This window comes from Glycine max, chromosome 15 (assembly GCF_000004515.6).
Source record: "Glycine max cultivar Williams 82 chromosome 15, Glycine_max_v4.0, whole genome shotgun sequence".
Taxonomy (NCBI): Eukaryota; Viridiplantae; Streptophyta; class Magnoliopsida; order Fabales; family Fabaceae; genus Glycine; species Glycine max.
Window position 1 is genome coordinate 33,383,566 of NC_038251.2, and position 72,089 is coordinate 33,455,654.

At 38.0% G+C, this 72,089-nt stretch overlaps 3 protein-coding genes across 6 annotated transcripts; 1 reads left to right on the forward strand and 2 right to left on the reverse strand.

Moving 5' to 3' along the window:
- Nucleotides 1-36,803: 36,803 nt before the first annotated feature.
- Nucleotides 36,804-41,032, reverse strand: LOC100799974 (cell division control protein 2 homolog). The gene is made up of 8 exons (XM_003545647.5): nucleotides 40,759-41,032; nucleotides 40,196-40,574; nucleotides 39,389-39,559; nucleotides 38,360-38,523; nucleotides 38,185-38,275; nucleotides 38,030-38,083; nucleotides 37,411-37,491; nucleotides 36,804-37,205 (listed from the first exon to the last, which is right to left on the reverse strand). The coding sequence occupies exons 1-8, from the start codon at nucleotides 40,800-40,802 to the stop codon at nucleotides 37,200-37,202; spliced, it is 990 nt and encodes a 329-aa protein (XP_003545695.2). The 5' UTR covers nucleotides 40,803-41,032; the 3' UTR covers nucleotides 36,804-37,199.
- Nucleotides 41,033-41,084: 52 nt separating this feature from the next.
- LOC102660823 (uncharacterized) lies at nucleotides 41,085-42,979 on the forward strand. Its single transcript, XM_006597917.4, has 2 exons — nucleotides 41,085-41,164; nucleotides 41,334-42,979. Exons 1-2 carry the CDS (start codon nucleotides 41,157-41,159, stop codon nucleotides 41,626-41,628), a joined length of 303 nt encoding a protein of 100 aa, XP_006597980.1. The 5' UTR covers nucleotides 41,085-41,156; the 3' UTR covers nucleotides 41,629-42,979.
- Nucleotides 42,798-48,198, reverse strand: LOC100800503 (cold-responsive protein kinase 1). 4 transcript variants are annotated; one of them, XM_014768278.3, is made up of 8 exons: nucleotides 48,012-48,198; nucleotides 47,100-47,262; nucleotides 46,799-46,953; nucleotides 46,554-46,669; nucleotides 46,224-46,434; nucleotides 45,834-46,071; nucleotides 44,671-44,821; nucleotides 42,798-43,408 (listed from the first exon to the last, which is right to left on the reverse strand). In XM_014768278.3, exons 3-8 carry the CDS (start codon nucleotides 46,869-46,871, stop codon nucleotides 43,019-43,021), a joined length of 1,179 nt encoding a protein of 392 aa, XP_014623764.1. In that variant the 5' UTR covers nucleotides 46,872-46,953; nucleotides 47,100-47,262; nucleotides 48,012-48,198; the 3' UTR covers nucleotides 42,798-43,018. The 4 variants fall into 4 exon arrangements, with proteins under 4 accessions (XP_014623764.1, XP_014623763.1, XP_040865678.1 ...); XM_014768277.3 differs by having other exon boundaries at nucleotides 47,077-47,262; XM_041009744.1 differs by having other exon boundaries at nucleotides 46,799-47,262.
- Nucleotides 48,199-72,089: the final 23,891 nt, after the last annotated feature.

Sequence of the window (72,089 nt, forward strand, 5' to 3'; positions counted from 1 at the left end):
GCACCCATCGTTAGGCAATTCGTGAAGTTTTGTGACATGCCAGAAGTCAAAAGAAAGCATTGTAGCACAATCCGTGAAGTTCCGTGACATGCCGAAAATTAAAAGGAAGTGTTAGTGCGCAATCCGTAAAGTTCTGTGACATCTCGGAAACCAAAAAGGGGTTGATTACGTAGTCCGTAAGGTTTCGTAACATTACAGAAAGAAAACAAGCATCGTTACAAAATTCGTAAAGTTTCGTAACGTTACAAAAAAAGAATCACCAAAAAAGGCAGGGGGTGTACTTAGTAAAAATGGGGGTTCAAATAACAACCAGGCCCACTTGGGCCTTCCAGAATATTCCTTCAAAAGGCGGTTGCTTCTGGAGGAAGCAACCTAGCTCGTCTGGGCAAGCTGGGTGGCAAGCTTATCCCCTATTTTCCTATAAATAGGGGGAGAAGTGAAGGGAAAAAATGTTCAGCTCTCCTGGTAATTCGAGATCACTTGAAATTAGTGAAAAAAATTGTTTCCGTGTAGAAAATCCAAGCCAAGGCGCTTCCGTAACGTTTCCATGGGTGATTCCGCGAAGATTTTCAACCGTTCTTCGACGTTCTTCATTCGTTCTTCGTCGTTCTTCGGTCTTCAACCTGTAAGTTCCCGAAATCGAACTTTTCAATTCATTCTATGTACCCTTAGTGGTCCTCATTTGTTTTCACGTGCTTTTATTTTCATTTCATTTACTTTTCATACCCCCTTTTGACGTGCTTTAATCATTTACTTAAGTCATTTTCTCGCCTAATCAAAAATAAAATAAATTTCCACCGATCATTTGAATTGTAACATCCGTTAATTTCTGTTGAAATGAAATCCGATCATTCGGTCATGCCGTAACCACGTTGGAAACCAAAAAGAGGTAAAATAATAATATAATAATCAAAAATATCTTTTAGTAAAATAAACCAAAAAAATCAATCGGATGTTTTTTCTTTGGAATTTCTCTTTCTTAATCGAATCGACTAATAACCAAAGTGAAACTAAGGCTAAAATCAATTCATAAACCAAACTTTTGTCATCGCCTAAAAAAAACCATTTTCAAAGGTCCAACGCCTTGAAATGGTCTTTTCCATTTTTATTGGTTAAGGGTAGATTTCTAAAAGGCCTAAAATCAATATGTAACTTTATTACCTCTTTCAAAAGTAAAGAAATCATTAATGGTCCAATGCCTTAATGTTTTTCTCACTTTTTGAAAAGAATCGAAAGATTGTCTAATGGTCCAATACCTTAAATGACCTTTCATTCAATAAAAACATATCTTGCAAAAAAGGATAAAAAATAACCAAAACGCTTTGTTCACGAAAGAACTACGTAGGTCTGATTTCCTTATCACAATTGAGGAATACGTAGGAGCAAAGGGAAACACCCTTGTCGACCACAAAAAGATAAAAATATAAAAAGGCATAAAAAGACATAAGAACGTAAAAAAGGGAAAATAATATAAAGTTATATTTGCACATTTGATTAAAGGCTGCCATCTCTTGTGACGGATGTGTGGGGTGCTAATACCTTCCCCGTGCGTAAATACAACTCCCGAACTTTTCACTTAAAATTCGTAGACCACGTCTTTTCCGATTTTTCCGACGTTTTCCTCAAATAAACGTTGGTGGCGACTCCGTGCGTACTCCTTTCTTGGAACACGCACCCGCGAGTCACGCGTCGCCCTCCCGCTGAAGGGTAGGTTGCAACAGTTGGCGACTCCACCGGGGACTATTTTTAGAGAGTTAGGCCATTTAATCTTGTGCAAATGTTTTACCATGACTTTCTCCTTTATTGGCTTCCTTTTATTTTTCTTATGTTCTTGTGTATATAACTCTTTGATGCTTTTAGCGCATTTTTAAATGTACGCATGAGGTAAATATTTATTCATTTGATGCACACAAACACCAACACTATTTGCACACACGGTGAGTTGAAAAAAGAGCCCTATACCCGGGTTCATGGGAACATAAGGAGTGGAAATGAATCTGTGATCATGCTAGGTCTCCGACTTGCTTGATTACAGTGAACCCTTATCTAGAGTTTTTCTCTTTGATAACATATTGTTGCTAGTAGTCCCTACTGCTGCAATATGTCCTTCGAAGAGAATGATACCTCTAGAGACCATCAAGAGTGATATAACCACCTTGGGAATTATCACTAAAAGCCTTGTTAGCTCCCTCCCATATAGGTCCCTTGAATAGGGGCATGAAGCGGACACGTTGTGTGCCATTTTTTCACACTGCCATGCATAAGTGTCATGTACCCCTTTTGCTTATATGTTTTGTGAATATTGTCATACTGTACACTCTCGTGTTGTGCCTTTCGCATATGCATCACGCACGGGTTCTGTCTTGATCCCCTCTCTTTTGCAAACCAACGGAGGGTCTGTGTCACCTTCTTAAATACATGTGTCGGGCACTGTGCTACCCCAAGACGTTGTATCTAAGAAGGAGACAATTTCTCGGGTTCCCGTATTCATAAATGGCATCTATGTCATATGCATTCCTTCATGCCTTCATCCATTCCACCCATGATAGATGTCAGAGTTTTGATTTGCACCGTTGTTTCACTTTAGTAAACATGGGGACAAATCAAACTAGCAAAAGGTTTTATCAAGTCAAGATTAAGGGCCTAGATATCACCAGCATCAAGGAGTTGGGGCGGTTGATGGGACCTCTCCAAATGCAAGCCTTCCGCAAGGCATACGGAAAGATCTTAGATTTGACCATAGCTTAGATATCCACAGAACCCATTGCATCACTCACCCAATACTATGACCAGCCTTTGAGATGCTTCACGTTTGGAGACTTCCAATTAGTACCGACCGTTGAAGAATTTGAGGAGATTCTAGGATGTCCTCTTCGGGGAAGGAAACTGTATCTTTTCTTTGGGTTTCTTCCCTCCTTAAGCAAAATTGCAGTTGTGGTCAGGAATTCGGCGAGAGGATTGCACCGCGTAAAGCAAACTTGAAATGGCATTGTGGGCTTACCACGGAAGTACTTAGAAGGCAAGGCGAGGGATATGGCGAATCAAGAGGAGTGGGTCCCGTTTATGGATGTATTAGCATTGCTAATCTTTGGGGTTGTCCTCTTTCCAAACGTGGATGGTTTGGTTGACCTAGCCGCAATTGATGCTTTCCTTGCATATCACCATAGCAAAGAGAGCCCGGTGGTAGCTGTCTTGGCGGACTTATTTGACACATTTGACTGAAGGTGCGAAAAGAGTAGTGCACGGATCATCTGTTGTTTACCCGCTCTTTGTGTATGGTTGGTTTTGCACTTATTCCACTAAGACATAAGGCATCCATGTCCGCTCCGAAGCCATCGCTCGTGTGTCAAAAAAAGAAGAGTAGATTGGGACCAACACTTGGGGGGGATAGGAGGCAGAATAGTCAACTGGTTTCCACGATGGAAAGAAGGAAAGGAGGGAGTTCTCTTCTCATGTGGGGGCTACCCAAACATCCCGTTGATAGGAACGAGGGGTTGCATTAACTACAATCCCGCACTTGCCATAAGACAGTTAAGGTACCCCATGAGGGGAGCACCGACGAAAGAAAGCATGTCTCCTTTCCTTGTGAGAGATTTCGGCGCGTAAAATTTCAAGGTTATACAAAGAGTCCATAAGGCGTGGGAAAGCCCATTAAGGAAAGATAAAGAGCTTAGGGGCATTCATAATGGCATCATTGGTGGCTATCATGAATGGCTGAAAGTTCGTACACAAGGTTCGGATTGGCTCCCAAGTCTGAGAACCGCTAAAAGGGAGGAAGTTGAGGCACCGGAGGAAGACGAAGAAGTGCAGGCTCTTAGGACAGAACTCGAGCAAGCTCAAACAGTCAAAGAAAGGTTCAAATCAGTGGCTCTTAGGATCCGAAAGGAGAATGCCGAACTGAGGGATGTAAATGTAGCTACCACCAAGGCCTTGGAACAAGAGACCAAGAGGGCTCGTAGGGAAGAGCATGGCCGGAACAAGTTCCGAGGGGCTCTGTGGGGTAGTAACAACGAGCTTAAACTCTGGAGGGAGGAAAGGGACCAATCGCGGGTAAATAGTTTGATCTTGAAGGATGAGTTGAAGGCTTGATCGAGGTCCAAGAGAAGTTTGTCTCAGCGTTTATGCGAGACAGAGACCAACATGTTAGCCATCATCAGCAAGTACCAAGAGGAACTAAGTCTAGCCACGACCCACGAGCATAGAGTGGCGGACGAGTATGCCCAAGTGTACGCGGAAAAGGAGGCTAGAGGAAGGGTGATCTACTCGTTACACCAAAAGGCAACCATGTGGATGGACCGATTTGCTCTTACCTTGAACGGGAGTCAAGAACTTCCCCGATTGCTAGCCAAGGCCAAAGCAATGGCAGACACCTACTCCGCCCCCGAGGAGATCCACGGACTTCTCGACTATTGTCAGCATATGATAGATTTAATGGCCCATATAATTAGGAACCGCTAGGGAACTTGTATTGTCACTCATATCTTGACTAGTTATAAACTTTTTGAATAAAATGAGTTCATCCCATGTTTTTACTCTAAAAGTCAGTGCGAATCAAATCACCCCTGCATTCTATCCCTAGCATGCATTCATAATTTTTACCTACTCCTCATGTTTGGTTTTTCTAGGAAAAACACCATAACTAAACGCGCCACAAGCATCCCTATCGCACCAGATCCAAATCTAGAACGATGGGTGACCAAGAGGAGACACAGGAACAAATGAAAGCCGACATGTTAGCTTTGAAAGAACAAATGGCTTCTATGATGGAGGCCATGCTAGGAATGAGGCAACTCATGGAGAAAAACGTGGCCACCGCTACCACTGTCAGTTCGGCTGCCGAAGTACTCCAAGCTACTGTGCACCATTTGGGATACAACCCGGTGGCTTACCCTTATGGATTGCCGCCTAATTACACGCCGCCAGTCATGCAAGATGATGCGGGTCATATCTCTTCTCCCATCCTTGAAGGGGAGCCTCCTCGACAGCCTGACGAGGTCCACGAAGATCATCAAGAGTATGCCCAAAGGGATGTCGACTTCTACCCCCCGATCCTCGTCGAGGGGCCGGAACCCAACACTTTGCCTCTACCCAACCTCACAGCACAGCCAATAATCTTGTCCACAGAAGGACCACCCCCGGCGACCGAAGAAAGAAGGAAACTCGATCTCCTCGAGGAGAGATTGAGAGCTGTTAAAGGCTTTGGTGACTATCCATTCGCGGACATGACGGATCTTTGCTTGGTACCGGATGTTGTTATCCCCCCCAAAATTCAAGGTGTTGGACTTCGACAAGTATAAAGGGACGACTTGTCCCAAGAACCATCTTAAGATGTATTGTCGCAAGATGGGCGTGCACTCTTGGGATGAGAAGCTATTAATACACTTTTTCCAAGATAGTTTGGCCGGAGCCGCGGTTGTTTGGTACACTAATCTGGAAGCTTCCCGCATCCGTACTTGGAAGGACCTGATTACTGCTTTCCTAAGGCAATATCAGTATAATTCCGATATGGCTCCCGATCGCACTCAGCTACAGAATATGTTCAAGAAGTAGGGTTGAAAAGAGGGAAGTTCGATTATGTTTCCTCCACAAGTGCCAATGCTAAAAGAATCGGAGCAACTGGGGCAAAAAGGAAGGAGGGAGATGCCCACGCCGTCACTTCGGCGCCCGCATGGGTCAAACCCCCGCAGACATCTCATGGTACACATCAGTACGCGCAACATCATCCGAGCTTCCTATAACTCCTCTAATTCAGCACCCATGCAGCCTAAGGCACCCGTTCAGAGGGAGGCCCCCCAAGTTCCAACTCCAACCACGACTCGATTGGCCGGCAATCCCAATGCAATGAGGAACTTTCCCCCGAGGCCAATTCCAGAATTCACCCCACTCCCAATGACGTATGAGGACCTCTTGTCGTCTCTCATCACCAACCAACTGGCCGTAATAACTCCCGGGAAGATCTTCCAACCCCCTTTCCCAAAGTGGTATGATCCTAACGCGACTTGCACGTACCATGGGAATACCCCGGGGCATTCCATTGAAAAATGCTTGGCCCTTAAATACAAGGTCCAACATTTGATAGATGTTGGATGGCTGACATTTCAAGAGGATTGGCCAAATGTGAAAACCAACCCGCTTGCCAATCATGGAGGGGGAGCGGTTAATGCCATTGGGTCAGATAAGCCGCACAGGTCTAAACCTTTAAGGGACGTGGCAACCCCTATGAGGTTTATCTTTGAGGCCCTACAAAAGGGAGGTGTGATTCCCCACGGTGGGCATAAAGAGGATTCTTGTTTGTTGCATCCCGGCGAGCTACATAGCATGGAAACATGTTTGGCAGTAGGGGAATTGTTGCAGCGAATGATAGATCAAGGCCGACTGGAAGTCGGTGATGAGGGGAGGGAAGAGCAGCATATATGTATGCAGTCCATAGATGAGAAAAGCTTTGGAAGGCCTAAACCTTTGGTGATATATTTCACCGAGGGCGCAGCTTCGCAAAAACCCCGACACCTTTCGGCAGCTAAACCTGTCCCTTTCCCATACCAAAACAGCCACGCAGTCCCATGGAGGTACACACCTTCGAACAAAAAGGAAGAAGAAGCCACCGACATCAGTTCATTGTCGGCCAAGGTAACCAATATCACGGGGCTGAGCAGTGTGACCCGTAGCGATCGCGTGTTCGTGCCCCGGACCTACCAATTCAGCCCATGAACGTCAAGGGGAAGGCAAAGGTAGTGGAAGAACAAGATGATAAAACGCCCCTCACCCCGAATGAGGATATTTCGGTGAAAGGTCTTCCGGAGAAAAGGGATGGTTATGGCAAGAGGAGGTGTCGCTAGAGGAAGCCAGCGAGTTTCTTCGCATAATTCAGCAGAGCGAGTTCAAGGTTATTGAGCAGCTCAACAAAACCCCGGCCAGGGTCTCGCTGTTGGAATTACTCATGAGCTCGGAGCCTCATCGGGCTCTGCTAGTAAAGGTTTTGAACGAGTCCCATGTGGCCCAAGATATCTCTGTAGAAGGCTTTGGAGGGCTCGTCAATAATATCACCGCCAACAACTATCTCGCCTTCGCCGAAGAAGAAATCCATGCCGAGGAAAGAGGGCATAACAAGGCTTTGCATGTATCAGTCAAGTGTATGGACCACGTTGTAGCCAAGGTGCTCATCGATAATGGTTCCAGCTTAAACGTGATGCCCAAAAGCACTTTGGAGAAATTACCGTTTAATGCTTCCCATCTAAAGCCAAGTTCCATGGTTGTTCGTGCCTTCGACGGCACCCGCCAGAGGTTAGGGGAGAGATCGACTTCCTGGTACAGATAGGCCCTTACACCTGTTAGGTTACCTTTCAAATGATGGATATTAACCCCCCCTTACAGCTGCCTGTTAGGACGCCCGTGGATTCATTCGGTGGGAGTTGTTCCCTCTACACTCCACCAAAAATTGAAGTTCGTAGTGGAAGGGCATTTGGTTATCGTATCAGGCGAGGAAGACATCTTGGTGAGTTGCCCATCCTCTATGCCATATGTGGAAGCCACGGAGGAGTCATTAGAAACCACTTTCCAGTCTTTCGAGGTGGTAAGCATTTCCTCCGTGGATTCCTTCTCTGGGCAACCTTGCCTATCAGATACGGCAGTAATGGTGGCCAGGGTAATGTTGGGGAATGGCTACGAGCCCAGAATGGGTTTAGGCAAGGACAACGGCGGCATAACTAGCCTGATAAGCGCCAAGGGAAATCGTGGGAAGTTTGGGTTGGGTTATAAACCCACATAGACAGATATAAGGAAAAGCATTGCGGGAAGGAAAAATGGAAGTCAAGGCTTGCGATTAAGACAACAAGACGAAAGAGGCCCACCCTGCCACATAAGTAGGAGCTTTATAAGCGCGGGTCTAGGGGACGAAGGCCAAGTCGTTGCAATATGCGAAGATGATGCTCCGGCTGGGTCAGATTTGGTACGACCATGCCCTCCTGATTTCTGACTAGGAAATTGGCAAGTGGAGGAGCGCCCGGACATTTACGCGACAAGCATAATGTAAACCTTTTTATGGCTTTAAAAGCTCTACAGTTGGGCCTAGACTTTAGAGTTTCCTTTTGTTAAGGCTTTATGTCTTTTGTTCCTAAATTTATAATACAAAAATCTTTCTTTATCTATTCCTGTGTCTCTACACATTCTCATCCATTTGCATGTTTATTTCTTTACGTTTAAAACACCAAATCCGACGACGAGTCCCTCGAAGGTACTAATACCTGGGACCCGCCCATCGATTTCGAGCAAGAAGCGAATCAAACAGAAGATGAAGAGAACGAGGATGTGGGACTTCCCCCGGAGTTGGAAAGGATAGTCGCCCATGAGGACCAAGAAATGGGACCTCATCAAGAAGAGACAGAACTAGTAGACTTGGGAACTGGCAGTGGAAAAAGGGAAGTAAAGATAGGCACGGGTATGATCGCACCCATCCGTGAAGAATTAACAGCCCTGCTAAGAGACTACCAAGACATCTTTGCTTGGTCGTACCAAGATATGCCCGGTTTGAGTTCTGACATTATACAGCACCGATTGCCCCTAAATCCCGAGTGTTCCCCAGTAAAATAGAAACTGAGAAGGATGAAGCCCGAGACATCCTTGAAAATAAAAGAGGAGGTAAAGAAACAATTTGACGCTAGGTTTTTAGCTGTCGCTCGGTACCCAGAATGGGTTGCCAACATTGTACCAGTCCCCAAGAAGGATGGGAAGGTGCGAATGTGTGTGGATTATCGGGACCTGAATCGGGCCAGTCCCAAAGACAACTTTCCTTTGCCGCACATCGATATCCTTGTGGATAATATGGCCAATTTCGCTTTGTTTTCCTTCATGGATGGGTTCTCCGGTTACAATCAGATAAAGATGGCGCCAGAGGATATGGAAAAGACTACCTTCGTCATCCTGTGGGGAACATTCTGTTACAAGGTGATGTCCTTTGGACTCAAGAATGCCAGGGCAACTTATCAACGGTCTATGGTAGCTTTGTTCCACGATATGATGCACCAAGAGATTGAGGTCTACGTGGACGACATAATTGCCAAATCTAAGACCGAGGAGGAACACCTTGTCAAACTGCGGAAGTTGTTCGAAAGGCTTAGGAAGTATCAATTGAGGTTGAACCCCACTAAGTGCACTTTTGGGGTCAAATCAGGGAAATTACTAGGTTTCATCGTAAGCCAGAAAGGGATAGAGGTGGACCCTGAAAAAGTGAAGGCCATCCTTGAAATGCCGGAACCCTGTACCGAGAGGCAAGTCCGAGGTTTCCTGGGACGTTTGAATTATATTGCCAGATTCATATCACAGCTCACTGCTATTTGTGAGTCGTTGTTCAAACTCTTACGCAAAAACCAAACCGTCCATTGGAATGAGGATTGTCAAGAGGCATTCGGGAGGATCAAAAAGTGTCTCATGAATCCTCCTGTGCTTATGCCACCGGTACCCAGAAGGCCTCTCATCTTGAATATGACGATTTAGGACGAGTCGATGGGATGTATGCTGGGTCAACATGACGAGTCCGGAAAGAAAGAGCGTGTTGTCTACTACTTGAGTAAGAAGTTCATGACCTGTGAAATGAATTACTCCCTGCTCGAGAGAACGTGTTGTGCTTTAGTCTGGGCGTCCCATCGCCTAAGACAATACATGTTGAGCCATACCACCTGGTTGATATCCAAGATGGACCCGGTTAAGTACATCTTTGAAAAGCCAGCTCTTACGGGACGGATCGCCCGGTGGCAAGTCTTGCTATCCAAGTTTGATATAGTTTACGTCACCCAAAAGGCGATAAAAGAAAGCGCCTTAGCAGATTATTTGGCTCAGCAGCCTCTCAACGACTATCAGCCCATGCATCTCGAATTCCCGGATGAGGACATCATGGCCTTGTTTGAGGAAAAACTAGACGAGGACCGGGACAAATGAACCGTGTGGTTTGATGGAGCGTCAAATGTTCTAGGCCATGGCATTGGAGCAGTATTGGTCTCTCCAGACAATCAATGTATACCTTTCCCAGCCAGGCTGGGGTTCGACTGCACCAATAATATGGCTGAGTATGAAGCATGTGCCCTGGCCGTCCAGGCAGCGATTGACTCCAATGTCAAGCTACTCAAGGTGTACGGGGACTTAGCGTTGGTGATCCATCAGCTGAGAGGGGAATGGGAAACTAGAGACCCCAAGCTGATACCCTACAAAGCCTATATCAAGGAGATGGCTAATTCCTTTGATGAGATCTCCTTCCATCATGTTCCCCGGGAGAAAAAACAAATGGCTGATGCGCTTGCCCCTTTGGCGTCCATGTTCCAGCTAACACCGCACGGGGATCTACCATACATTGAGTTCTGGTGTCGTGGCAAACCCGCACATTGTTGCCAGGTGGAAAAGGAACGGGACGGTAAGCCTTGGTATTTTGATATCAAGCGATATGTCAAAAGCAAAGAGTGCCCACCGGAGACTTCCGACAATGATAAAAGGACATTGAGGAGATTGGCGGCCGGTTTCTTCATGAGCGGGAGCATACTATATAAAAGAAACCACGATATGACTCTCCTGCGATGCGTGGATGCCAAAGAGGCGAACCACATGATCGAGGAAGTCCACGAGGGTTCATTTGGAACGAACGCCCATGGGCATGCTATGGCCAGGAAGATCCTGAGAGCAGGTTATTACTGGCTCACCATGGAAAGTGATTGCTGCGTCCATGTAAGGAAATGCCACAAGTGTCAAGCATTCGCAGACAATGTCAATGCTCCGCCACATCCTCTGAATTTCATGTTCGCCCCTTGGCCTTTTTTCATGTGGGTAATAGATGTCATCGGGGCCATCGAGCCCAAGGCTTTGAACGGTCACCGCTTCATTCTCATGGCGATAGATTATTTCACCAAGTGGGTCGAGGCGGCTTCCTACACCAATGTCACGAGGAGTGTAGTGGTTAGATTCATAAAGAGGGAGCTGATTTGTCAGTACGGACTCCCTAGGAAGATCATTACTGACAATGGCACCAACCTGAATAACAAGATGATGCAGGAAATGTGTGCGGATTTCAAAATCCAGCATCACAACTCCACGCCCTACCGGCCAAAGATGAACGGAGCCGTGGAAGCAGCCAACAAGAATATTAAGAAAATTATTCAGAAGATGACAGTGTCATACAAAGATTTGCACGAGATGTTGCCTTTTGCCTTGCATGGATACCGAACTTCAATACGAACTTCTACTGGGGGCAACGCCGTATTCCTTGGTTTATGGAATGGAAGCGGTACTCTCATTTGAAGTAGAGATCCCTTCCTAGAGGATACTAGCAGAATCGGGCTTAGAAGAATCAGAGTGGGCTCAAACACGCTATGACCAACTCAACCTTATTGAAGGTAAGCACTTGACGGCCATGATTCATGGGCGCCTATATCAACAAAGAATGAAGAATGTGTTCGACAAGAAGGTACGCTTGTGCAAATTCCATGAGGGAGACCTTGTGCTGAAAAAGATGTCCCACGCTATTAAAGATAATCGAGGAAAGTAGGCCCCGAACTACGAAGGGCCTTTCGTTGTGAAAAAGGCTTTTTCTAGAGGAGCCCTGATACTTACCAACATGGATGGCGAGGAGCTACCTTTACCTGTGAACTCTGATGTTGTCAAGTGATACTATGCTTAGAATCTGGGACAATTAAGGATGTCGCTGCATGTTCTTTTATTTTTGTGTGTCTTCTTGGTTTCCTCCAAGGATTCTCGTCTACTGTATATCTCTCATCACAGTCTTTTAAAAGAAGGGAACATGGGTTTAAGGCTTCAGTCCTCACTTTGGTTTTAAACCATGTGTTAGTTTGTGATAACCTGAGCCCTTTCGCTCAGTTCATGGGGTGCCCCAAGCGCTTAAATAAAACTGAACCTAACCAGCTTTTACTAAGAAGATTATTGCATTGAAAACATTCATGCATACGCATACGCATGCATATTTTGTGATAACAGGGGCAAAATCGTCTTAGGCCACAGTCAGAGGTCGAGACAAAGTTAAAGGCAGAAGCCAATCAAGGTAAGGCGACGATGCGGTCACGATTTGCCACGCATTGTTGCTTCCTACTTTCAGGTACTTAGGGACGGATGCAAATAGAGGCTAGGGTCACGACCGACAGATCATCGTCCCTTCCCAGCTCTGGACAAGCGGAAAACGCCGCTGCAAGGCAGCCTAGTATCCTTTAAATTCACAGTAATTATTACTATTGTTTGTTTAAAATAAAATATGGATGCCTAATCTACCTTGAGTTGGTTCGAGTAAGCGAACGCCGACCCATAGAGGGCCATACTCATGATAGCGCCAAAAAAAATGACAGGTTAGCGCGCCTGGGCGAGCAACCCCTGCACCAAAATATAAAAAACGAGGGAGGGGGAGTTTTCTGCACCCCAAAAACTTCCCCCCTCATTCAAAAAGAGAAAGCTTACGGGACTCACGGTTTTTGCTCCCCCAAGCCACCTTTGGTTGCATTTTGCTTTCATTTTTGATACTCCTACTCACTCCAACAAGTAAGTATCTCATCCTTGAGCTTTCTAGCTTTCCATTGGTGTATTTTGGTCTTCTTTTGGTGCTCTAAATTGTGGGAATGTGCTCAAATTTGTGGGGCAATTTTGGTTTGTTTTCATGCTTGATTGGTTTGAGTTAGGGGGTTGTAAGGGATGGCCTTAGGCCTATGTTGCATTCTGGAGTAATGGGGCATGCCACATTGCCCCCATTCTCTTGCTATTTATGCCAAAACGTGTGCCCACCAAGTGCTCGGTGAAATGCCTCAATGACATATGAGTATGGTTTTGTAAGTTTGGGATTGTGGGACTGTTTTATATGTATAGGGACAGCATGGAGGATTTAAAATGAGTGCCCGAATGCGATTCTAGGCCTAGGGACCCAAGCTTTTAATTTCAATGCAAGGAAGCATGACATATGCCTAGGAATCTAAATTTTGGTTTTGAATGTAAAAAGGCATGAATATTAGGACATGTTTGAGAGGTTTTTATTAGAATTTAAATTTGGCTGCCCCGTGAGGAATACCTTGCACCTAGGTAGCATGGAAAATACCTTTCAACGGTATGTATATATGTGAATATATGTGGCATAAAAATACGTTGCAAAGTGTGTGAATATATGGCATAAAAATACCTTGCAAAGTGTGAATGAATAGCAAATGACGCATTTCAAAAATCTGTATGTGTAGGATAGGTAGCGTAAAAATGCCTTTCAAAATATGTATATTTGTGGATAGGTAGCATAAGGAGCCTTTCAAAAAATGTACCCATGTCAAAATGGCACGAGGATGCTTCCCAAATGAATATATGATGTGGAATTGCCCCTCAAGTGTATATAGATGGCACGAAAGTTCCTTTTCAAATGCAAGTGTGTGCATGACATGAGATTGGCTCTCCAATGTGCATATATGTATAAATAAACGTGAATGAAACAACAAAATTTGTATGTTAATAAAATACTTCAAAATGTGTGTAGGTAGTTTGTGGTAGCAAATACTTAGGATATGAACATATGTAATTTTGACACAATACCTTGAGCATGCGTATACGTATTCTTTCCAAAAAAAAATATATATGTGTGGTAACTAGAATGTTTTGAATATCCTTGTATGTTGATATAAAATAGGATATTTTACGCATATGCAGGTTTATAAATGTTTTACATTAAGGAAATATGTGCACAGGTTTGTTCTAAATCGGAAAAATTAGCATGCCATTTTTGCTTTAAAATAAGCGTTTTCTTGTAAACTAACTTTTCAAATGCTTGTCCTCGCAGGAAATGGCTCCGAGAAAGCTTTCCGCAAAGAGATCTAGGAAGGATGCCGCGGCCGAAGGGACTAGTGCCGCTCCCGAGTTCGACAGCCATTGTTTCAGAAGCACTGAGCACCAGCAGCGTCTCGAGGTCATCAAGGGATGGTCATTCCACCGAGAGAGACGCGTCCAGCTCAGGGACGATGAGTACACAGATTTCCAGGAGGAGATAGCTCACCGGCGTTGGACGTCGCTGGCCACTCCCATGGCGAAGTTTGACCCAGATGTAGTCCTAGAGTTTTATGCCAATGCTTGGCCCACGGAGGAGGGCGTGCGGGACATGCGGTCATGGGTAAGGGGCCAGTGGATTCCTTTTAATGCAGATGCCCTCAGCCAGTTCCTGGGAGACCCACTAGTGTTGGAAGAGGGTTAGGAGTGCGAGTATAGTCAGAGAAGGAACCGGGCCGATGGATTTGACGAGGAGGCCATTGCCCAGCTATTATGCATACCGGGTCAGGATTTTGCCCGGACCCCTGCCGGGAGACGGGTGCGGATCATGCGCACCAGCATGACTACCTTGACCCAGACGTGGATGACGTTGCTGCTCAGCAACATCCTGCCCAGCGATCATAACTCCGACCTCCCTCTGCCCAAGTGTCAGCTGGTGTATGCCATCCTAACACGGATGAGCGTCCATGTGGCCCAATTGATCGCTGACGCCATTTATTTATTTGCAGGTATGCCACCTACCAGGCACCCTCTAGACCCATATAAGTCTAACAGGGCCCTGGGGTTTCCAGTGTTGATCACGGGCCTCTGCCAGTCGTTCGGGGTTCCCGTCACACCTAGTAAGGTGATTCGACCGCCGATCACCCGGGCCTTCATTGAGAAGTATTGCACGCCTAGAAAGGCGTAGGGTGATGCACCGCAGGCCGCTGACGCACCGCCACCACCTCATCAGGCTGATCCAGCTGGGTCATTCGGCATGGAGCAGTATTTACAACACTTGGTTCGCCAACAGGCGGCCAACCACAGGGGGGCAGGTGCAGATCCATGAGTGTCTCTACCAGCTCAGCCTCAGTCAGCAGAGCCAGGGTTTCGCTCCTTTTGCGTGCCCTACTCCAGATCAGTTCAGGGCTGAGGTTGCATGGCCCGGAGATTGGCCTGAGGCCCAGGCAGGGGAGGTGCCTGCAGAGGCTCCCGGCGATCCAGAGGGCACCCGCATGGATGAGGAGATGACAGATTTACTCGACTTCTTGGGAGGAAGCGAAGCCACATGACCGAGGTCACTGCATTTTTTGACATATCTATTTTTTTTATTAGTTTGCTATTAACGTTTTTTGTTATTGTCCATATTGTTGTTGACATTACTATTTTCTATTTTGTTCATATGGTTACTAACATTACTATCATTATTGCTCGTTTCTGTTAGAAATTTTCGACATTATGGCTCTCAGTTATTTCGTCACTGTTTTGCGACTTACCATTTTCGTGCGTTTCTCATTCACCTTGTGGTTAGACGTGAGTAGGTAGTGTGCGCCCTCATCCGCATGACTTTTTCAGAGAGAAAAGGAGAAAAAAAAGAAAGAAGAGAGAGGAAATGAACAAATGATAAATGACTAAAAAAGAAAAAAGAGGAAAAGGAAAAGAGAGCAAGCAAGGAAAGAAAAAGAAGGAAGAAAAAAAGAAAATAATAAGAATAAAAGTGTCTAGCTAAAAAAACAACACGCTTGTGAAAAGAGATAATTTCCAACTTTTATTTGAAGAAAAAAAATTCGCTGATCATAATTAGTTTTTGAAAGAAATGTGTGTACACATTTAAAGGGTAAATACTGTGAAGGTTTTTTCAAACATGCAAGATAGACTTGGATGAATACACAAATTGATAAAAGAACATATTTTGGAAACACTGGATTGACTTAAATAGAGGAAATGAATTATGAGCCCTAGCATCACATGACCAAAAAATTTTCGACACTCGAGTGTCCACATAGGTGCATGCACGACTAGTTTTGCATAAAATTTCCAAATCATCATTGTTGCATTTGTGTCATGGAAATAATGTGGGACATTCCTTTTTATCCCTGAACCAAACCAACACCCTGACATATATCATGTCCATCCGCTCTACAAGCCTTGAGCCAAAGTCCCAACTCACCATAAACCTTGCCCTCAAAAGAAAACAAAAAAAAAAGAAAAAGAAAAGAAGAGAGAAGGAGAAAAGGAGAAAATTCCCGATCAAAAGAATAAAAAAAAGCAAAAAGAGAAAATTCCCAATCAAAAATGGGAGAAAGCAGAAACATAAAAAAGGAAAAAAATTCCCGATCAAGGATCGGAAGAAAACAGAAGAAATATGTAGAACGGTCTTTGGACCAGACAATATCTTAACAATACAGATTTGTCACCAAGTAAACAAGAAAAGAAACGAAACCACGACCTAAAGTGGCCCTCTCCCTTTGATTACCAACCAAAATCCTGTGCGTCGATGACTTGTTCGCCTCGTGCTAAACAAAAGCAGAAAAGGAAAAGGCCAAAAATGTTCAAAGCCAAAATTCCCACAAAAAACACCATTCCCAAGAAAAAGTCCTACTGATCCATGATCACGCATGTAATCTTTGATTTGATAGGAAATGATTTGCAAGATCAAGTCATGGCATATCTATGATTCGAGATTAGGATGAAACACTTACCTGTGTGAGATTAATATACTTTGAGTGATTTTCTTCTATTTTTTTTAACCCAATGTTTCCTCTAAATGGTCATTTAGAAACGAAATGCTAACATCCAAAATCTCATTTGTGGATATGAGAAAATTTCATCAGCATACTTCCCTTCCCCGGTAGACACATTGTTTTTCATCCGAAAAGAATATGTTGCTCTGATTAGTTGGAAGTTTTCTCTCTTTACTAAAGCATGTTTGCATTTTAGTGAAGAAAAAACTGAGACTATTTTTAGTCTCACAAGTTATCCAAAACTACGTAGGTCTGAGTTCCTCCTTGAGGATACGTAGGAGCAAGAGCCTCGCTTTTGTCGGCCGCCTCCACAATTTCTGTCATACTGACACTGGAGTCACGTGACAGGCGAAGATACCCGAGTGGTTATCCGTTTAAACTTTCTTTTGCTATCTCTGAGACTCAAAGCATGATAGCACACAGAGACTAATGTCGTCTTCTGCACCCTTTGTCAATCGCGGCCAACAAGCCCGTTGACACGCAGAGATTTACGTCATCTTCCGCACAGACAACTTCTGTCATACTGACACTGAAGTCACGTGATAGACGGAGATACCTAAGTGGTTATCCGTTTAAACTTTCTTTTGCTATCTCTAAGACTTAAAGCATGATAGCACGCAGAGACTAACGTCATCTTCTGCACCCTTTGTCAATCGCGGCCAACAAGCCCGTTGACACGCGGAGATTTACGTCATCTTCCGCGCAGACAATTTCTATCATACTGACACTGGAGTCATGTGACAGGCGGAGATACCAGAGTGGTTATCCGTTTAAACTTTCTTTTGCTATCTCTAAGACTCTAAGCATGATAGTACGCAGAGACTAACGTCGTCTTCGGCACCCTTTGTCAATCGCGGCCAATGAGCCCGTTAACACGCAGAGATTTACGTCATCTTCCGCGCAGACAATTTCTGTCATACTGACACTAGAGTCACGTGACAGGCGGAGATACCCGAGTGGTTATTCGTTTAAACTTTCTTTTGCTATCTCTAAGACTTAAAGCATGATAGCACACAGAGACTAACGTCGTCTTCTGCACCCTTTGTCAATCGCGGCCAACGAGCCCGTTGACACGCGGAGATTTACGTCATCTTTCGTGCAGACAATTTCTGTCATACTGACACTGGAGTCACATGACATGCGGAGATACCCGAGTGGTTATCCGTTTAAAACTTTCCTTTGCTATCTATAGGACTCAAAGCATGATAGCAAGTTGGGTGGTAAACGCGCATAGACAGATTCTGCGCCCTTTATCATTCAGGAACAACAAGTTGAGTGGGTAAACGCGTAGAGACAGATTATGTGCCCTTTATCATTCAAGCACAGCAACCTGAGTGGGTAAACGCGCAGAGATAGATTTTGTGTCCTTTATCATTCAGGAACAACAAGTTGAGTGGGTAAACGCGCAAAGACAGATTCTACGCCCTTTATCATTCAGGAACAACAAGTTGAGTGGGTAAACGCGCAGAGACAGATTTTGCGCCCTTTATCATTCAAGCACGGCAACCTGAGTGGGTAAACGCGCAGAGATAGATTTTGTGCCCTTTATCATTCAGGAACAGAAACCTGAGTGGGTAAACACGCAGAGACAAATTTTGCGCCCTTTGTCATTCAGATTTTGCAAGTTGGGTGATAAGCGCACAGAGACAAATTCTGCGCCCTTTGTCATTCAAAAAATAGCAAGTTGAGAGGTGGACGGAGACAAATTATGGTCATTCCGCACACCTTTTCGCCATCCAAAGGCGATCGTGTCCGGTGGACACAGAGACAAATTATGGTCATTCTGTGTCTCGCCGCCCAGGCTCGATCGTGTCCAACAAAACGCAGAGACAAATTAGGGTCATTCTGCATCTTGTATCAATCAAGAGGAGCAAATTCGACAGTATCAGGATTATGTGTCGGTACTGATCATTTTCAAATTTTTGCAGGTTCCGCTGGTAGGGAGATTCACTAGCCGAGTGGTGTTTCGCTCGAACGAAATTAGTGTCTTATCTTTACTTCCCTTTTATCTCCAATAAAAGACAAGTAAAGAGGGGCAACTGTCATACCCTAATTTCGTCCGGGGACCATCAGTTGTTGGGATGCGACCCTCGTTTGACCACTTCAAGGTACTTGGCACCCATCGTTAGGCAATTTGTGAAGTTCCGTGACATGCCGGAAGTCAAAAGAAAGCATTGTAGCACAATCCGTGAAGTTCTGTGACATGCCGGAAATTAAAAGGAAGTGTTAGTGCACAATCCGTAAAGTTCTGTGACATCCCGGAAACCAAAAAGGGGTTGATTACGTAGTCCGTAAGGTTTCATAACATTACGGAAAGAAAACAAGCATCGTTACGAAATTCGTAAAGTTTCGTAACGTTACGGAAAAAGAATCACCAAAAAAAAAAGGAGGGGGTGTACTTAGTAAAAATAGGGGTTCAAATAGCAACCAAGCCCACTTAGGCCTTCCAGAATATTCCTCCAGAAGGCGGTTGCTTCTGGAGGAAGCAACCTAGCTCGCCTGGGCGAGCTGGGTGGCAAGCTTCTCCCCTATTTTCTTATAAATAGGGGGAGAAGTGAAGGGAAAAAATGTTCAGCACTCCTGGTAATTCGAGATCACTTGAAATTAGTGAAAAAAATTGTTTCCGTGAAGAAAATCCAAGTCGAGGCACTTCCATAACGTTTCCGTGGGTGATTCCGCGAAGATTTTCAACCGTTCTTCGACGTTCTTCGTTCTTCAACTGGTAAGTTCCTGAAATCGAACTTTTCAATTCATTCTATATACCCTTAGTGGTCCTCATTTTTTTTCACGTGCTTTTATTTTCATTTCATTTACTTTCTGTACCCCCTTTTGACGTGCTTTAGTCATTTACTTAAGTCATTTTCTCGCCTAATCAAAAATAAAATAAATTTCCAACGATCATTTGAATTGTAACATCCGTTAATTTCTGTTAAAATGAAATCCGACCGTTCGGTCATGTCGTAACCACGTTGGAAACCAAAGAGAGGTAAAATAATAATATAATAATCAAAAATATCTTTTAGTAAAATAAACCAAAAAAATCAATTGGACGTTTTTTCTTTGGGATTTCTCTTTCTTAATTGAATCGACTAATAACCAAAGTGAAACTAAGGCTAAAATCAATTCATAAACCAAACTTTTGTCATCGCCTAAAAAATACCATTTTCAAAGGTCCAACGCCTTGAAATGGTCTTTTCCATTTTTATTGGTTAAGGGTAGATTTCTAAAAGGCCTAAAATCAATATGTAACTTTATTACCTCTTTCAAAAATAAAGAAATCATTAAGGGTCCAATGCCTTAATGTTTTTCTCACTTTTTCAAAAGAATCGAAAGATTATCTAATGGTCCAATACCTTAAATGACATTTCATTCAATAAAAACATATCTTGCAAAAAAGGATAAAAAATAACCAAAACGCTTTGTTCACGAAAGAACTACGTAGGTCTGATTTCCTTATCACAATTGAGGAATACGTAAGAGCAAAGGGAAACACCCTTATCGACCACAAAAAGATAAAAATATAAAAAGGCATAAAAAGACATAAGAACGTAAAAAAGGGAAAATAATATAAAGTCATATTTGCACATTTGATTAAAGGTTGTCGTCTCTTGTGACGGACGTGTGGGGTGCTAATATCTTTCCCGTGCGTAAATATAACTCCCGAACCTTTCACTTAAAATTCGTAGACCACGTCTTTTTCGGTTTTTCCGACGTTTTCCTCAAATAAACGTTGGTGGCGACTCTGCGCGTATTCCTTTCTTGGAACACGCACTCACGAGTCACGCGTCACCCTCCCGCCGAAGGGTAGGTCGCGACATTAACCAACAAGTGAAGGTACCTTTCTCCATTGGTACATATAAGGATGAAGTTAATTGTGATATAGTTCCCATGGAGGCAGGGCATATTCTCCTAGGAAGGGCATGGCAATTAGGAAGATAATTTACAATGGCCTGACTAATGAGATTACCCTCACCCATCTTGGCACTAAATTTGTGTTGCATCCTCAAACACCTTCACATGTAGCTAAGGATCAAATACAAATAAAACTCAAATGGGATGAGAGAAAGAATAGAAAAAGAAAAGAAGAACAACCTTTAATGATTAAGGAGGAGTGTAAAGAGGTAAGTGTCTCCTCCAAGAGGTTAGCTAAGAAGGAAAGTCATTTTGCAATAAAGACAAACATTAAAGAAAGTTCTTTTCTTAGACAACCTCTACATCTTCTCCTTTGTAAAAAAACACTTGTTAGCACTGCCATACCTCTTGAGCTTGAGGTTATTCCTCAAGTAAAGGAGTTGTTGGATGAGGGTTTGGTTCGTAAGAGCTTAAATCCTTGTGCTTTGTTGGTGCCTAAAATAGCTATTATGAGGCACTGAATCCCTATGATAGGTGGTATAATGAATGTGTTGAGTGGTGCAACCCTCTTTTGTAAAACCACTCATGCATCCAACATCTTCATGATTTACATACATAGGGACTCATTAGGTAGGTTTGTTCTTATTTTTGGTTTCAATACAAACCTAGGTGCTTATATGGGACACCTTAGGTTTGTCGTACTTTTTGGTAGGAGTAATCAACATGAAAATACAGAAAATGTATGTTTTATTGCATTACTTTTCTTAATTTTTTAAAAAGAGATCAAGGGGTTCCCAAGGACCCTAAAAGAATAAAGGTCATTCCTGAGTGGCCCACTCCACCATGTATAAGGGAAATTTGGGGCTTCCATGACTTAACAAACTTTTACAAAAGGTTTGTCTCATATTTTTCTATACTTGTAGCACCACTCATTGAGTTGGTGAGGAACCATGTTCCCTTATGGGAAGATCCCAAGGAAAGGTAGGGTTTTCAGACCTTATCCTACTTTAACATACACAACACTGCTAATATATATGTTTTTATTCTTTTTATAGGTGTTGAGGGAAGAAACCCAGAGTTTCAAGAACCTCTAGATTTGAGGTCAAATCCTTTTCAAGGGGGAGGGAATGATACAACCCTAACCCCTAAGGGAATTGGATAGAAGACTCCAGGAAAATTGGGCCAGAGATGCAGGAGAATGTTCTAGGGTTCTCATGAGCCTTAGGGTAGATTTTGGGCTCATGGGCTAAGTATGAGCCCACTTATCTTTGTATATGTTAGATTGGGGTTTCATTATATTTTTGGACCTTGTATTTAGGGCTCCATAGTGTAGGGATGGTACCCTAGTAATGTAAAAATTTTCAGCTCTTGTATTTTAGAACACCTAGACTAATTTTTTCATTAAGGGTAGTTTTGTAATTTCACATGCATTAAATACACTATTTGATATGTGTGCTGGGAGAGAAATTTAATTGAATTAGGAGAAGCCCAATCCAATTAAATTTTGGACCAGCCTAAGGGGAAGGTGAGCATTTGCTTGCTACACCCCATTGTCACATCATATAGTCACAATTTGTGCATGTCCTTCATGTTTTACATGCATCTTGATACCTAGGTACACCTAGTGGAGAATGTTGGATTTGATCTTGGATTAGTGGGTTGAACCATAGCTGAAATTCACTAATCATAATTAGTGAAATTTTGACTCCACAAATTCAAATTCAAATTCAAGTGAAATTTAATAGAAATTCAAATTTTCCTCCAATTTTGTGTGATACTTAGTCTGTCTATAAATAGAGGCCTTGTGTGCGTTTTTTCAACTTTGATCATTTGAGAAATTAAACTTCAACGTTCATACCTCATTTGAGGCATAAAATTTTTGTTCCCCTCTCTCCCTCTCCATCCACTTATTTTCTCCTACCTTTAAACTCTTATCCATGGCCTCTTATAGTGGTGAGTTTGTTATTGACTCATTTTCACCTTGAAGTGACGTCTCCAATCACCTTTCCTCCTTTTCCATTTTGTTATCATTGATCTTGAAGAAGTAAAGGACTCTATTAATAAAGAAGATCAAAGGCTTACAAGCTATACTTGGAGCTACATCATTAGTCACTTTTAATTTTGTCTCATCCCATATCATATTCAACCTCCACACCATCAATTTTTTAAAATACCATCTAAAACCTTTTGTCCCCAAAAAACTCGACAAACACCCTTCTTTACAACGTCCATCTTGGATTCCTAAATATAAAATATGTCCGGTTTGTATTTGGACACCATTTGACTCACCTCCATCTTGTTGAGGTTTCCCATGACCCTCACATTATAAGAGATGAACATTAATTAACATGGCTCCCCCTCCCCATCCACGCTCTGATCACAAACTGTGTGATCCCGACATGTGGCACTAAAATTGTTGTCGGTCCCACTTCCACATGTCTCTCTAAATTATTAACGTGTCCTTCACACGTCTCTGCATCACCCTCCAACAAACCCATGTGGCATTAAAATTGTTGTTGGTCCCAATTCCAATGATTGCAAATCAACCTCACCGTTCTCCTCACCATGTTTATCCGTATCCCTTATATTTTGCTCCCATTCGTGTCGTCCCCACCATTCAAACCATTACAATGATCAATTCCAACATTAATCTACGTGTCCCAACACCCTTCTCTGTCACAGGAAACTTCTTCCCCCTTAACACAATCGAAACCTCCTCAATAACAACCAAATTATTCCCTCGTAGATCACCACCACCACCCACCAAACCCACAGTCTCTTCACCCGCAAAAACTGATCCAACCCCACCTTTATCCATTGCAATCTCGTCAATAACAGCCACCTCTAGCTCACCCTTATTGCTTTCCACCAAATATTCACGTCTATTTCAAAATTCAAATTTTGAAATTTAAAATTGTCATGAATGAAAGATTCATTTGAAAATTCCCATTCCTAGAATATCAACGCCGCAATGCTCTACCCCCTCCCCTCCACCATTTTGTACTCACGGCGTACATTGGAAAGAGATTCGCAAATGGTTCCTCCACCAACCAAATGGAATACACCACATCATTGATCTTCATCTTAATCAACCTGTTAATAGCCTCCGAACTTGAAGTTTGTATATCACTCTAGCAACATCCAAACGAGTCTTCCTTGTTGTTATCCGTTGTGATGAAATTCCCTAAGCCAAACACCAACTTATCAAAGAATCTATCATTCCATGCATCAAGTGGTATATCTTGCCATCTTATCCATGCATCTCTCCCGTGAAACTTCCATTTTCTACTACTGTCTGATGCTATGAAACCACTGCTGAAACATATCTTCCCATTCTTTCACCAGAGCCTGGAAATCCTCATCCTCCGCAACCTTTATCAAAACCATTTTCCCTCCCATCGGTACAATGGTAATGGATAACAACCCTTCCACGAAAATCCTCTCCTGAACTGTTGCTACCTACTCAAGTCTATATACCTCTGACATATAACAACTTTTCAACCATATCGTCTTGTGGTCTCCTAGTTTATACTCTGTCTACTTCCAGTCGTTTTTCGCCCCTTGATTTCCTTGTTGATCTTCTTTGACTTCTGCTATCATATTTGTTTATTTTTTTTCCTTCACCACATCTGCACAACGAACACCTACCCTGGTGAAATCCTTCATGGCCCTGCCCGTCCAGTTTTTATTTTCTGGCACATACACTAGATTCTCTTTTTCCAAACGCCTTTTGTTGATGGTCTGGAATCTTGACTCGTTCACTCATAGTTTATAGGTTCCAAACTAGATGTTAGCACACATTCATTTATCCTTTCCTTCCCATCAAACCACACAAACCCAAACAAATCCCCCCTTGTTCGTTCTCCTTGAAACATAGATATCAACCACCTTTCCTCCCTTTGAAAACTCCCTATTGAAATCCATAGTTCTCACACTGTCTGGGATGTTTGTGAATTAATAGGTCGTGATCCTATTCCCTTCCCAGACGTTCCTCCCAACACCCCTTGGCCTCACCCCTGTGACAGCATGACATGTTTTCAAAGGCCGAGAAGACGTCGTCTGTTTTCAATCCTAAATGCGTCACCCTCGTCCAGAAGCTTGCAATTTTCGTCGTCCTAAACGCTGCCAGCGACGGTTTTCTGGAGGTCCACTAGCGTTGTCGGCGACGGAAGCTGCGAGGGGGAGATGATGTGCCTCGTAGTCCAGGTTGAAGGAGACTGGGAGTGGGAACCTTTTTTTTTATGAAAGTAAAAAAGATAATAACGATTGATTAAATATATTTAATAATTATTTTATTCTATATTATTAGATTGAATCAATTTTAAATTATTAAAATGATAGTTAATGTAATATATTATTATAAAGTTTGACAGTAAAAAAAGTATAATAAATTTTAAACTTTTTGTATAAATTAATCATCTATCAAACGCCAATTTATTATTATTAATTTTTTTCATATATATATATATATATATATATATATATATATATATATATATATATATATTAATTTTCATATAACGTGAATTTTACAATGTGTTAATAATTTTTTATATATATTTTTCTTATAACGCTTAGCATGTATAAATTTTTTATACGCAATATTATATATATATATATATGTGTGTGTGTGTATCAATTTTCAAATAACGTGAATTTTACAATGTGTTAATAATTTTTTTATATATATTTTTCGTATAACGCTTAGCATGTATAAATTTTTTATACGCAATATTATATTATATTATATTATATATATATATATATATATATATATATATATATATATATATCAATTCATAATTGATGAAACTAATTTATATATAGATATGGTTGATAATTAATTTATCAACATCAATATATTAATTAATTAATTTATTGACATGAATCTATTATATTAATGTTAATTGATTGCAGTTAATTATATTTATTTGAATTAAAAATAAAATAATCTCATTTAATATTTTTTTTAGAAAGAATAATGTATATATATATATATATATATATTAATTAGTTAGTGTTCGTGCGATGGACAGATAAATTTGGAGGTGGATTTTTTTTTGGAATATATAAAATCATATTAATAATTTTTAATTATTTATATTATTGAAAAAAAATTATCAATTAAAATGTCTATCATATATAACCTATTTAGTAATGAAAAATAACAGAAGATAATTGGATTTGATTAGTTTTTAATGCAATTATAAAATTAAATTTGACAATATTATTCTCTTGAGGTAAAAAGAAATGTATAAGCAAATGAAACTACATAATAAAACCAAAATAAAAACAATAATAATATTATTTTATAAAAAAATAACACAAATTCTTCGATTATGATCACTTTTATGGATCATTAATTTAACATCCTATAAAAGAAATATTAAAAAAAATCAAATAACATGGTTTGATATAATAAAAAATATTTTAAAAATATTAAAATTTATCAATATTCAATAAGTTGAACACATTTAATTTCGTTTTAAACTTTTTTTAATATGTTTTATGAACATTTCCTTTTTTTAGCAATGGAAAAAGTCATTCAAACACTCGGCTAATTGAAATTTTGATATCTGCACCTAATTAAATTTAATAAGTACAATTTTTACTTATTTGGACTAATTGTACATTTTTAATACTTTAAAATAGCTTTGATTTAATATTTTAATTTTGTAATTGTTTAATTAAATTTTGATTCAACACGATTTCTTGTCAAGAATTTTTGCAACTTATTTGCTGATTTATGTTTTAACAAAACGCATTTTTATACTACTACCTAATTTAATTGTTATGCTGAAAAATATTTTGGGAAAACACAAATATAAATATAGTAAAATTGATCAAAGAGGAGTTTCTATTATTCTATTTCGAATACAAAATAATCAAGACACTAAATTAATTGAGTTTGGTAATGTTTTGAAATTCAAATTCAAATATAGGGGAATTAAGTCAGTATATTCTTTATTTGTTGAAAATATGCAGTATTTAGTATTATATTTAAATACTAATATGTAATAAACATTTGAAATTATATGTTTAATATGTTTTACCGTAATTTACCTATAGTATGTTTTGAATACTAATGTTTAATGTTGTGAATAATGATTTTTCACCTATAATAAACTATTGAAAAATATGTTTTAATATATTGATTAATATATCAATATAATAGGCATAAATCGAAAATATTTTGATTCTTTTTTTAAACATTGAAAAAAAAAGTGAGATATCTTTTTATCGGAGCTTGACATGTGTACCGACAAGCATGGTCAACAATTAAGTTTTGGCAAAATTGTAAAATTAGTCTTCCACTTTATCTCCAATTACGGATTTGGTCCTCTTATAATTTAATTTACAAATTTGGTCCTTTCAGTCTTATAAATCCTTGCAAAATTGGTCCTGGAAGCACCATTTGGACATTGATTGTTAACCTCAGACGTTGACTGCCACATGTCAATGTCGCGTGTGACTGTCACGTGTCAATGTCACATGTCAATGTCACGGGTCAACGTCTGAGTGGTTTCCTGTAAAGACTTCATTTTTTGTAGGTAAAATTGCATTTTTGGTCCCTCAGTTTTACTCCAATTTCGATTTTGGTCTCCCTATAATTTAATTCACACATTTGGTCCCCTAGTTTTATAAATCCCTTTATAAATTGCTCCTGCAAAATTGGTCTTTTGAATGGTTTAGCCACTGGTGCTAGAGACATGGTAGGTCTTGATAAATTTTACTTCTTTTTCATCACAAGTTTTTCACTCACTTGAAACCTAGAGAAAAACCACTCTTTGTCTCTCTCCCACTTTCGGGGTTGTTCAACTTGGGAAAGTGGCGCATGAATCCCAACCTGGGTCTGAAATTTTCAGATCTCTTACTTTAATAGGTTCTGTAATAACTCCCTCTCTTTTTTTCTGTTTTTGCTCCCCCATGCAATATTATGTGTATACGACTGCTTAAGTGGCCTATGTATGACAATGGTATTTTTGTAAATTTGAAATACAACTTCTCTAGTAATGAAATTTGGCTAAATTTATAAAGGGATTTATAAAACTGGGGGACCAAATGTGTGAATTAAATTATAAGGAGACCAAAATCGAAATTGGAGTAAAACTGGGGATCAAAAGTGCAATTTTACCTACAAAAACTGAAGTCTTTACAAGGAACCACTCAGACGTTTGACACGTGGTATTGACACGTGGTAGTCAACGACTGAGGTTAACAGTCAACGTCCAAATCGGGCTTCCAGAACCAATTTTACAGGGATTTATAAAACTGGGGGACCAAATTTGTAAATTAAATTATAGGGGGGCCAAATCCGAAAATTGGAGATAAACTGGGGGACCAAAAGTACAATTTTACCTTAAGTTTTATATAATACTAGTCAGTAACCCGTGCATACGCACGGGTCATTTCGCTAAATGATTTTCGATGAAAGAATTAAAAGAAAGGTACGGTAAAAAAAAAAAAGCAAAAAGACTAACATTCATATATTATTATTATCATCATCATCATGTAGGCTTTGGGTTCCTTAAAAAAAGGATGCACTTTGGAACTTTATTCTTCAACATTGCCCTGTGAATCCTATTGTTGCAACTCTTGCATGGGCAAAGCACCATCACCTTCAGCACTGTCGTTGTTACTATAGGTTGTCCCAAAAATCAAACCACAAAAAAGCAGACCAAAAGAAGTAAAAGAACCGTAATCAAAATCGCAAAAAATAGAATGAAGATCAGAAGAGAACTCTATCAAAAACAGAAAATCCAACACACGACACATTCCGATTTTCAAAGCAAACTCACTTATTTGATATTGTGATTCTCTTGTTCTATGGCGCCCGCCAAAGATGCAACACACTTGTTGGGAACAACAACCGTGCCTATTTATTTACGAAAACAGAATTAAAATATCAAAATAACAAAAGCAGAAGATGGATGAAAGTCGGAGAAAGAAAAGATTAACGAAAAGAGAGAGTAATGAGGAAGAAAAAGAGATAAATGGAAGAAGAGAAGATTCAGGATTTGAGCCAGATTATTAAGCAAAATTAAATGGGAAGTTGAAATCCGCCAATTGGAGAATGACACACACCAGGAACCTCAAAGAAAAATATCTCAATGTTCACTCCTAGCATTACAACATAAAAAAGAGCCTTCGGCTAGAGCATACATAATAATAATACTACTACTACTAACAACAACAACAACAATAAAATTAAATAGAATCCTAATCCAGCTTCCTGCAACAACAATAAATTTTATGATTTAAAATGTAAAATTGCAGTATGATATAAACAGTATAAATAACAACATACTTTTGGAGGCTCCAATAATAATAATAATAATAATAATAATAATAATAATAATAAATCATTTCAGGTATGGACACAACAAGTACATCTCTTTTGTTAGATAGTTTGTTGCAAGAAGCTGGATTAGGATTCTATTTAATTTTATTGTTGTTGTTGTTATTATTATTATTATCATTATTATTTTTATTATTATAATAATTATTATTATAATGACAATTATTATTATTATTATTAATATTCATTTTATATGATGTACATGTTGTGCATGAACATTTTTGTTTTTGTGATTTTGATGGTTGTGTGATTATTTGTTTAAAAGGCTGCATTAGGTTCTCCTGAGGACGGCGTCACGACTCGCGAGCTCCGAGCCTCACCTTTCTGGCGACGGAGGTGGCGAGATTCCGACAAAGCGATGAGAGAGAAAGTTGAAACCGTGTTTTTTAGAGAGAGAAGTTTCATTTTGGTTTTGGAGAAGGAAGTACACGCTTTTGAAGAAGGAATAGGTAAACAATAATACAAAAAAAAAAGGGTTTTCGGACATGGGAGGAAGCGTGTTGCACGTCCACATTGACATGACTGGAGAAGCCTGGACAGCGAGACACGTGGGAGAGGCAACAGGGGAATTAAGTGAAATTAAATGAGGAGTTAGAAATCCACCAATCAGGGAGTCACATGTGGCTAGGGCAATAGGAAAAAAATGGTTCAAAAAATGGATGTAAAACAAAGTTATTATTTATAGTATTTATTTTAGGAAAAGATATAGTATTAGAACTATAAGTTATTTTTTTATAATATTATATTTATTTTAGTATTATTATATATTTTTTTTAGTATTTAATAGTTAATATTATTAGTATATATAAATAAGATAATATTAATAAATAAAACTAAGTTGTATTAGTATAAATAACTTATTTAGTAGTAATAAATATATGCCTTTATAAAAAATTAGTCATTAATAAAATTGATTAATATTCTATACTAATGCAATGTTATGGTGACTAAAAAACTAAAAAAAAATCAAAACATCTCTATTTTTAAAATTATTGTATAAAATAGATTAAAAAAAAAAAAACACAATCAAACACGTCTTGAAATTGCTTTTTTTTTTTTATAAAAAAATTGATGTAAAACCATTTTGAAAGAAAAAGTCGAGTAGCAAAAGAACTTGCTAATCATGTTTTAGTGCAGAGAGAGATATGAAGTGTATTCATTTGTGAGAAACTTCCCTCAAAAGCTAAACTTGTCTTCCAAAGTTGCTGCAGTCTCCTCGGTAAGTGTGTAGAAGAAGAATATGTTAAAGTCAAATCAATCACTGTACGACTACATCTTTCATAATAATAATAATAATAATAATAATAATAATAATAATAATAATTCACATATCTATTATGAGTATTCCTTTTTAACAGAAAAGTTTCGAATACAAATGGTCTCTTTTCAGTTTCTTAATATATATAAACATTACTTCATCCAAATCTAGCTAGAGGCAATAAACCATCTTACCAATGACAGAAATCACATTAAAATATGTAGACTTACATCCATTTCAATATTCATTTTGCAAAGCATTTTAAAATCTTCTTCCCCTTCATCTAATATTCATTCAAACTTTATCAATCATCATCATCAAATTTAATGCAGAATACATTATACTTGGAGAACATAAAGGAAAGGGAAACTGGGGCACGCCTCCATTAATCCAGACAACGAGAGCATGGGACCTGGTATTTACGGTCCCTCCACACATTATTTTTCTATATTTTATCATCTCAACATAAAAATTGCTAATATATTTTATCGTCTCAATAGAAAAATTGCTAAATTCAAATTAATGTATAATTAGAGGGGGGAGAGAGAGGCGAATTTTGGTGGGTGAGACTGCAGGTCACTTGGTTTATTTTTCTCCTCCTAAGAATAAAAACAAACATTATTAAAATAAAATATATAAGTAAAAGTAAATCTTAATTTACTAACTGATATTTTAAAGCTAAATTAGACCTAAATCTACATTTTTAAAATTTTCTTGAAGTTTCTAACGTTGATGCATTGCAGAGTTCTTGATAACCCTCAACCAAAGGTAAAATACCGGATTTGCCTTGACACGACTGCAATTATTTGTAGATTAAGGCGGTCAAGGAGAAGATGAAAGGAAAGGTCAACACTTCAAGCATATCTAGAAGCTGACTAAGACACCAAGTGGAGCCATGATCTAATTTTTCTTTCAATTTCTTATAATTTATATTCGCCAGCAATAGATACACAAAAAAAGAGTACAATTAGCCTTGGTATAGTTTGGTTGTTTGTACCTATATTTTTTATTGTTTGAAGGATCTTGTGGTAACATTACCTCATGACATATTTGAAGAATGTTGTCATTTTTGTGTTGTGTACCGAGCAATAAAATGACCAAAATTCAAGATAGTGGCAATGAAATTAACCTCAACTATATACCAAATAAACTAAGAAACTATAGAAGAACAGAGCCTACATAATAATAATAACAATAATAATAATAATAATATAATTTTTTTTTAACATAGCTTGTTATCTTCTTGGCTCTTTCTCTCTCTAGGAATTGCCGCTACCTATTTCAAAACCAAAGAATTGAACAAATAATAAAAATAATTTTAACATTTATAATATAAATGTTTACAACTAACAGAAATTAGGCAATTGCAAACCAATACGCAGCGAGTGTAACAGAGCATGAATTTTTTTTAAAAAAAAATTCAAGTTAAAAATGAGAGGAATACTAACATCTTCAAATCCCGTGGTTGCCCTGACTTATTGATGGTGGAGAGAAGAGATCACAAAAGCGAATGACGAACGAACAAAAATGAGAATAACATGACTGCAATTGTAAAGAAGAAAATGAAACACAAATTAATAAGAATGAAGAAAGAAGAGATAAATCCATAGCAGAATAGCATGAAATTTGAAGTTGAAGTACCTCTCCAATAGCTTGAACCTTCCATCAAAATAATAATAATCATAATAATAATAAATATGCATAAAACATAGCACAAAGAAAGAAACTTGTCGACTGGATGTTTTTTCATGGATCACCTTGCGAGCGGGAAAATCATAAAGGAAAAAAAACAGGAAAGATTAGTAAGGAAGGAAAAACATGAAACAAACTAAATAATAATAATAATAATAATAATAATAATAATAATAATAATAATAATAATAATAATAATAATAATAATAATAATAATAAATAAAACAAAGCACACAGAAAAAAACTTGATGGTTGAATGTAATCAAATGTAATAATGACAAAAATATGATACAATGATTCAACAATTAATTACGTGTATATTAATATTTAATGAATTGTTATATATAGTAATAAATTATTATATGTTAATAAATGTAACGAAAGTCATAATTTTTTGATGTTGAATCATCGTATGTTACGATGATTTGATTGGATAACAATTAAAGTAATTAAAAAAATTCAATTGGAATAATATGTTTACTATTACTATTAGCATCAACATTGAATAAATTAAATAAATATTAATTGATTACATGTTAATAATTTAATAAATAAATTAATAATAACAGTTAAAGTATTATATATTAACCTTAATGATACGATAATTCAAATTCAAATTAGAAAATTTAAAATCTTGCATGATTTTAGATTCAATTTTATAGACACAATAAGGAAAAACATGAAACAAACAACTATAACTAAATAATAATAATAGCCAATCCATCTAAAAAATTTGTCATTCTACGGGAATATGTTGTAGTCACTACTAATGACACATGTTGTCCTATCATATTGTTCTCATCTTTCTTTGTACTCTTTCTTAATTTTTGTTATTTTTTTGTTTTGATTAATTATTGTTATTATTATTATTATTATTATTAATCTCCATTCCTTTCTCAGGGCCGCACTCTTCCATTCCACCCCTCCCCTGCAACGTAAACACCGCAATCATTGGGACTCCGTTAGTTTCTCTCAATTCCCTTTGCTTTATCTTTTTGTCATTTGATTCAACAACTTCTCTTGATTTATATCAATTTTTGTCTCTTTTAATTATGGGTCTACATTATACAACTCACTCATTTCGCCAACCAATAATATGATCTGCTATTACTATAAGCGAATAATAGGTTGTTTATTTTACAAAAGTGAGAATAAAAAAAATGCATAATCTCGAGCAGCAAACATTGAGTAAGAATCAATGACTTATTTGTCATATAAGAATAACAAAAAACAAATAGCTTCCAATCATTGGTTGATGGAAGAGCTACAGTAACTTTAATTTTGTGAATATTGAAGCGAGAACCCTATCCTTGTCGGAGTGTGAAAGCCTAAAAATTGATATACCCAAAGTGAGAATAAAAAAATACAGAATCTTAGAAAAATAAACATTAAAACACAAAAAAAATAATGTTGTTTTAATTAATATAATTTTCTGTTTTCATCAAGCAAGAGCTATGAAAGATTGCTACTTGAGAAATTCTTCTTCCACCATCTTAGTAACAATGCATGCAGCTCATCAATAACACTTGATCAAGACACACCTCTGAAATGTTGACAAAAACTTCCAAAAAAAAAATATTACATCATCACACTTGATCAAGCAGGAGAAAAAACATAATAAAATAGAATCGATCAATAAAGTCACAACTGCATGCAATTTGAATTCCAAAAAAAATAAAAAAAAATATGTGAAATTAAAAAAATTATCAGACACAAATGATACAGGAATATAGATTGAAGTGAGGGGATTGTAACAATGAGAATTAGGTATCAATCAAATTTATTTAAAACAAAATATTTCAGTTAAGATGTTTAAAATTTGAAATTTGAATTGTTTGAGGCAATAATTACGAATCAATAAAAGTAAGAAGAGATTCTTCTTTGGAATGAGTATGAGACAATAATCATGAGATTTAATATCGATTGAAGTGCAAAACAATAGATATTTACCTGCATGTTGATGCTCTTCCTCCCATCATCTATGACTCTGAAATGCTGACAAAAACTTCCAAGAAAAATATTACATCATCACACTTGATCAAGCAGGAAAAAACATAATAAAATAGAATCCATCAATAAAGTCACAATTGTATGCAATTTTAATTTCAAAAAAATAGAGAATGTGTGAAATTAAAAAAAAAATGAACAGACATAAATGATACAGGAATATAGAATGAAGTGGGAAAAAAATTGTAACAATGAGAATTAGGTATCAATTAGATTTGTTTAAAACAAAATATTTCAGTTGAGATGTTTAAAATTTGAATTGTTTAAGACAATAATCACGACACAATAAATATTTACCTGCATGTTAATGCTCTTCCTCCCATCATCTATGACTGTGAAATGCTGACAAAAACTTCCAAAAAAATATTACATAATCACACTTGATCAAGCAGGAAAAAAACATAATAAATAAAATCCATCAATAAAGTCACAACTGTATGCAATTTGAATTCCAAAAAAATAGAAAATATGTGAAATTATAAAAATGGTAACAATGAGAATTAGGTATCAATCAGATTTATTTAAAACAAAATATTTCAGTTGAGATGTTTAAAATTTGAAATTTGAATTGTTTGAGTCAATAATCACGACACAGTAAAATTAAGAAGGGATTCTTCTTTTGGAATGAGTATGAGACAATAATCATGAAATTTAATATGGATTGAAGTGCAAAACAATAGATATTTACCTGCATGTTAATGCTCTTCCTCCCATCACCTATGACTCTGAAATGCTGACAAAAACTTCCAAAAATATATATTACATCATCACACTTGATCAAGCAGGAAAAAAAACATAATAAAATAGAATCTATCAAACTCTAAGTAAAATGCACAAAAACAGTAACGAAGAATGACACCTTACCTATTTTGTGATTTTCTTGACCCTGCCTAAATGACAACCAAAACATACACCAAATAACATTAGGCAAGACAGGGATGGAAAGAAAAGGTAACGACCAAACATGCATAGATATTAGAAAACATAGGTATGGTCATTATAGCTTACCTCGAACATTCGTCTGTCAAACACCAAACAACATCAGATATATCAGGTTTTGAAAAAAAGAGTCACCAGAAAGAAGCATGCAAAAAACAGATCAAAAACTAACAAACTTGCCTCGTGGATGCTCCTTCGTGGATCAGCTCATAAGAGGGAAAACCACAAACAAAGCAAAAAATATTTACCTCTGTGAACAACAAATCAACAACACCACAAAAAATACAAAAAAAAACATTAGATACCAAGCTGTAGTGAAAGAAAAAGAAAAAGAAAGAAGAAAATACCTTTGGGGTGATCGAGGGTTATGACAGCGATGCCGTTTTGATGAACAAAGCCCTTCAAAAATTCTTCAGCCATAGCGGAAAATACTTGCAGAGAAAAGGAAGGTTAAAAAAATAGATACCAAGCTACAGTGAAAGAAAGAAAAAAGGAAATACCTGTAGGTGAGTGTGTTGCAGTAAAACTCATCCTCAGTTCGGATTGTAGGTTGCAACTTGCATGCATGGAGCCGGAATCGCTAGTAATTGCCCGCATGAAGGAAGAAACAAAAAGAATAAAAGAAAAGGAGGAGAAGATTGAGGAAGAGAAAGATGGAGAAAGAGAAGATTGAGGGAGAAAACACAAACGCGGGAGAGAGAAGAAAGTAAGGAAAATAGGAGAAGATTGAGGAAGAGAAAGATGGAGAAAAAGAAAATTGAGGGAGAAGACGCAACAACGAAGAAGCAACAACGACGTAGGAGAGAGAAGAAAGTTGCGATTATTAAGTGGAATTAAATGAGGAGTTTAAATCTGCCAATCAGGAAGCGACATGTGGCGAGGACAGTTCCAAGTATTAAGTGAAATTAAATGGGGAGTTGAAATCCATCAATCAGAAAGCGACACGTGGCGGGGGCAACAAAAAAATGGTGCCAAAAAAGGGAGAGACAAAATGACCAAAAAAACCTGAAAAAGTAACATGTGTCAAAATTTTAGGTAGGGACACAATAGTCAATTCCAGGTACTTCTCTTTTATTAGATAGTATATAGATATTAATAGCTTAATTAAGTTTTTCATACTTAGAATATAAGTTATTTTCAAATTACTACCTAACATTTATTTTTTTCTTCAACCAAGTATTGCGTTTTATTTTATTACCCAACATTAGTCTGTATCTGTTAAGTGATGATATGACGACAAACGTAGTGTCACATCATCGCGTGTTATCATTAAACACGTAGGCACAAGTATTCACGTCATTATTTTTTGTTTTTTTTTTCAATTTTAAAAAAATAATATTATATACATTAATAAAAAAATTTAAGCAATCATTGGTTTTTGGAAAACGTTGATTCCTCACAAACGTGACTTCATCTTCTTGGCAATGGTAGTCACTTTCTTCAATGGCTGATTGCGAGTATTATTGAGGTAGTGACTTCATCTCAGTGGTCCCTTTCTTAGTGGCTTTCTTCACAAACATGACTTCATCTTCATCTTTGTTGATGTGTACATGTTGTCGCATTTCCTTTGTTAGTAGTCCTTGTTATCTACAAATACGAGAGAGGAGTCATCTTCAAACATGACTTCATCATCATCTTTGATGTGTACACACACAATGCAATTAAGGCTTAAATGTAATTTTGATCCGTTTATTTTACTTAATACACAATTTTGGTCTTCCAGTTTCAAAATATAAACATTGGATCCTATATTTTAGAAAATCTATGATTTTTGTCCCTATACTTTAGAAAATCCATCATTTTAGTTTAATATTTAATTTTGTCTATGTTTTATTTCTTTTATTTTTTACCTTGTAATTAGTTAAATCATTTCTTGAAGATATTTAAAATGAATATGTTAGGTTTATGATTTAATTAGACCAAAACAAAAGAAATAAACATAAACAAAATTGCAAAATTACAAATTTTATAAAATAATAAGACTAAACGTCTTTATTTTAAAATGAAAGGATCAAAATCATGAATTTTTTAAAATAAAAAAAAACCATATGTCTCAATTTTAAAGTAGAGGAATCAAAATTATGGATCAAATAAACTAAGAAGACCATAATTATATTTAAGCCTCTTTATTGCTGAAGGTTTATATTTGATATTTCTTTCTGTATGCGTAATAAAATCATGATATAAATATATACAAATATAAAATTGTAATACCATTCTCATGAAAAATTGGGATCACATATACAATCGATTGCAGCAAAGAAAACAAAAGTCTGTGAAGTCATCTTTACCTATGCTTCTTGTACAAGTTTTATATCGCCTGAACAAAAATCCTATAATATATCGTTGTCTAGATAGTAAGTCTAATGCCTAGCACTATTTAAGAATCCATACTGACCCCAAAAAACAAATCTGGGAACGACCAAAATAGAAAAGGCAAATCTCTCCTTAGAACTCTCTCCAAGATTCAAATGTAAAATCATGGAATGGGAATGCATCTCGATGGCTGCTCCACTGACTTTGCTTCCTAAATCTAAATGAAAAACCATGGAATGGGAATGCATCTCGATGACTGCTCCACTGACTCTGCTTTCTAAATCTAAATGAAAATAAAGTAAGATTAATCAATTCAAATAAGAATTTTAAACCATCAAACGGGACACATATTCAATAACTTTATCGCTACCTATTTTATAATCAGTGTTTGATAGTCTCCTAGAATGCATTGGGATTAAACATAAATTGTTGAACAAGCAATAAATTGAAGCGAGGGGCAGACATAATTAGAGAAGCAGAAGAGATACCCAATTCACATCTGTAAAGTAAGCATGCTTTAGAGAAGCTTCCGCAGAAATCCTTTTACTTGGGTCCAAGCATAGCATCATCTGCAAAAGCAAAATCAAGAGAAATTAACTGGGCATCAGAAAAAGAGTTAAATAATTAAGATTTTCTTTAAGGAACAACAATTTATTTCCTTTCTATGTTTTCCAATATAAATTAAGGTTAACATAATTACATTATCGAAAATTTACCTTCATGGAAAAATATAAGCAATTAGAATTTTGGATTTACGTTTTTAATCAGGAGGCATTGTAAATAAAAAGTGTACAAGAACACGGATTCTAAATCTAATGGGAAAAAAAAGGGGGAGAGAGAGAGAGAAAAGGATGTGCACAAAAGAATTAAAAAAGCAACCCCCAATTTTAAAATTAATTGCAGGCCTTTAGTGGCTAAAATCACAAACATCTGGCCACCAAAAACAAATTACAAACGTCTTGAGTCTGCTTCTTAAGAACTAATATAATATGACAGAAATTTATAGTTCTTAGAGACTATAGTAGAGTTTTGCATTCTGAAGGTCCATTTTCTGGATTAATTAATTCGCACCACTCAATAAAAACCATACTATGAAGCAAAACTTACTGATAGTAGATTCAGGCCACTTGGTTCCAGATCAGTAACAAATGTTTCCAGGCCCTGCACAGAAGCAAAGAGGCATGTGAATTCTCATAGCTTCTCAAGATTCTGTAACAAGACAACTAGCAAAATAACACAACTGAGAAATGAGAATTTAGTACCAATGGATCAAATTTGGAGCAGTAGATATGAAGGTTAGGCATTAATTTAGTGATTCCTGGCCATGTTTCCTCTGTGGGGGTACCTAACAATCTTCGCATAGAAAATCTTTGTTATTTCTATTGCAAACAAGTGTATGCAAACATCAAATGATGGTTTATGTGGGTCTCATCTTACTTGAAAATCCCCTCCAATTCATCCCGGCAATTAATAACTTGGAATAAAGGTTGTCCAATTACCATCTCAGCAAATATGCAGCCAACAGACCACAAATCAACTTGAGTTGAATATTGTCTGGAGTGGCACAATATTTCAGGTGCCCTATACCAGGAAGTTCCTAACTGACAAGTGCATTAGTGAGGTGTTCACTATTAATAAGAATGATATTTCTATACCAAAACCAAACCTATGCCTATCATTTAATGAGCATTATTATTTGGAAATAAAGCTTTTATACTACACAAATGTATACTAACCAATCATAGTTTCAGACGGAAAGAACAAGTTGAAAAGCAAATATGCAACTAACAACGGCACCAAACTTTCTTTTACTTTTCTCTATTCATAAATCGGTTCACAAAAACTCTTCCTACCGTATAGCGTTTTTCTTATTTTTACATTTGAAATAGGGACAGTGATTTACGAGAAGTATAAACAAAAATATAGTCTGTCACTCTATCTATATGCAAATTAAATGATAATATTTCCAGCAAAACTTTAGAATTCAGGGGGGAAAAAAGTAATACTGGAAGATATAATATTCATAGGATAAACTTAGAAAAAAGAAAATACTCCTAAAATATAGAAACTTGAAAAAATAATATATAATTAACACAAAAAGGCTATAGGGAACCCCAAATTCTCTCTACCCCATACATATTCTTCACATAAATTCTAAATTTGGGTATGATATCTCCAGTGTTTCGTTGGCACAGAACATTGTTTTGCTGGTACAAAAGATCACAATAGAGTCAACAATGTTTCAAAAGTAAGGCTTAAGTTTGTCTATGATATCCAAATTTGGTCGCTACAAAACATCACACAATAAAAAAATTTGCAGGGTTCAGTACTTTTGTGTCTCATAAAAGCAATGCAACAAACAGTAGTTTTGTGTGAAATTTATAATTGAATGTGAATACCAAAACATAAGAAATAGTGATGAAACAACAAACCAAAAGAGGAAGGTTCCTTCTCAGTCAATCATACCTTCTCAGTATATAAAAAGTCATCTGCAAACTCTCTAGCCAAACCGAAATCTGCTAGTTTGATCAACCTTTTGGAATGATTGATCAGTACATTGCTTGGTTTCAAATCTCTGTGCAGAACCTTCCGCGAGTGACAGTAAGCCACAGCAGAGAGTATCTGGAACATGAAACTCTGCAAGCAAAGGAATTCCAAGAGAACTTTAATCACAACTGGAGTATCTTAAAATTTGAGGTTCAGCAAAACTCAAACCCAGAAGCTAAAACATAAAATGAGTTATTGTCGGACTGCATTTGGTTTCACAGGTGGGAATAATGAGTGCTTTTGACAGCAGTTAGATTTTGATGTTATAAAGAAATAGTGTTTTTGAAAACTTGTTGAGAATGAAGGAATATCATGAAACTCAATGTTAAAGCAATAGTTAGTAGCTTCTACCTTCTTAAAATTACATTCAAAACATGAAACTCCGATTATTGCTAGCTAAAATTGATCTTGCCTCAAAGCCTTAGTTTGACTATAAGTGATAAAAATAGCTTTTATTAATTACACTAAATTTTATAGCAAACTTACAGATAAAAACATCCAAACATAAATCATTTTACTTGAAAATCAATTCTAACTACAATAAATTTTATTAATCGCATGTTTAGTTTCCCATCCTGGATAAACATTTAGTTGCGTTGGGGATCCACATCCAGCAATACCTACCTATCGTGTCTCCAGACACACTAAAATTCAATTTCAATCGAAATCAATTTTGCAAACGTTCATCCAAACGCACAGACTGATCTCACTTCTTAGAGAACGTACCTTCACAGTGGTGGCATCCTTGGGGTAACCTCGGTTGACAATGAACTGATGAAGGTCGTAATCGAGATGCTCGAAGACGAGGTTGACGTACCTGTTCTCTGTGAACCCTACCCTGAGCAGCTTCACGATGTTGGCGTGGTGGAGCTCTCTGAGGAGCGACACTTCCCGGATGATCTGCGCCGGAATGCCCTGGCTCAACCTGACCATCGTGATCTGCTTCATGGCCACGAGGGCGCCCGTGTGGACGTCGAGGCACCGGAACACCCGCCCGTAGCCGCCCTCCGCCGCCACATCCAATATCTTCACGTCCATCTGCGCCGCACCGGGGCGCTCCCCACTTCGGCGCGAACACATGCTGCACTCGGCCAACCTCGCCAACCTGATACAAGTAATACCATGTGATAGGAAGAAAGAGATAAACTGAAACGAAGCGATGACGAGTGTTAATTAAATTAGACGTTTGAAAAAACAAATGAGGTGTGCAAGAAGTATTGTTGTTGTTGTTGATTATATTGATAACTAATTTTGGTTGAAAGTGAGTGATGCAGAGTGTGAATAATTACAGAGCATCAAAGGAACCGATCCAATCGCTTTCTTCATTCCACATTCTGAGAGAGAGAGAGAGAGAGGGAGGGAGGATTTGATAGAGTGTTGATAGCAACGATAATGGAATTCGGAACGAAACTTGTGAAGAACTGATGACTGAACCCACTCGATTTATAGTAATGCTGAAGAGACAGACTATTTAAAACTTAAAAGTTGATATTTGTCAACTGATTTATATATAGACTATTAATTAAATTTAACTTTTAAAGTTTATTTGTTTTTCCAAACATACCCTCCCTTTTATTCTCTTTCTTCATAACATATCTGCTGCACCAACGCAAGCGAGGATAAGCGGCGCCAGTAGTCAGTCTACGGCAAGCAATGGCAGATCCGTTGCGGGGTTCGCCAGAAAATTATGGCAAAGTAGCGATTAGTGACTTTGCAATTAAACATAAAACCACTCTCAAGCAGTTAAAATCACTGTGTTTTTGAGTTTTCCCTTCCCTGCGTGCTTCTTGAACTTCAAAACGAAGTCATCAAACTTGACTGCGTTTTTGAGTTTTCTAAGGCCACTTTTTTTTTTTTTTCGCAGCACCGAGCACGCGGCAGATGCTTCTCCGGCAGAAAAGGCCACTTCATCTTCGACGACGCGCACTTGCGCTCCGTCATGCCAATTTAGGACTCTGGCGAGGCGAGAGCGTAAGCTCCGCTTTATTGAAGAAGAGTTCATTAGGGCAGGCTTCGCGGTGGTGACGCTGGAAAGAGTGGTCGGTATCGGCTCTGATGAAGAGGGGGTTGGATTCGGAGCCAGTGAGACCTTCGATGTCGTCTTCTACCTTCGCCGAGTCGTACGCCACAACGGGTGGACAAACAGGGAAGTGTGGTGATGTCAATAAGGATAAATTTGGAAATAGCCCAAATTTTAAAATGTTAAAATATACTGTAAAATTGACAAACAGATGTCAAGCTTTTATTGATTCGGAGGATTATTCAACCTTTTGTATTCGGTTTCTTTAGCATCACTCCTGGATTTATTATTGGGTTGAGATTTCCCGCCTAAACAAATAACAAACTTGCCAGTAGTCAACAGAGACGTGCCACGTGGCGGATTCAGTGCTAGTTGGTTGCACTTCGCTGTTTTTTACTTAATGGAGCAAAAGTTTAAACGGGCTTATTTTTTGAATTTTTCTACTTAGGTAATATGATTTTTTTATACATATTACTTTTTTTTTGTTAGCTTTTTTTATATATTACTGTAAAAAGAAAAGTGTCAAGTGTGTAATTGTTTTATGTGTTCAATATAATCAGTATTTGAAATTTACACAGTTCAATATAAAAAGATGCTTTTATTTGAAGGCTTAAGTAACTTTTTGTCTTATAAAGTAGGTTTTTTTGGTCTTTGTAATTTTTTTTCTGTCCTGATTCTTATATAAATTTTTTGTTTTATTTTAATCTTTATTTCTATTAAAAAATGACATGACTAATAGAGATTGGAAAACAAATATGATGTTTTATAAATAACAAACACTAAAATAAAAAATATTTTAATATAAATATGAAAATGCTTACAAGTTTATAAAGACTGAAATAATAAAATCAATAAGATCAAAAATAATATTAAGGATAAATTGAAAAAAAATCAGAGATCAAACCAAAAAATAAATAAAAAATAGGAGAACAAAAAATCTTTTGTTGAGTTTCTAATTCAATTCCTTTAACTATACTAACACAAATAAAATTTAGCAAACAAGTCAAATTGCTTTTAGAAACTACATATTTGACTAAATAAACTCAATCCTTTTGCCTTCAAGGAAAAAAAAATGCTTAGATTGTCAGACTTGTTTATCATTTAAATATATAATTAAGAACTTATCGTACCTGAAATTTAAAGATGCAAATCTATCGACCTATTCAGATGCATACATATATCGATATCCTCTTACATTGTCTTCATAGATATTAGAAAGTCCAAATTACATAAGAAACATAAGAATGTGAGTAGTAACAGATACTCACCAACAGTTTGCAATTCGAAAACCCTATACGCATGAATGGCTTATAAAAAAACAAAGATCTTCAGATTCATCATTTGATTATAACCATGGTCCATATTTACAAGACAGTGCACATCCGGCAAAACTTCCTAGTCACGTGACATCGTACCCAAAATAAAATATTAACATAATAACGTAGCAAATTTACGTTGGGCAAGGGACATCTCTTAAAAATGAAATAAAACAATTTCAAATCAAAAGGAAAATCATTGACTACTAATGTTTACAAACTTTGATCATATTTCCCGGTGAAGGTTGTGGTTGTAGTTGTACTTGCAGCATATGACATGGTATTGCTGTGGCTGTCTGAGGCAGAGGATGCATTGTAGGAAGATGAAACCTTGGTATCAATATCACCACCTTTTTCTCCTCTGATTTTAAGATTCATAAAATCTGAAATAAAGCTTGGCTTTGTTATCTTACTTTCATCAATATCGTTTTCTCCAGTGAGCATCTTCACCACAGATGACATGGTTGGCCGGAGCTTCGACGTGTCCTGAGTGCAAAGAAGTCCAATTTTCAGAAACTTACATGCCTCCTCGACATCGAAATGGCCGTCTAGTGACATGTCTACCAGCCCTACCAATTCTCTTTTCTGATAAAGTTCCCATGTCTGAAAGGACAGAAGAAGATTAAATAAGAGCTGGTCCAAAAATCTCATAATATGAGTACTGTTGTGCAATGAAATGCTCAAGTGTTTACTCAGTTCCATGGTTCATAATGAAAGTAAAATTAGTTATTTTTCCTTTCAACCGGAGTGCCTAACAAATAATAGAAAATTAAAAATTGAATGCTACAACTGCTAATAAAAGAAATATAAACTAACTTCCACTAAGCATGAATCTACAGAGAATCAATCAAGTGTTAAAAGAGTAAAGAAAATGTATAACAAAAACGAATAAGAATAGATCAGTAGTTTTTATTTGCATGTTTCTTTTTCCATTAGTGCAATATCAAAACTGTTAGAGTACAAGTGTGATGTGAAGTCCCACATCGGGTAGAAGTGGAAAAGTTGAACACCATATAAGTGAGGAGAAGACCCATAAACCTGAGCCTTAAAGTTTTGGGTTAGAGTGTGATGTCAGGTTTCTTTATGTGGTGGCTCATGGTCCACAGGTGTATCTCTCGAATCTCCCCAACAATTGGTATCAGAACCGAAGGTTCGACTTGGTGACCGACTCAGACAAGTAAGATGGCGGCGGTGTAAGTACCACAGGTGGCCAGAATGGCTATACTCGTGGATGATAATGACTTCTCCTGGTGTCAGGTTTCCTTATGTGGTGACTCGTGGTCCACAAGTGTCAATCTATAACTTTGTCAAGTGAAGAAAATCCATTTTTAGATTTCGAATGATATAATGCACAATTCAGAAGTGGCTTCAAATTTATTGATCAATGCTTGCAAATTGCAATCATTCTGTTGTTTAAAGATTAAAGCACAATTTTCTGTGCATATAATCAAACATATATACGCAGGAAACCAAGTATAATATTTTAATTTGACTGGTGATAAGTAATTAAATGCACCAAAACTAGGTTTGTTAAAGGCACAATATACAGTTGTATGGTTAACTATTTTTACAGCAGAAGGCAAGAAAGAAGAAAGAAAAGGAAATGTGTCACTGGGAATGACAACACAAATATTAGACTTCAACTATTCCACATTTATTTTCCATACAACTTGAACTAGAAGCATAGGATGGGCTATGTTATCGCAATCTTTGCAGTGAAAGTAACTTAATGTATTATACCTTAAGATTTTTGCTTATTAATAGGGAGATGAACACAAGAAACTAATTTATTTCCCCCCTCATACTATTTATTTATTAACAGTGAAAGGTACGGCAATACAACTAGGAACATACCAAAGACATACCGTTTCTAAAAGATATTGCTCTCCTATTGGTAATCGTGTATTTGTGTGACATCTTCCACTAACTATCTCCACAAGGAGGACACCAAAGCTGTAAATATCTGCTTTGCGTGTCAGCTGCCCTCTTATTGCATACTCTGGAGCCAAATAACCTCTGAAATAAAGCATGCAACATTAAATTCCTAATATAAACAATTGGTAAGAAAAGGGATATAATAGCATAACCAACAAAAGCGAAGCTTTCCACTTTCTCGTGTAAGAACTAAGAAGCGAAAGTGATGAATGAATAGACTGGAAATAATATAATATGTACAATAACATCCTGATCAAAATATCCATGTTTCCATTAACAAACAAGTGCAGTTTAGCATCATTTTTATTCTGTTAGTACTGCTTCCCAATGCCAGACACAAGGTGGAGGCAAATCAGTTCAAACAAAATTTGCTAGGCCCAGGATAGTTCACACAAGTCAGAGAGGCAACTGGACTACAATGAGCTGTCCTCTTATCATTATCTAGGTTGTTAGCTGTAGAGAGAATGTATGGGTCTGCAGGTTGCTACAAAGGGGACATAGCATGTGACGGAGTATTTGAAATTTGCTTAGGTTAGGCCTCAAAAGAAGACTCATCTTCTGCAAGGAAGAGAATTGCTCCTGCAATTTTGTTAACCAATGTCGGTATATTTCAATAATAGAATCCCTGATCTCTATCAAGGACTGTCAATGATATCAATTGTGGTTGATGATGAATTTACAACCAGCAGGATTTCATGTCTGTTGCATTTAATGGACTACAAATCCTTGTACAGCACTGGCTCAACCAAAGAAATCACTTATGTCAGGATTAAAAAAAATGACAGATAATATAAAGTAATATGAATATAAATTTCAAACTCATCAATTGACACCAAAATGAATTGATATAAAATATGGAATAAAATCAATACAGTCAATTATATTCTAATATATTCAGTATCATGGTATATAATTCTGACCATTTAACATATTACAGTAGCATTGAGATCCATGTAAAACATGGAGATTATTAGTTTAGAACTGGGATATTGTAGGGATCAGTCTTACTTTTGGGAAGGCTACCCTGCTTGTTTAAGGAAAAGTAAAACAAAAGCTTCCAATTTATTTACAGACTGTAAATTAAAATACTTACATTGTTCCCACCACACGTGTGCTGACATGAGTCATGTATGATGGAATAAGCTTTGCAAGACCAAAATCTGAAATTTTGGGTGTAAGGTTTTTGTCAAGGAGAATATTGCTTGCTTTTATATCTCTGTGAACAATATGTGGTCTTACTTCTTCATGAAGATAAGCAAGCCCACGTGCAATCCCAATGCAAATCCTAGATCGTGTTTTCCAATCAAAAATGATATTACTGTGACCTGAACCTGCAAGTGAAGACAAAATAACTAATTAAAAAAGAATTACTGTAAGGAAATTAAATTAAAATAACAACTCCATATTTTCTAAATGATACAATAGATGTCCTGTTCTCAAATTTTCCCAGAAAAATTAACCCACAAAATTATAATGCATTTACCCAGAAGGGTTTGTTCAAGGCTATTGTTCTCAAGATAATTGTAGACCAAAATCCGTTGATTCCCTTCCACACAACAACCATATAGCTGAACCAAATTTTCATGCTCTATTTCTGAGATCATATTAATCTCTGTCACAAATTCCTTTACCCCTTGACTTGATTCTGCTGAAAGTACTTTTATGGCAGCTACTTTCCCGTCTTTTAGCAATCCCTGATCATCCACCATAATATTGTTAAGGTTTCACTGATAAGGAAAGGAAGAAAAAGATAACGATCAAGTCAATTGATACGATGATGCCAGAAAAAAATACTTGGAAGTTATTTAGTTACCTTATAAACTGAACCAAATCCACCCTCCCCAATTTTATTGGCTGGACTGAAATTGTCAGAGGCAACTTTTAGTTCTTTGTAGGTATATATCCTTACATTTTGAATACCTGAGAGTACTGTTCACAAACATATTCGGTCTAATTCAAGCAATGTAAGCAGATTTTTCATGAATTTTATCATTATATAATAGGTATCTTAATTAAACAACCATATTCTTAAAAATTAATCAAAAATTGTTAAGTTACCTTCATCAATATCTGGATCATGTTTTGCCACAAATCGTGCTTTCTTACCAAATGAGAATGGGAAACAAGTCATGACTGGAGGATGAAGTATTCGAACACGGCCTATAATGTCAAATGGAATAAGTGTCTTCAAATTAAACCAGTTCCAAGGTCACCTGGATGAACCATATAAAACTGTCAATGGCTGGAAGAATAATAAACCGGAAGGCTCATATAAAGAACACCGAAGCCATAATGCAACAACTTCAGGTCCTACAATGCAAGAGCAGACAAACTACATTCATAGTATTTTAATTTCTACATCAGATGAGACATAAATGAGGGCGAGCCCTGGTGCAGCGGTAAAGTTGTGCCTTGGTGACTTGTTGGTCATGAGTTCGAATTCGGAAACAGCCTCTTTGCATATGCAAGGGTAAGGCTGCGTACAATATCCCTCCCCCATACCTTTGCATAGCGAAGAGCCTCTGGGCAATGGGGTACGAAGATAGATCAGATGAGACATAAATAAAAGTAATGGCTGATATCATACTCAAACATTTTTTAACATATTCCAATGATATCAACAATGGTTTCTGTTAAACTAAACTACAATGCACAGATATCAGCATCATATTGCAGGTTAAGTAGTACAAATTTCACTTATTAAACAAATATGTTTGTATAAGGAAATATGAGTATATTTGATAGTTCCCAAAGTCATATAACTAAAACAAACTACAATGATACATATTTAGTTCATCTCATCTTGAAAAAAAATCAATTTTTTTTGCAAGCTTCCATGAGGGTTTTCAAAATAAAATGATTGTTTTTCCAAAATCAACCGAAAACTATTTATCTGTATTGCAACACCTGAATTCAGAATCTCCAAAAGAATCGTTGCTTGAAAAACCATAATCCCTAATAAAAACCATTTCTTTCAACTGTATCATGCTTCTGTTGCTCTAAACTACAAGGTTTGTTGTGTGTTTAGCTGTTAAATCTTCTAATTGGTTCAGTTTTCACTATTTTTCACAGCTCAAACAACATTGAAAATAAATGTGTGAACTGAGTTTCCTCAGGAACCAAAATAATATGAGACCAAATTAGGAGCCTAATCACAAATTTTAGAGAACAAGAAACATACAATTCAATTAACCAAAACATTATAGAGGAACACCCATAAAGTGAAAGATGACCTAAAAAATAAAAGGAGCAATATATGGCAAAAACGGACCTTAGAAAGTGGTGGAAAAAAGAAAAATAAATGAAACAAGAAGAGAAACCCCTTTTCTCAGAGATGACAACAAAGGATGAGAGAGATGGGATAGGTTCAGTCAACAGGGAACAGTATCTGAGATGACGATGATGCAGGTTGGGTTTCAATTCTCTGTGCTGCCTAATAATTAATCCGTACATTGACTTGAGACTGAATATAAAAGGGTAAATAGCTACCTAATTCGCACATACAAATGTCTCATAAAATTTAGTGTGGTATGAAAAATTTGATAAATATATTTTGTTCTTTCTTATTACTAATAAAATTGTTTATGAATATGGCAATGAATTCCTCCCACATTTTGTAATGTAAGTTATTTTATGCATGATGATGAAAAAAAATTAAGGATTGAATGTATTTATTACATTTTTATAGATAAAATTTTATATTTTCATTTCTCAAAAAATATATTTATGAAAAAATTACTTATTTAAAAATAAAATAATTATTTATGCATGTAAAATTTGCAACTTTATTTTTAATAGTATTTATAAACAAATCATAAATAACTTGGGTCACTTGAATACTAGTAGTATTAGTTAAAAATTAAAAGTAAAAAGCATTCATTTAACGGCAAGAGTCTTGATATTTTGACAACTCCACACAAACACTAAGTGGCTTATTTATTGATTTCCTATTTTAGTTATTTATAATTTTTTTATTCTGTAATATATTTATTAATAATGTCACATTATTTTTAAGAGTGTCTTATTTTGAAATCTAAAAAACATTTTATCATGGATTTCATAATGTAACATCATTTTAAAGATTTCTAATAATAAATCTAATTTTGAGATCTCATATCACTTTTAATAAGTTCTACAATAGATCTTATTTTTTAATATTTTATTTTAAAATAATTTTCAAATAAATTTAAGTAATTAATTACATAAATTTTAATTATTAAACAATTAAGAATAGATTTTAGTAATATTAAGAAATAAAAAAATTAATAATTTAAAATTTTAATTATGACAAAAAATACATTGAGATTAGTTTTGTAACAACGGTTATTTTTAAAACAGTTAGTTACATAATTAAAAATTAATAATTAATTTAAAAGTTTCAACACGAACAAACAAAGTTCAACATTCAACTAATAAAAAGTTATAATAAAAAGACTAATTAAAATAAAGATCGTTACAACATAGGATTCATTAAAATAAACTTACAAGAGACTCTAACTAATTAAATTAAACCTACAACATAGTGACTAATTAAAAATAACTTACATCATAATAACTAATTACTAAACTTTTAAAAAAATACAACTACAAGTGATTTTGTGGTTCTTACATTGTTCTTTAGACATGTAGATGTGTCATTCATCAGAATTGTGTACAACACCATTATGTTTTTGGTGGCAACAATTTTTTCTTTGATTGCAGCTTTCATGCTTGATAAGTCCACAATCAATGAAGAGGTTGCACCTCCTTTCCCCTTGATCTTCTTATTGGTTGTCTTTTGTCCCATTAGACGAGGGATTCATGATGTTGTGTTAGTTTTTGAAACCTCAATCGGTGTCTCCAGATTAGATAATGGCGACTAATCCCCATTAGCAGAAATCTTTGCTCTTTTGGAACTAGTTTCTTTGGCTTGATCTAACCATTTAGGTTGATTCTTTAGCAGTTGTCATGCGTGCTCTAAAGTAAAATCATTTCCATTATTTGCCTTCCAAATGGCATATGCATGAATCATGGTATTGTTCTCCATGTTATTGTGTTTCTTCTAATCTGAAATTCTGATACCGATGACAGATGTCGTACAGGATGTCACGACATCGCGCTTCAGAACATGCAGATTGTATATGACCGTATGAACAGATTAAACAAGTAAATAACACAAGAGAATTGTTAACCCAGTTCGGTGCAACGTCACCTACATCTGGGGGCTACCAAGCCAGGGAGGAAATCCACTAAAATAGTATTAGTTCGAAGATCTAACAGCCACTGTATACAACCTTCTCACCTAACCACTACCCGTGCAACTTCTACCTAAGAGCCACTCTTAGATAAGAGAACCCCTCTCACTCCCTCTCAATCACTCACCCGTGTTTACAAACAAATCAAAGACACACCAGAGATTGCTCTCTGAACAATAGAGATCAACTCTACACACTCAGGTCCAACACTTGATGTTAGGGTAACATCAAGGTGGCTCACAAAACACTCAAGTCCCAAAACTCACAAAATAACTCTTCAATCTCGGACTTGGTAGAAAACTCGTGCAGCCTTCATGTTTATATAGCAGTGTGCGTATCTGGGCTGCAACAACTTGCGCTGGATAAGATCTATCATTCTCCTGAAAATCTGCACTTAAAGATCTAAAAGATAAAGTTTGATCTTTTAGTTTTTATCTTTAATCTTTAATCCCTGAACGAACTATTCAAGTTTGTAATTCGAACTTTAATTATCTTTTAATTCGTTCCTAAAGATAGATCGCCAAATCTGTTGCTAACTGCACATTAATCTGTTAAAGATATAATAGATTTATGTGTCCAGTATTTTCGGGCAGGATGTCCTGGACATCGTATCCGACATCGTGGATCCTGCAGCTTCAATTCTTCATTTGACATTTTATCTTGCCTTGTGCATTGTGCAGCCCAATCTGATTCCTTGACATAACGTTGGACATCATGTGCAGCAACTCCAGCTTTCCTTCATTGTCTAAGTGCTTATGTTTTAACAAAATTTTAGCCAATCTTTTAAAACTCAGTAAAGCTAAGCACTAACAATCTCCCCCTTTGGCAAATTTTGTCTAAAACATACTTAGACACTTCCTGAGCAGGTACGAGCAGTTATGCAAGTGGGATCAGCAACTTTCATTATCAGAGTAATCAAGCACAGCGGTATCTGTAGTGGCGACAGCAAAATTCTGCAAGTTGCAAGTCGTTTCCAGGATGTCAAGACATCTCACGTGACATCAGCTTTCTGCTCCCCCTGTCTCCATGCTCCTACTACTGTGAAGCAGTTCACTGCGGCATCTTTTATCAGCTACTAGTTTTAGTAGCTTACATCAATCATCATCAGCAGCAGTAGTATAAATACTACTCCCCCTCAAATCATATAACTACTACTCCCCCTCAAAATCATAAATCATGCATAATATAATATCCTACTACTCCCCCTTTTTAGACAGAATTTGGCAAAAGTAGAATGCATGAAATTGGCAAAAGTAGAATGCATGAAATTAATGTGCACATATTACAGACCAATAACTAGTAAAAGTAAAAGCAAAAATAAATCATCATCTGACTCTGTATCCTCTGCTGCATCTTCTTCTTCCTCAGCTGCTTCTTCTTCTTCCTCAGCTGCTTCTTCTTCTTCCTCAGCTGCTTCTCCATCATCAATGCCACTGTCTGAGAGTCTATTTTCTTCTCTGTGGTGGCTTTGATGGTTGCCTCCAGCACCTTGCATGTGTCCTTGAGTTCAGCAATCAAAGCATCCTTGGACACAGCACCTGAAGCAGCAGCTTTCCCTGATGTCGAGACAATGTCTGGGACATGTGTCCCCTCAAACAGTTTGTAATGCAGGGACAGAGCAGATTCTCTCTTCTTCACAGAGTCAATGTTGTTTAAAATATTGGGATGTTGACTCAACATAATGCCACACAATACAGTTGGGAAGGCAATGGGTAATTTGACAGCAAAAGATTCTGAATGCTTAACAGTTTGATCAAAAATATAGTTTCCAAAATTAAATTTGGACTTGGTTCCAACAGCATACAGAAATTTACCCAAACCTGTGGCAACAGTGGAAGTATGATTGGTGGGTACCCAGTTTGCAGTGCCAATCCTATGCAGGATTGCATACTTCACACTTAGCTTCCCTGCAGAAAGCTTCCCTTTCTTTGGCCAATGCTGGACTTGTTTGGCAGTGATTTCCTTGGCAATTTGATGCTCAGAAACAGCAATATCCACCACTCCTTCAGTTGGTCTGCCCAGGTATTTGTTGATTACAGCAGGGGAGAATCTAACACATTTTCCTCTGACAAACACTTTCTGATACTCATCACTCTTTCTGTTTGTTATGTCAGAGGGAATGTTGACAATGAATTCCCTGACTAGACTTTCATAGCAATTTCCCAACTTGGTGACAGTTTTCAGCAGTCCAGCAGCCTTGATGAGGTCCATGATCTCCTTGCAATCCAAGGCATCTCTTCCCAGTTCTCTTTCTAAGGCAAGTCTGCGTTGATATACAAATTTCCACCTTTCAACATTGCCAATGGAGTGGAATGAAATGTTGTCCAATGGTGCATCAGGGACATTTCCAGGCACCTTTTTCCCTGATTTCTTGGCCCTCTTGATGTCGGGAACATCTAGTTCGACATCATCATCAGAATCAGATGAGGAAATTTCTTTCCTCTTCTTGGAAGGGATTGCAACTTTGCTCCATCTGGATGTGGTAGGAGTGATTGGAGTGCTCTTCTTCTGTGCCATAGTTTTGATTCGTCCAGACCTAGTAATGGGGGTTTTTCCCTTTCTGCTTTGTAATCTTTCTGCAATGCCAGGTGCCAACTTGTTGGCAATGGGTTCCTCATCAGATTCTACTTCTTCTAGGTCAATGAGGTCACCTGGAGCAGGTTCTGGTGCCCTTGGTGCAGGGGTCTCCTCTGTGGCTTGATCCTCTTCCTCTGTTGATTCCTCTTTACTGGATGAAGAGAGGACTTCAGCATTTGGGGTGGAAGATGTTGGAACATCTTTATCAGCATCAGGGACAGAAGCATTTTTCAGAATGCTACTCACAATACTGCGGATCTTCTTATCCATCTCCGTGTCTACTTCCCTAGGACTTGTTGCAAGGCTAGGGTTTTCAGAAATCTTCACTCCCTGTTGTCTTTTGGGGACCAGTTTCTCAGGAATAGGGGCTTGACCAGGAATCATTTGTATGGGTTGGATATTGAATTCAGGTTGTTCCTGGTTTGATGGTGCTTTGGTGGATGATGGAGATGATGGTACAGAGGGTGAACCAGGAGATGAAGTTTCTTTTGGTGAGGTAGCCATGGAGAAGCAGAGCCTTTGGAGTGGTTTCGTGAATCTCTGAGAGGTGTTGGGGAATGCTGATGAAAACGAGATTACCACGAAAATATGAGTTTGAATGAGGAATGTAGAGGGTCGTGTGAAGCAACGGTCGAATTTGTTTTGGCCCAGTAGTGAACGCGCTATTAACGTTTGAGCACGTTCAGATAAAAGTAATTGCTATAAATCCTCTAGCAGACAAATGCCCAGCTTGCCCCTCAGTTTTTCAAACTGATTTGCATCCAATGCCTTTGTGAAAATATCTGCTATTTGTTCCTCAGTGTCAACATGCTTTAGTGTGATAACTTTATCATCAACAAGATCTCTAATATAGTGATGTCTAATGTCAATGTGCTTGGTTCTGCTGTGTTGAACAGGATTTTTAGAAATATTAATAGCACTCAAGTTGTCACAGTACAATGTCATGACATCTTGTTCGACATTGTACTCCTTAAGCATCTGCTTCATCCAAACTAGTTGTGAACAGCTGCTTCCTGCTGCAATATACTCTGCTTCTGCAGTAGATAGGGACACACAGTTCTGCATCTTGCTGAACCATGAAATAAGATTGTTGCCCAAATAGAAACATCCACCAGAAGTGCTTTTTCTGTCATCTGCACTTCCAGCCCAATCAGCATCACAATATCCAACCAGCATTGAATCTGAACAATGACAGTACATAATCCCATAGTCACTGGTGCCATTTACATATTTCAGAATTCTCTTTACTTGATTCAAGTGACTTATCTTAGGGTTGGCTTGATATCTTGCACAAACACCTACTGCAAAGGTGATGTCAGGTCTGCTTGCTGTTAAATATAGTAAGCTCCCAATCATGCTTCTGTACAGACTTTGATCAACACTGGTGCCAGCTTCATCTTTTGACAGCTTCAAGTGAGTAGGTGCAGGTGTTCTTTTATGGCTGGCATTTTCCATCTCAAACTTCTTGACAATGTTCTTTGCATACTTGCTTTGTGAGAGGAATATGGAGTCTTCCATCTGCTTCACTTGGAGTCCCAGAAAATAAGTCAGCTCTCCAACAAGACTCATCTCAAATTCAGATTGCATCTGTTGGACAAAATGTCGAAGCATCTCATTCGACATCCCTCCAAACACAATGTCATCAACATATATCTGTGCTATCATCAAGTTTTCAGCATCTTGTTTGACAAAGAGAGTCTTGTCAATTCCTCCCTTCCTATACCCTTGCTGAGTAAGGAACTCTGTTAGCCTTTCATACCAAGCTCTTGGAGCTTGCTTTAATCCATAGAGAGCCTTCTTGAGCCTGTATACATGATCTGGATGAGTTGGATCTACAAATCCCTTTGGCTGCTCCACATAGGCTTCTTCATTCAGGTATCCATTCAGAAACGCGCTCTTCACATCCATCTGGTACAGCTTGAATTTGAGGATGCAAGCTACACCAAGTAACAATCTGATGGACTCAAGTCTAGCAACAGGGGCGAAAGTTTCATCAAAGTCTACACCTTCAATCTGAGTGTAGCCTTGAGCAACAAGTCTGGCCTTGTTTCTGGTTATAACACCTTCTTCATTGGTTTTGTTCTTGAAGATCCACTTGGTGCCAATCACATTAGTTCCCTCGGGTCTAGGAACTAGCTCCCAAACTTCATTCCTTTTGAATTGCTCCAATTCTTCTTGCATAGCATTGATCCAGAACTCATCAGTCAGTGCCTCTTTCACATTCTTGGGCTCAATTTTGGAGACAAAACATGAATTGGAGACAATCTCAATCTCCCTTGATCTTGTAGTGACTCCTCTGTTTGGATCTCCTATAATCAGCTCCTTGGGGTGCATCTTCTGGATTCTAATGGAGGGACTCTTCTCAGGTTGGTTGATGTTTGGTTCATCTGTAGCAGAATCAGAGTTTTCTGCATTATCTGCATTTTCTGCACTTTTAGCTGTATCTGCTACATTGTCTCCCGATGTTCTGACATCGTCTTCGACATCCTTCTTTCTTGCTGGAGTTAGATCATCAACAACCACATTGATGGATTCCATCACAGTTCTGGTTCTGGAATTGAATACTCTATATGCTCTGCTTTTTGTGGAGTATCCCAAGAATATTCCTGCATCACTCTTGGGATCCATCTTTCTCCTTTGCTCTCTATCTGCCAAAATGTAACATGGACTTCCAAAGATGTGGAAGTGCTTGACAGTTGGCTTCCTCCCTTTCCAGATTTCATACAATGTGGTTGGAGTCCCTCTTCTAAGTGTGACTCTGTTGTGGATATAGCATGCTGTGTTCATGGCTTCAGCCCAGAAATTATAGGGAAGTTCTTTGGCATGAAGCATGACCCTAGCAGCTTCTTGCAAAGTCCTGTTTTTCCTTTCAACTATGCCATTTTGTTGTGGTGTGATGGCTGCAGAGAACTCATGAGTGATGCCTTCAGATGTGCAGAATTCAGTAAACTTGTTGTTTTCAAACTCTCTGCCATGGTCACTCCTAATTCTCTTGATGACACAGTCTTTTTCTCTTTGAAGTCTTAGACTCAACTCTTTGAATACTTCAAAGGTGTCTGATTTCTCTCTGATAAAGTTGACCCAGGTAAATCTGGAGAAATCATCCACAACAACATAGGCATACCTCTTTCCTCCAAGGCTTTCAACTTGCATAGGCCCCATCAAGTCCATGTGAAGTAGTTCCAGCACCCTGGAAGTGGTCTGATGTTGAAGCTTCTGGTGGGGCATCTTGACTTGCTTTCCAATCTGACATTCACCACAGATTCTGCCTTCTTCTATTTTCAGATTGGGAATGCCTCTAACAGCACCTTTGTCAATGATATTCTTCATGCCTCTTAAGTGCAGATGTCCAAATCTTTGATGCCATATTTTGACTTCATCTTCTTTGGAGGATGGACATGTGGAGGAGTAACTGGTTTCTTGAGGTGTCCATAGGTAGCAGTTGTCCTTTGATCTGCTGCCCTTCATTAGAACTTCATTCTTCTCATTTGTCACCAAGCATTCTGACTTTGTGAAGTTTACATTGAATCCTTCATCACACAACTGACTGATGCTGATCAAGTTTGCAGTCAGTCCCTTCACCAGCAGTACTTTGTTCAGACTAGGAAGTCCATCATGGACTAGCTTTCCCATTCCAGTGATCTTTCCTTTAGAGCCATCTCCAAATGTCACATAGCTAGTGGAGCAAGGTTCAATGTTCACCAGGAATTCTTTAACTCCTGTCATGTGTCTGGAACAGCCGCTATCTAGGTACCAATCTTCCTTAGCTGATGCTCTAAGTGAAGTATGAACAACAAGACTAACAATCTTGTGTTTTGGAACCCACACCATCTTTCTTCCGCTGCTGCTATTTTGAGTTCCATGACGTGGATGGCCATGTAGATGATAACAAAAAGGCTTTATGTGACCATACTTGCCACAGTAGTGACACCTCCACTTCTTTCTGTTGCTCTTTTTCTGCTGCGTTCCATGATGTCGAGACCGATGTTGTGACATCGAGGCTCCAGTGCTGTTTTTGGCAGGAACAAATTCTGTCATGGTTGATCTGCCAGCAGATTTATGATTAAATCCAAGTCCTCTCTGGTTTCCAACATTCTTTCCAAGCTGTAGCACCTCATCAAGCATATCTGAGCCTTTATTCAGCATCTTTATTGATTTTGTCATGTTTTCCAGTTTAGAGTTCAGAAAACCAATTTCTCCTTTAAGCTCAGAGATTTCCTCTTCATGTGCCTCCTTCTCAGCCTCCAGATTTGCAATGATCTTCTTCAGTTGTGCTTCTTGCTGAAGAATCTTCTCACTTTTGATGCATAGTTCTCTATAGGATATAGCAAGCTCATCAAAAGTGATTTCAACATCAATATCACTTGAATCTTCATCAGATTCAAATATCCCAGTGAGTGCATTCACATTTCTGTCAGAATCACTTTCTTGTTCACTCTCTGTATCATCAGACCAACATACAGAAAGTCCTTTCCTCTGCTTCTTGAGATGGGTGGGACATTCAGCTTTGATGTGTCCGTAGCCTTCACACCCATGACATTGAATTCCTTTGCTGGGCTTTTCATCTGACATCTTCTGGTGTTCACTACCTTTCCTGATGTCGAAAGGGATGTTCCGGACATGTGGTTTCTGCCTCCTGTCCATTCTTTTCAGCACTTTGTTGAACTGTTTTCCAAGGAGCACAACTGCATTAGTCAGACCTTCATCAGTATCCAGGTCATACTCATCTTCTTCTCCTTCATCATTGGACACGAACGCCAGGCTCTTGCTCTTCTTTTCAGTCCTATCCGAGAGTCCTAGCTTAAAGGTTTGAAGGGAACCAATGAGTTCATCTACTCTCATGTTGCAAATGTCTTGGGCCTCCTCTATTGCAGTGACTTTCATGTCAAATCTCTTAGGCAAAGATCTGAGGATCTTTCTCACCAGCTTTTCATCTGTCATCCTTTCTCCCAAGGCAGTGCAAGCATTGGCAATTTCAAGAATGTTCATGTGGAAGTCATGAATGCATTCTTCCTCCTTCATCTTCAGATTTTCGAATTTTGTAGCCAATAGTTGCAATCTGGACATCTTTACTTTGGAGGTTCCTTCATGAGTGGTTTTCAGAATCTCCCATGCATCCTTGGCAACTGTGCATGTGTTGATCAATCTGAAGATATTCTTGTCAACTCCATTGAATAGAGCATTCAAGGCTTTGGAGTTTCCAAGTGCCAATTCGTCTTCTTCTTTTGTCCAGTCTTCTTCTGGCTTTAATTCATCAGTGAGCTTTCCTTCTGTGTTCAGCATCTTGGGATGTTCCCAGCCTTTGATGACAGCTTTCCAGGTTCTGCTATCCAGTGATTTGAGGAAGGCCACCATCCTTGCTTTCCAGTATTCATAGTTGGTTCCATCCAGAATTGGTGGTCTGTTCACTGGTCCTCCTTCTCTCTCCATGTTCATCAGAATTTATCTCCCTAGATCTCACTCAGTGATTTAGAGTGCCCGCTCTGATACCAATTGAAATTCTGATACCGATGACAGATGTCGTACAGGATGTCACGACATCCCGCTTCAGAACATGCAGATTGTATATGACCGTATGAACAGATTAAACAAGTAAATAACACAAGAGAATTGTTAACCCAGTTCGGTGCAACGTCACCTACATCTGGGGGCTACCAAGCCAGGGAGGAAATCCACTAAAATAGTATTAGTTCGAAGATCTAACAGCCACTGTATACAACCTTCTCACCTAACCACTACCCGTGCAACTTCTACCTAAGAGCCACTCTTAGATAAGAGAACCCCTCTCACTCCCTCTCAATCACTCACCCGTGTTTACAAACAAATCAAAGACACACCAAAGATTGCTCTCTGAACAATAGAGATCAACTCTACACACTCAGGTCCAACACTTGACGTTAGGGTAACATCAAGGTGGCTCACAAAACACTCAAGTCCCAAAACTCACAAAATAACTCTTCAATCTCGGACTTGGTAGAAAACTCGTGCAGCCTTCATGTTTATATAGCAGTGTGCGTATCTGGGCTGCAACAACTTGCGCTGGATAAGATCTATCATTCTCCTGAAAATCTGCACTTAAAGATCTAAAAGATAAAGTTTGATCTTTTAGTTTTTATCTTTAATCTTTAATCCCTGAACGAACTATTCAAGTTTGTAATTCGAACTTTAATTATCTTTTAATTCGTTCCTAAAGATAGATCGCCAAATCTGTTGCTAACTGCACATTAATCTGTTAAAGATATAACAGATTTATGTGTCCAGTATTTTCGGGCAGGATGTCCTGGACATCGTATCCGACATCGTGGATCCTGCAGCTTCAATTCTTCATTTGACATTTTATCTTGCCTTGTGCATTGTGCAGCCCAATCTGATTCCTTGACATAACGTTGGACATCATGTGCAGCAACTCCAGCTTTCCTTCATTGTCTAAGTGCTTATGTTTTAACAAAATTTTAGCCAATCTTTTAAAACTCAGTAAAGCTAAGCACTAACATAATCAACAACATGCTTGTAATGGCCTTTGAACTTAAATGCCAACATTAATTTTTTGCCATCGAGATTTGACTTGATTCAATTTTCTCTCTAGTAGTCTAACTTTGCAGGACTAGCAAATAGATACATTTTGTGTGTCTAAATGGTAAAATTTTATAGGGAAGAATTGACATTGACAAGCAACGTTCATTGATCATCCCTTCAATGTTTATTTTGCAACATTCACTAACAATTTCTCACCTACCCTCAGCCCTCAATCATTGATCACTTTGCCTTGATTTCTAATCCCTTGGAAAACCAACGCAAGCAATCAACATTATCGTTTGGGAATTAGCAAGACTTAACCAAGATTATTCTACCTCTAAAGATAATCCCAATTAAGTATCCGATTTAGTTTGGGTTTCAATGAGACTCACCAAAGTGCACGTTAATTCTTGGAATCATCTATGAGGCACACAAACTCACAAAACATTAAGTATAAAAGGCGAATAATGTGAAAAAAGATTATGGTACTCGACAAACCAAGAGAGGGGGGTGAATTGGTTTTCAAAACAATCATACCCTAATTTCGTTCGGGGACTATCATTCGTTGATCTATTGATCCTTGCTAGTTGACTTACGGTGTTAAACGTCAGTTATAGTGCGAAATAGATGATCATTCAGTGTTTTGATCAAGAATGTGAAAAATACCAAAAAGGAGGGGCAAAAGGTCTTTTTATTGAGTTTCCTAGACCTTAGCTCGCCCAGGCTAGCCTCTGGCTCACCTAGGCCACCAACAGACTTCCATGTTAAGTAACCAGCTCGCCTGGCAAGCCAATTACTTCATGGCTAAGTCTTAGCATAGGCGAGCTGCAGGTCCACCAAATGCCATTTTTGGCTATAAATAAGCGTGAAGGGGGCTAAGGAAAGGGGTTCCAAGGTTCAGCATTGAGAGAAATTGAGAGAATTGAGAGAGAAGAAGAAGGAAGAAGAGGAAACGAAGCCAAGGCACTACTGAATTGCAACCGTGATCGAACCCTACATCGTTCCTTGTTTGGTGTTATTCGTGTGACCATCGGTTAGTTCTGTTTTTTTTTTTTTACATATTTGAATGTGATCTATGCACCTTTAGGGGTACCCCTTGTGTTTTGTGCACATTTTTCCTTTCCATCTATCATCGGTGATCTTGTTTTCTTTGTAAATTTCAATCTTAACCGATCACTAGTTTTGTAAAGTTGTATTTAAAGAGATCGAAAGTTAATAAACAAAACCAAGATAAAACCAATTCATAACTAATTTCTTTTTTTTTTTTTTATCAAATATCACTTGAGATCGTTTAAAGGTCCAACACCTTAAAGATTCTCTCCGTTTTTCAAAGTTTTAAACATCGTTTCAAGGTCCAACGCCTTAAATGACATTTTATTCACAATTAAAATCAATCTTTCAAAAACATAAAAATCAATTTAACACACAAACTTTAAGACTTAAAGAACTACGCAAGTCTGAATTCGTCATCGCATCCGAGGATATGTAGGAGCAAGGGCAACACCCTTGTCGACCCCAAAAAAATAAAAAATATAAAAAGGGAAAAGTAAATAATTCTGAAGCCAAGTTGCGCACATATAAAAGGTTGTCGTCCCTTGTGACGGGTGCGCGGGGTGCTAATACCTTTTCCATGCGTAAATAACTCCTGAATCCTTATTTTCAAAATTTGTAGACCTCTTTTTTTGTTTTTATAACGTTTTCCTCAAATAAACGTTGGTGGCGACTCCTACACATTTTTCTTTTTGGAAGACACTCCTTTGGCTTTTTGCCTCGCATTCCCGTCGTAGGGTAGGTTGCGACAAAAGCAAAACAAACTTTTAAAACCAGAGTTACAAAAACTTCTTTTGTAAGAATCGTATCACAAAACTTTTCATAAATCGAACTGAATCAATACTTAATCAATCCATCCTTTGTACAAGATCCTTCATTAAAGTTCTTTCTTTCACAAAGATATATCCTTAAACTTTTTAGAAAACTAAGAAATACAAAAATGAGAGATAAAGATCAGATCAAGAGAAGAAATACACAGCCTTTTTATATTGGTTCACTCTCTATCACTAGAGAAGCTAATCTAGTTATCTAATCCAAAACCAGAATTAGATTTTCACTATGCATAAAGAATCCTTACAAGCACTCCCAATCAATCTACTATTCCCACCCTGAAAAAAGAGACTTAGGCACACAACACTAGGATCCTTTGTGAATAAAAGCCTAAGAGAACCCTACTATTAGCCCAAACTAGAAACACCTATTCTAGCACACCCTAAGCAATTCATGCACAAACAAAAAGATGTGTAAAACCATACACGAAAACCAAGAGTAAAGATAGACATAACCTGATCAATCCTTTTCGTAAAACCTTGCTAGACTGAAGAGGTGTTCTTCTTGAACTCAAGAAAATGATACAACTCACTTATCACAAAAGATCTTCACAACCAAAAGATTTGAATGTGTGAGTTACTTTTTCTAAGAACTTTTCTTCTTCTTTATTTAACTAATAATCTTAGCTCATTCAGAGGCTTATTGTGTTATTTTTTAGATTCTAGAGACTATTTAGAAGATAACACAAGTTGGTTATTTACAGAGAAAATTGTTATAACTACTGGTAATCGATTAAATCTACAAGGTAATCGATTAATTCAATGAAGTAATCGATTATATTATCTTTTTAATTGATTAAAGTGTTCTTCCAAACACCTAAAAATGGCTCAAGAACAATGTAATCGATTAGATACTCAAAGTAATCGATTAAAGTGTTCTTATTCACTTCTGAACACTTGTAGAAAGAGAAGTAATCAATTATATCACATGGTAATCGATTAAAGTAGAGACTCCTAAATAAATTAGTTATTGTCTCAAAAATAATTGTGTAATCAATTACGATAAGACTGTAATTGATTAAATCGATATGAGAAATAACTCTGCAAGCTTAAGATAACTTGTGTAATCAATTACGAGAAGGTTGTAATTGATTAAAACAAAGAATTTTGCCTTCTGAAGAAACTTTTCTAACTTAGAAATTTTGCTTCTCACTTACTCATGATGATGCATGATGCATAAAAGATAAGATATGGACTAAGATGCAACATTCAATATAACAACCAATACAAATGTCACTCAAGGGAGTTGGGCAAGTAAAAGACAAAACTTCTTCAAGCTTTTCTCTAAGCTTCAAGCTTTAGTCTTCATGTTGTTCATAATGCTCCCCTATCTCCAACATAATGAACTTAAACAATATATTAAAGTAAGAAAATTACATCAAATAGGGTTCAATCATTTCCTCTCTTAGCCAAGAAAGAAACTAGCCACTAATGAAATACAAGAAGAGAGAAGAGAAAAGGGTTTTTCAGTGAAGGGTGGTGTGTAAAGGTGTTTTTTTTGCTACTGCGTAAGCCTCTCTATTTATAGAATCATAGATGTGTTTAATATATGCAAAATAATCTCATTAGTTTACAAAATAATATAATCTATACAAGGAAATTATCTCTTCAACTGATATAATATGTTTTAATTGTTGCAATTATCTTGCAAGTGATTTTGTTCATTTATCTTTGAGTTATATCTCCATAATTATCTCTACTTTGAATTAATTCAGTTTCCAGATGCACTGTCTGGTGTGATCCTCACTTAAGCGAGATATTTTCTGTAAAATTTCATCTTCTTCTCTGTTTGAGCTAGCTTGTGTAACACCCTGAAATTTTGATAACTGAAAATAAATGTTTGAGGTATTTCTTGTATTATTTAATTGCTTGATTAATTTGGATATGTTGAAGTGTTGTGTGAATTATCCTTGTGCAACTACTTGGTGTGGATTTTAGGTTATGTGGAGTTTGATTTATCTGTGTTGGAACTGCGTGATTCGAAAATTAACCCAAAACCTGTTTCGATAAAACCACGATCTCGGACTCATTAACCTTAAATCGCCTTCAAATTTGGACTATAGGCTCGCAACCTATGCCTACATGTTTGGACCGCTGGAATTTGAAAAATAAAATCCAGAACCTGAGATATGACCTTTGCACAGAAGCAGTGGAATATGTAGAAGCATGGATTCGCCCAAAACTCGCCCAGACGTGTTTAAGTTGGGCTAGCTCGCCCGAGCGAGTCTTGCATGTTACAAATATGATCAGTAGTGAGAAAAAACACATTTTCACTCTCTCTCTCTCTCTATCTCTCCAAAACTCTCACCAAAACCCTAGAATCTCCTCCTCCACCACCCACGAACATTGGTGACTACCACGAGTCACCGTTGCTTGTCGTTGGATCACCACACAAAGATGAACACTTTAATCGGAGCAGAATCTCAAAAACTAAACATGAGGATTCAATAGAGAATGAAGCCTTCAACCTTTTTTCCTGGTTTCTTCGAGGTAATCGTGTTTTCTATGCCTTCTCATGGTTAGTTTGAGCATCTATTAATATTTTTTGTTATTTGGGTACCGTTATTGGATGTTTTTTACACTTCCTTTGAAAATCCTTAGAAAATGAGACATTGTAAAAGTTTTCATTTAATAAAATTGATGTCATTTTCACGACCTTTGTTGAACCTTAGTCACACTAGCGTGACTGGAATTTCAAAATGACGTCTTTTTGATGTGGAGTCCAAAAACACCCTTTTTGCCCCTTTTAAATTTGAGTGGATATTTGACCCGAAATATCAATGTTAACCTTGTCTTTGAAATATATACTAAATTGTCTTCAATTTGGTATATAGAGTTTTGCATTTGGACTAACAGAGATGAACCTGAGGGGAGTTTTGTTGTACAAGTGACATCAATAACTTAAGAGGAGGTGAATTAAGACTTACAAAATTTCTCACTAATAAGTTTTTAACCACCTTTTTAAAAGATAGGCTCAAAATGAAGAAGAAGAAGCAACAATCAATTTAATAATGTTCTTTAAACATGCAACACAAAATTGATTGCAATAAAATAAATAAGATAAGGGAAGAGAGAACTGCAAACTCGATTTATACTGGTTCGGCCACTTCTCGTGCCTACGTCCAGTCCTCAAGCAACCCACTTGAGATTTTCCACTATCTCTGTAAATCCTTTACAAACTTTGAACACACCTTGGGATCCTTCACCCTTGTGTTCAAGATTCTCCAATTGACAACCCGTCTCTTGATTACAATTCTCACAATCCAAGAGACAACCAATCTCTTCATTACAATTGACTTTTTAAGATGAACAAAAAGATTTCTCTCCTTTAGAGTGGATGATACAAATTGAAGAACCTAGTGAAATTTCTCTCTTTTAGAGATGATAATACAATTTGAAGTTCCTAGATGAATTCTCAATAGATTTGCAAGTGTTTGCCCAAGAATTGTTGATAGAGTATTTGTCAATTATGTTCTCTTAGAATATCTCTCTCTTGCTTTTCGAAGTCAGACACACACATATATAGGCTTATTGTGCCTTTTCAAAATGATTTGAAGAGATGTGTCTTTTCAAAAAGCTTTTCTGAAATTTTCTCACTGATAATCGATTACTGGTTTCTGGTAATCAATTACACAATTATATTTTAAGGGTCATGACTTTTCAAAGTGTTTTCTAAAGTGTTATCGTTGGTAATCGATTACAAACATCTGGTAATCGATTACATGATTCAAAATTCAAGTTCAAAACCCTTTTTGAAAGTTGTTTGCAAACTTGTCTTCTAGCTATCAATTACCAGAGCCTTTGATCTCTCAAAAACAATTTGTTTTAAGGAAAAAACCAGTCAAGCAGTGAGATTGTTTAAGGCCTTATCTTTTTCTTGATCTTGTTTTCCTGACCTTAAATTAATCTTGAAGCAATGCTTAACCATGGAATGTTTGTTGAAGTAACCTTGTTCGATTCTACTTTGGCATCATCAAAACCCTGTATTCATACATTCATAAGTTTATGGTTAGTTTATAGCTTTTGATACCATAGTTGAGGTCAGGGAACCCAATTATGTGGTTGTATGTTTGTCCCTATTGCATCTTGGTTTTTAAGAAGAACTATTTTAAACTAATAAGATGCAAAATACCAGTGTTCTACTATGAGAAAATAATGGGTTACACACCTTTAAGCTTTGCGGATTTAGTTTTCGCTGGCGAAAGGATCGAAGTGTGTCTGAAAAGAGGCAAATTTGATTATCCTACTTTGATAAATGAGAAGCCTGGGGCAAATGGAGATAATGAGAAGGAGGGAGGAACCCATGTTGTGACTGCTGTTCCTACATGGCCAAATTTCCCACCAGCTCAACAATGTCATTACTCAGCCAATATCATCCCTTCTCATTACCAACCACCCAAATCATCCACAAAGGCCATCCCTAAATCAGCCACAAAGCCTGCCTGTCGCACATCTAATGCCAAGCACCACCCTTAACACAAACTAAAACACCAACCATGGAGGGAATTTTCCAGCGAAAAAGCCTGTAGAATTCACCCCAATTCCGATGTTATATGTTAACTTGCTCCCATATCTACTTGATAATTCAATGGTAGCCATAACCCCAGCCAAGGTTCCTCAACCTCCATTTTTCTGAGGATATGACTCGAACGCAACATGTGCTTATCACGGAGGAGTTCCAGGGCATTCCATTGAGCATTGTATGACCCTGAAACATAAGGTGCAAAGTCTAATTGATGCGGGCTGGCTGAAATTTGAGTAGAATTGCTTGTGAATTCTGACATTGGCAAGTGACACTATACATGGGGCAATTTGGAGGTTGTTGTTAGACGTCTCTAAATGACTCATTAGGATTTTCAAGTTTATGCCATTATTGTAAACCATAGTTACAATGCTAATAATATGGATAAATTTGACATCCTTGTCTCTCATCCTTTCACAATTACATCTTTGCTTGTTTAATTTCCATTGGAATATGAGTGTAAGTTGTTGGTTTGTTTGCTCAAGCGACCTGCGCTCCTGAGTTTTGACTTTCAAGACTGTTCAATCAGAAATTACTCGTTCTACTCGTTTGGTGAGGGTGTCCTAAAATGACGAGTAAAGTTAAAAAAAAAGTAAAAAGTTAAAAAAAATGTTTGATTGATTGTGTTTCAAATAAAAAGTACAGACATTCATGTGACCTCATTTTATCATTCCTGAAAGTTTGTCTTTTTGAGAGAAAAGTGAGTTATCAAGAACATGAGTCATTTGACTTAGTCTATCAATTGAAAATCCTTTAAATATTTCTCGTACTTGAAATTTCATTTTTGAGAATATGCACAATTTCTTTCATTTATTTTTCCTTGCTACAAGGTCATGACAAAAGACAAAACCCTACACTAGGGGCACCGTGCATGGGCCTTAAGCAAACCTAGGGGCAAATCAAAATTTCTCACCCGGTAGGTTGAAAGCTTGAAAGGGTGGCCTAAGCAAAAATTAGGGTTTTTCGCAACCTACCCATCGACGGGAGGGCGACGCGAGACTCACGGGTGCGTCTTCCAAGGAAGGAAAATGCACGGAGTCGCCACCAACGTTTATTCGAGGAAAACATCGGAAAAACCGGAAAATGCGTGGTCTACGAACTTTAAGTGAAAGGTTCGGGAGTTGTATTTACGCACGGGGAAGGTATTAGCACCCCACGCGTCCGTCACAAGGGACGGCAACCTTTAATCAAGTGTGCAAACATGAATTCAATTTGTTTTATGTTCCCTTTTACGTCTTTATATCTTTTTGTACCTTTTATATTTTTTTATCTTTTTGTGGTCGACAAGGGTGTTTCCCTTGCTCCTACGTATTCCTCAATTGTGGTAAGGAAATCAGACCTACGTAGTTCTTCGAGAACTAAGCGTTGGTTAAGTTGTTTTTATCCTTTTTTGCAAGATATATTTTTATTGAATGAAAGGTCATTTAAGGCGTTGGACCATTAAACGATCTTTCGATTCTTTTTGAAAGGAGAGAAAACATTAAGACATTGGACCATTAATGATCTCTTGTTATTTTTGAAAGAGGTAACAAAGCTACGTGTTGATTTTAGGCTTTTAGAAATCCACGTTTAACCAATAAAAGCAGAAAAGACCATTTCAAGGCGTTGGACCTTAAAAATAGCTTTTAGGTGATGACAAAAGTTTGATTTATGAATTGATTTTAGCCTTAGTTTCACTTTGGTTATTAGTCAATTTGATTAAGAAAGAAAAATCCCAAAGAAAAACAACCGATTGATTTTTTTGATTTTTTACTTAAAGATATTTTTTATTATTATATTATTATTTTGCCTCTTTTTTTGGTTTTTAACGTGGTTACGGCATGACCGAAATTTATTTTATTTTTGATTAGGCAAGAAAATGACTTAAATAAATGACTAAAGCACGTCAAAAGGGGGTACGAAAAGTAAATGAAATAAAAATAAAAGCACGTGAAACAAGTGGGGACCACTAAGGGCACATAGAATGAATTGAAAAGTTCAATTTTGGGAACTTACCGGTTGAAGACTGAAGAACGACGAAGAACGAACGAAGAACGGTGGAAAGCCTTTGCGAAATCGCCCACGGAAACGTCTTGGAAGCATTACGGAAGCGCCTCGGCTTAGATTTTCTTCACAAAAACAATTTTCTCACTAATTTTAAGTGATTCTCAGATACCAGGAGGGTTTGAACATTTTTGTTTTGCCTTCCTTCCCTTATTTGTAGGAAAAAGAGGGAGGAGCTTGCCACCCAGCTCGCCCAGGCGAGCTAGGGTGCTTCCTCCAGAAGGCGGTGCCTTCTAGTGGAACTTCCTAGAAGGCCCAAGTGGGCCTAATTGTTATTTGCACACCCCTGTTTACTAAATACACCCCTGCCTTTTTTTGCTGATTCTTTTTTCGTAACGTTGCGGAACTTTACGAATTACGTAACGATACTTGTTTTCTTTCCGTAATGTCACGAAACCTTATGGATTACGTAATCATCCCTTCTTTGGCTACCGGGATGTTACGGAACTTCACGGATTGTGCAACAATGCTTCCTTTTGACTTCCGGCATGTCACAAAACTTCATGGATTGTGCAACAATGCTTCCTTTTGACTTCCGGCATGTCACGAAACTTCACGGATTGTGCAACAATGCTTCCTTTTGACTTCTGGCATGTCACAGAACTTCACGGATTGTGCAACAATGCTTCCTTTTGACTTCTGGCATGTCACGAAACTTTACGGATTGTGCAACAATGGGTGCCAAGTACCTCGAAGTGGTCAAACGAGGGTCACATCCCAACAAACAGATGGTCCCTGGACGAAATTAGGGTATGACAGTTGCCTCTCTTTACTTGTCTTTTATTGGAGATAAAAGGGAAGTAAAGATAAGACACTAATTTTGTTCGAGCGAAACACCATTTGGCCGGTCAGTCTCCCCGCCAGCGGAACCTGCAAAAATTTTAAAAATGATCAGCACCGAACGACCAACATCATCCTGATACTGCTGAATTCGTTCCTCTTGGTTGACACAAGGCGTAGAATGACCATAATTTGTCTCTGCGTGCCATCGGACACGATCGCCTCTGGATGGCGAAAAGGTGTGCAGAATGACCATAATTTGTCTCCGTCCACCACTCGACTCACTGCTCCTAAATGACAAAGGGCGCAGAATGACCATAATTTGTCTCTGTGCATTTATCACTCGACTTGCTACTCCTGAACGACAAAGGGTGCAGAATGACCATAATTTGTCTCTGTGCGTTTATCACTCGACTCGCTGCTTCTGAATGACAAAGGGCGCATAATGACCATAATTTGTCTCTGCGCGTTTATCACTCGACTTGCTGCTTCTGACTGACAAAGGGCGTTGAATGACCATAATTTGTCTCTCTGCGCATTTATCACTCGACTCGCTGCTTCTGAATGACAAAGGGTGCTAAATGACCATAATTTTTCTTTGCGCGTTTATCACTCGACTCGCTACTTCTGAATGACAAAGGGCGCAGAATGACCATAATTTGTCTCTGCGCGTTTATCACTCAACTTGCTGCTCCTGAATGACAAAGGCGCAGAATGACCATAATTTGTCTCTGCGCGTTTATCACTCGACTCGTTGCTTCTGAATGACAAAGGGCGCAGAATGACCATAATTTGTCTCTGCACGTTTATCACTCGACTTGCTGCTCCTGAATGACAAAGGACGCAAAATGACCATAATTTGTCTCTGCGTGTTTATCACTCGTCAAGTCTTACAGATAGCAAAAGTGTGCGGATGACCATAATTTGTCTCCGCATGTCATCGGGCCTGCCGCCTCTGGATGACAAAAGGCGCAGAATGACCATTATTTGTCTCTGCGTGCCATCGGACACGACTGTGTCTGAATGGCGAAAAGGTGAGCGGAATGACTATAATTTGTCTCCGCATGTCATCGGGTCCGCCGCCTCTAGATGACAAAAGGCGCAGAATGACCATAATTTGTCTCTGCGTGCCATCGGACACGACTGTGTCTGAATGGCGAAAAGGTGAGCGGAATGACCTTAATTTGTCTCCGCATGTCATTGGGCCCGCCGCCTCAGGATGACAAAAGGGCGCAGAATGACCATAATTTGTCTCTGTGTGCCATCGGACACGACTGTGTCTGAATGGCGAAAAGGTGAGCGGAATGACCATAATTTGTCTCCGCATGTCACATGACCTCAGGGTCAGTATGACAGAGATTGTGGGGTGGCCGACAAAAGCGAGGCTCTTGCTCCTACGTATCCTCAATGAGGAACTCAGACCTACGTAGTTCTGGATAACTTGTGAGACTTAAATAGCCTCGGTGTTTTCTCCACTAAAATGCGAACATGCTTTAGTAAAGAGACAAACTTCCAACTGATCAGAGCAACATATGCTTTTTGGATGAAAAACAATGTGTCTAACGGGGAAGGAGAGTATGCTGATGAAATCTTCTTATAACCATAAATGATATTTTGGATGTTAGCATTTCGCTTCTAAATGACCATTTAGAGGAAACACGTGGTTCAACAGAAATAGAAGAAAATCACTCAAAGTGTATCGATCTCACACGGGTAAGTGTTTCATCCTAATTTCGGACCATAGATATGTTATGACTTGGCTTTGCAAATCATTTCCTATCAAGTCAAAGATTACATGCGTGATCATGGATCAATAGGACTTTTTCTTTGGAATGGTTTGTTTTCTTGGTGGGAAATTTAGCTTTGAGTGTTTTTGGCCTTTTCCTTTTTTTGTTTTTGTTTAGTTTGACGCGAACAAGTCACTGACGCACAGGATTTTGGTTGGTAACCAAAGGGAGAGGACCACTTTAGGTCATGGTTCCCTTTCTTTTCTTGTTTACTTGGTGACAACTCTGTATTGTTCAGATATTGTCTGGTCCGAAGACCTTTCTGCACATTTCTTCTATTTTCTTCCGATCCTTGATCGGGAATTTTCTTTCTTTGGCTTTCTTCCGATTTTTTGATTGGGAATTTTCTCCTATTCTCTCCTTTTTTTCTTTCTTTCTTTTTTTTTTTTGTTTTCTTCCGAGAGCAAGGATTGACATTCTCACCCTGGGTCAAGGTTTATGGTAAGTTGGGATTTCGGCTCAAGGCTTGTAGAACGGCTGGACATGACATATGTCAGGGTTTGGCCAGTGGTTCGGGGATAAAGGGGATGTCCCACATTATTTCCATGATACACATGCAACAATGATGATTAGGAAATTTTATGCAAAACTGGTCATGCATGCACCTATGTGGACACTCAAGCATCAAGTTTTTATGGTCATGTGACACTAGGGCTCAGGATTCATTTTCTCTACTGTAGTCAACCCAGTGTTTCCAAAATATGTTCCTTTATCAATTTGTGCATTCATCCGAGTCTATTTTTGGGTGTTCGGGAAAAATTTCACAGCGTTCATCCTTCAAGTGTATACACATTTTTTTCAAAAACTGGTTATGATCAATGAATTTTTTTCAAAGAAAAGTTGGAAGTTATCTCCTTTCACAAGCATGTTGTTTTCTAGCTAAACAACTTATTATTATTTTTTCTTTTTTCTCTCTTTTTCTTTTTCCATGAGGTATTTTGCTACCTAAACATATGTGTATTTTTGTGAGGTATTTTGCTATATACACGCGTGTCCAAGGTATCTTGCTACCTAAACATACATATATATGTTTTGTGAGGTATGTTTGCTATATACATGCATATCCAAGGTATCTTGCTACCTAAACACACATACATATATTTTGTGAGGTATGACTACCTTCCGAGCTTGTGCTTGTTTTATTTAAATTCCTAGGATCATGAGCAACTAGGTGTGTCCTACTATGACTTGAGAAACAAAAGTGATCAAATAACAAGCAGAGATTTAAAAGGTACTAGGTTGCCTCCTAGTAGCGCTTCTTTAACGTCTTGAGCTGGACGCACGATGACTTGTTGGTCACGGACCTAGTATGTTGCTTACCTTTGGCTTTGGACTTGGTCGCCTATTGGTCGCCCATGTGTCATAGGCAACGCTCTAACCTTTTTGTGGAAGAGCTGAGGTGAACTTTAGAGGTGGTGGCAGTGCGTCTGTTGTCTGCTACCGGCTATCCCCAGACTGCTGTGGTGTTTCGCCCTGCACTTGCCTGAGGGCGTAGTACTTCTTGATGAAAGCTCGATTAGTAGGGGGCCTAATGACCTTGCTGGGGGCGACAGGCACTCCGTAGAACTGACAAAGGCCCGTAATCAGAGCTGGCAACTCCTAGACCCTGTTGGACTTCTTTGGGTCCACTGGGTGTCTTGCGGGCACGATCCCTGCAAACAATAGATGACATCAGAAATCAGTTGAGCGATGTGCATACTTACCTATGTCATGATGGCATGACCTTGCTGGGGGGAATGGGCACCCTGTAGGACTAATAGAGGCCCGTAACCAGAGCTGGAAACCCTTGGGCCCTGTTGGACTTCTCCGGGTCCACTGGGTGTCTTTGTGGGTGCGATCCCTGCAAACAATAGATGGTATCAAAAATCAGTTGAACCATATGCATACTTACTTATGTCGGGACGACATAGACCAACTAATACTTCCGCAGGGGGAGATCGACATTGTGGTCGTTGGACGAAATGTTGCTAAGTAGCAACATCATCCATATCTGTGTAAGAGTGGTCATGT

Coding starts and splice junctions, on each gene's coding strand:
- LOC100799974 (XM_003545647.5), bottom strand. CDS start 40,802: ATGTGGAATGAAGAAAGCGATTGGATCGGTTCCTTTGATGCTCT. Junction 40,575..40,758: donor ATCGGTTCCTTTGATGCTCT/GTAATTATTCAC, acceptor TACTTGTATCAG/GTTGGCGAGGTTGGCCGAGT. Junction 37,492..38,029: donor GTGGCCTGAATCTACTATCA/GTAAGTTTTGCT, acceptor TTGCTTTTGCAG/ATGATGCTATGCTTGGACCC.
- LOC100800503 (XM_014768278.3), bottom strand. CDS start 46,871: ATGACTTGTTTCCCATTCTCATTTGGTAAGAAAGCACGATTTGTGGCA. Junction 46,072..46,223: donor CCTTGAACAAACCCTTCTGG/GTAAATGCATTA, acceptor CTTCACTTGCAG/GTTCAGGTCACAGTAATATC. Junction 43,409..44,670: donor AGCAATATCTTTTAGAAACG/GTATGTCTTTGG, acceptor CTGTCCTTTCAG/ACATGGGAACTTTATCAGAA.